Raw genomic sequence first — 71,490 nt, forward strand, 5'->3', positions numbered from 1 at the left:
CTTAGGAACGTTTATATGTAAAACATTTTTTATTCAATTATTTTATGATCAGTTTTCATATGTACTTAAAATAGTAGGTACCCTTTTATTTAAATTATTATTTGTTGTTTTATTTCTCAGAATAGTTCCTGATTACACTAAAGAGGGTTTTTAGTCTCTCTTACTACAAGAACCCTTGGTTTGGTCTTGAACATAATTTCCAGTTGAGTTGAATTTCAAAGCCAGTTAACGTCTAGCTCAAAGGTTATGGAATAAGCTATTTTCACTTTAAATAGACTTAAATGGTGCAGATCTCGGTTCCTTATTGTTTACGTTCACTGCTCCTACGTCTTTGACTCATCCTACTACAGTTTATACTTTTAGAAAAATCTTTGTTGTTTTGTCTTTGTCTATAGTTTCTCTTAGGGAGTTACGAAACAATGTGAAGGGCAAGGCCTTAATTTTATTTGCTAAACAATTTCAAACAGATTTTTGCTTTTTTCAAGAGTCTCACTCAATTTCGGCTGATGCCAACTTCTGGAGGTCACAGTGGGGCAACAATATTTTGCTTTCCCATGGATCTGAACGCTCCGCCGATGTCACTACAGTGAAAAATACCTTTGGTGGTAATATTCTACACTTGGAATGTGACCCCTTTGATCACATTATTTGTCTTGTGATCAGTTACAATGACATTACACTCATTACTGTAAACTTCTACGGGTACAACACCAAACATGAGAATGATGAGTTGCTTGAATCTATAGAGAAACATATACTTCATTGGTTATCTAAATTTCCCAATTCGTTATTATTGATAGGAGGGGACTTTAACATTACAATAGATAATTCAACTGATAGGTGGCCCCCAGGTAGGCCAACCAATCAGAATTTGGGTTTAATACTTTTTATGGAAAAGTTTGATCTTACTGATATATGGAGAGAGAGGTTTCCGGCCGAAAGATCATTCACTTGGAGTAACAAAACAGGTTCCAGACAATCCAGAATCGATTTTTGGCTTAAATCCAAATGTATTGATAGTGAGTGTGTTACTACAAATATTTGTACTACTCCCCTCACAGACCATAGGGCTATTTACATTGATATCAAAATATTTACCCCTGATACTAACCTTGGTAGAGCATCCTACTGGAAGCTAAATAGCTCATTATTAAATAATGATATAGTTAAATTTGAGGTTAAAGATCTGCTCTCACACTTTTGGGAAAGGGCTTGTGAAGAAAAATCTTATTGCAAGAACTGGGAGCTCTTTAAATTTGAGGTGTCCAAATACCTTAGAAAATATGGTAGTAATCTTGCTAAGACCAGAAGAGCTGAGGAGGAAAAGGTGATCATTAAGATAACTTCCCTTTAAAATCAGAAGGAGCCTTTATTAGATCTAGGAAAAAATGGATTGAGGAGGGAGAACACAATTCATCCTATTTCTTTAGACTTGAGAAATGTCACTCTAAAAATAACACTATCCATAAGTTAAACATTGATGGTGTTATTACAGATGACCAAAAATGTATCGCTAAATACTGTAGCAATTTTTACAGAAAATTGTATAGCTCTACGTACTGTCAGGAATCCACAGATATGTTTTTTAACTCACTGAATAATGTTCACTCTATCAGTGATATAGAATCTAAACAGTGTGATGAACCCATCAAAGTTGAAGAGATTATAGAGTCTATCAAACATCTAAAGAACAATAAATCACCAGGTGTTGATGGAATTACATCAGAATTTTACAAATGATTTTCTGAAGAAGTAGCTCCCTTCCTATTTGAAGTATTTTTTAGAGAGTATTAAAAACAATGTTCTCCTTCCTACAATGAGTCAGGGGTTAATAACACTGATACCTAAGCCTAAAAAAGAAGTGCTGCTCATCGACAACTGGCGTCCAATTTGTCTTCTTAATAATGACTATAAGATATTAGCCATACTACTTGCAAAAATAATTAAAGAAGTCCTGGATGCAATAATTGATGAAACACAGTCTGGCTTCATGAGGAACAGACATATTTCTAACAATGTCAGACTAGTATTAGACACACTTGACTACTCAGACCTAATAACTGAGGATAGCTTCATATTATTTTTAGATTTTTATAAAGCATTTGACACAGTAGAGCATCAGTTTCTCTTCCACTCCCTTGAGAGACTTGGCTTTGGGGATTTTTTCTGTAAGGCTATTAAGACTCTCTATGCAAATGGTAACAGCTCTATCAAATTGAAATATGGCACCTCACCTAGATTTGAGTTAAAGAGAAGAATTAGGCAAGGTTGTACTATCTCTCCGTACCTGTTTTTATTAATCACCCAACTTCTTGCAAATTCTTTAAATAGTCCTGTACAAGGTATTTACATAGCTGGTAAAGAAATTATTATAAGCCAGCTGGCTGACGATACTACACTTTTTTTGAAAGACGCTAACCAAATTCCCATATCGATCAATGTGATACAATCCTTTTGTCACACCCTGACCATAGTTTGCTTTGTATGTTTCTATGTTTTGTTTGGTCAGGGTGTGATCTGAGTGGGCTTTCTATGTTACATGTCTAGTTTGTCTATTTCTATGTTTGGCCTGATATGGTTCTCAATCAGAGGCAGGTGTTAGTCATTGTCTCTGATTGGGAACCTAGCCTGTTTGGTGTTGGGTTTTGTGGGTGATTGTTCCTGTCTCTGTGTTTGCACCAGATAGGGCTGTTATGGGTTTTCACGTTTCTTGTTTTATTAGTTTGTTCATGTGTAGTTTCTTTATTAAAGAACCATGAATAGTAACCACGCTGCATTTTGGTCCTCCTCTCCTTTAACTCAAGAAAACCGTTACACCTTTTCCAAAGCGTCTGGTCTATATCTTAACATTAATAAATGTGAACTCATAGCTGTCAAAGATTGTGTGACACCTTCATATTATGGTATTCCAGTAAAATAAGAACTTACATATTTAGGCATAACCATTACAAAGGATCAGAAGTCTAGAGGCTTACTAAATTTTAACCCTCTTATTAAAAAAAAACAGAAGAAACTAAATCAATGGCTACAGAGGGACTTATCTTTAAAAGGTAGAGTCCTAATAACCAAGGCTAAAGGTATCTCTAGACTAACATATGGTGCTCTATCTTTATATCTTGACAGTAAAATAAGCCAGGAGATAGACCAGATGCTTTTCAACTTTCTTTGGAGAAACCGTACCCATTACATTAGGAAAACTGTTGTAATGAACACTTATGAGAATGGTTGACTGAATTTTCTGGACTTTACTACTTTAAATAATACTTTTAAGATCAATTGGATAAAACAATTCCTAAGAAGACCCACTTTATCTGGAATTTTATTCCTCATGTCTTCTCTACTTTTGGTGGCCTTAACTTCATGTTGTTTTGCAATATTGACAAAGTTCCAGTGAAACTATCTGCTTTTCATCGTCAGTTTTTCTTGTCATGGTCCTTAATTTATAAACACAATTTTTCTCCACACAGGTATTATATATGGAATAATCGGGATATATTGTATAAAAACACCTCTTTGTTTGTAGAATATTGGTTCTGAAATAATATCCTATTGGTGAGCCAACTGGTAAATGCAGAGGGTCTTTTACTCAGTTATAAAGAATTCTTATCACTTTACAAGGTCCCTGTAACACCTGTAACACCAATTGTTTTAGATGCCATTCCCTCAGGTGTTGCTATGTTATTCAGGAACGTGTCAAGACCTGACCCTCAGAGCCTACCTTCTATTGACCCTGTTGACTCATCAGTAGGAAAGATTTGTTTCTCTTTTGGTCCATTCAACAACAGAGCGATACGATTCTTGTGTCAGCCTTATTGGAATGGATTTATTGATAATATCTGTTGGAAAAAAGTTTGGATGTTGCCACACACATACCTACTTGTTAACAAAATGAAGGAAGTTTCCTTTAAAATTATTCATAAATATTATCCTGCCAACCACTATATGAAGAAGTTTAAGGAAAACATCAACTCAAATTTCTCCTTTTGTAATGACCACCCAGAAACAGTGTTGCATCTTTTTTGGCATTGTATGCATGTAAGAAAACTGGCAAGACATCCGTAGGTTTATAATTGAACATATTTATGAAGATGTTACACTATTGTGGAGAGATGTACTGTTTGGATTCTTTACATACAATAGAAATAAGCTGAAACATTTTTATGTAATTAATTTCATTATTCTTTTGGCCAAATTTCATATACACAAATGTAAATTTACAAACAGAAAACCACATTTTCGTACCCTACAAAAATAAATTGAACTGTATTTTAAGACGGTTAAATGCACTACTAACAAAAAAGCTGTTTGAATTGTAAGTATATGCATGTCCCTTATTAAGGTCCTTGTGTAATTGTAATGTGATATTGTACCCCCTAGCTCGATTGTCCATTGTTTGTAGTCTATGTCTGCTTGTGTTCCCTCATGTGCTTTATGTATTGATTTGTTGTTAATAAAAAAAACATTTAAAAAAGACTCAAATTGACTGGCCATCTCGGCAAAAAATATGATTTGACATTTGTTCAGGTACAGACTCCCACTCTTTTCTGTACTTCTGTCTGTACGATTTTGATTGAGACATGTTGATTGATGTTGTAAGTTCTGTTCAAGATCAAACATTCGTGACCAACTATATTCATTGGGTTTGGCTCCTCGAATCAGTGCTACTGCTGCTGCAGTCAGAGAACAATGATTTGCAATTTGCTGAAATTGCTGCTGGCCTGCTGCTGCCTGTGCACGAGCTGAGCGCCTGCTGCTGACGTCACTCACAATGCACTTTTGCAGCCAGGCACGTGTGTTGTGACTTGAGTGTTTGACAGATAAATTTAGAGGTGAAATGCATGCATTTTAGCGTTTGAGTCACTTTTCAAAAGTTGCTAAAAGTTCCAAATACATTTTTTTTAAATAGATACATTTGTTGTTAGGTGTTGTTTGGATAAAAAAAAAAGTTGCCAGGGTAGTCTGAAAAGTTGCTAAATCTAGCGACAGAATTGCTAAATTGGCATCAGTGGGCACGTCTCGTCAAAGAGTACAGTATGAAGATATACAGTATGAAGATAGGCTAAAACCAAATACTTTTCCAATGGGAACAAATTAGTCATAGTGGGCAGAACAAGCAAGGAGGTGGGCAGAGCCAAGCAAGAGCTATCGAAATCCCACTGGTGCGTTCTAGCATCATTTGCATATTTCATAGGGGAGCGTTTGCAAAGGGTAAAGTCTTCAAAACGTAGTCCACTCTGGAAACAACAAACTGTATTGGAATCAAATGTTTAATGATGAGAACATTTCCAGAATGTCGGCCCAAATCTATTGCGTTCCATCTTCTCCCACTTTAGGCCAGTGGGCTTCCTCTACCATATTTCAAATGATATTTGTCACGTGCCGAATACAACAGGTGACACTGGCCATATTCAGCTGGTGTCGAGTGTTCGTAAATGAATCAGTTATTCTGCGCTCTCGAATTAACAATGACCATCGCGAACGCACAAAGACTATAACTCTTAGCTAAGAATGACATATAGTTAATATACTGGCAAGTTCGATGTATTGGTACTAGCTAACATCACTCGGGAGCCCCAAGTTTTACTTTTTATTTAACTAGGCAAGTCAGTTGAGAACAAATTCTTACTCACAATGACGGCCTACCAAAAGACCAATGCCTCCTGCGGGGATGGGGGCTGGGATTTAAAATGTTTTAAATTAAACTATAGGACAATACAAACGTCACGACAAGAGGGACCTAAAACGACAACATAACACGGTGGCAACACAAAACAGGGTACAAACATTGTTGGGCACAGACAACAGCACAATGGGCAAGAAGGTAGAGACAACAATAGTACTGCTTTAATGATATGCTGCGGTTCGTAAGGATAGCGTAGCTAACACGTCAGCCAACGTAATATATTTGAAAAGTCAATACTTTATTACAATGCTCCACCTTTCTTAACATTTGTCATAATTGTCAGCAATGAAATTGTATCCGATATCGTCGGACTTCGGCTGCATATTTTCCACAATTTTCTTGAAATCTGAAACCGTTGTGAAGTCACGCCCTTCTCTGAAGAGTTAGCATTATGGCCCTAAAAGCACGTACATAGTGTGCACTGCTTGAATATTTCGTATGTTGGCGTATTTAGTACGATATCCATGATATAACCAATAAGCATACTACATACTCAAATTTTTTTTTTTTTTTTTTTTTTTTTGGAAAAATAATTTTTATTTTCATTTCACATTCAAATACAAATTCAGTGCATAACGTTGTACATAACATGGATACTTACAAACAGTATCAACAAGTACCGTAACAATATTAGAATATCAAAACTCCTTAAAAAAAGTGCTGTTCTGCAGAACCTGAGCAGTATTATTGGCCTATATTCGAGATTAACATGCCTCTAACAATCTCCAAAAACAATACAAACAATTCTATAAGTAAAAATATATACATATGCCAAAATGCACTCTGGATAAAACTGTGTTTATCAAATATCTACAAAGGCTTAGATTACATTTCAATTGTACCTATGTAATACAATTATATATTGGTTATAAACACATTTACAATGACGGGTAAATCCCTTTCCATCTCTGTCTTACTGATGCAATGCCCCCCTTATCTATTTCAAATTGTATTCTTTTCCAAACTTCCTGTTTTATAAATTGAACCAATCCCGTCGGTGACCACTTGAGGGTGTCATTAACTGCACCACATCTGGCCTCCCAAAGTTTGGTCTTGATAAGGGACACCAGAGTCACTAATGCTAATAATTGCACCCTTTCCACATTTTTTATTTCAAGTTTGGCAACCCCTTCATAATCAATGTTTTTTAAAATCTCAAAAAATTGTTTACTTTTTCCCCAAACTGATTGAGCAAAAGAACATTCCCATAAAACATGTGGAATTGTTTCGATTGCGAAACAATTGTCCCTGGGACAGAATTTATTTAGGGTCAAATTATGATCGTATAAAGTTGAACGGACCGGAAGACGTCTGTGTAAAACAAGCCAATTAAAATCTTTCAGTCTGTTGTCTAACCCTTTTAATTGTGTCCGTATCCAGGTGGAAGGCGATATTGGTAATCTGTCTCTAGGACGACAATTTTCTATTAATTTGGCGTATAGCAATCTGTGGTTGATTACATTTTCCTTTACTTTGCAGACAGGGGTTTTCTTTGCCCATTCCACTATTTTCTTAAAATGTAACGGGATAATTTCAGCTTTTGGCTTACTATTATCCCACTTCACCATGAACCTTAACGGTACAGACAGCCAGAATTTTATTAAAATGTGACATTTGTGTACAGAAGACGACAAAAGACAACAAATGTTTGAGTAGAACAACGCATCTAGCTTGAGAGGAATATGAGGGAAATCCCTTCCACCAGCCTCTATAGGCTGGTACATCCGATCTCTACGGATGTACTCATATCCCCCCCAAAAGAAATTAAACAGTACCCGTATAAAAGTTTTTCTTAGCGACACCGGCATGGGAAACACATATGCAAGGTGAAGTAATGAAGGCAGAATGTCCGCCTTCAGCACTAACACCTTCCCACTAAAAGATAGTCGCCTGACTTTCCACAGTCCCAATCTTTTATTAATCGATAATAGTTTTTCTTTCCAATTGAACATGTCATCTTTAATTTCATTTCCGAAAGATATGCCGAGGACAACCATTGGTCCTGTGCACACAGTCAAACCACATAACTGGTCCGTTCTCCTTTTCCACTGTCCCAAATATTTTATTTCTGTTTTATTCTTGTTTATCTTCGACCCAGACGCAACAGAGAATTCATCAATGACTTTGATAGACTCTTTCAAGCTCAGGTCGTCTTGTAAATATAAAACTGTGTCGTCCGCATATTGGGATATTTTTAGCATATCCCCTCCAGGTAAAATGATGCCTTTGATGTTGTAATTTTTCCTAATTGCGCATGCGAAAGGTTCAATATATAAAACATACAATAGAGCAGATAGAGGGTCACCCTGTCTGACACCTCGTAATTGCTTGATAACATTTCCAATATTCCCATTAATATTTACCCTGCTACCCACATTACTATACAGAATTTTTACCCATTTCATAAAATTATTTCCAAACCCAAATTTCCCCATAATTCTAAACAAAAACTCATGGTTTACCATGTCAAAGGCTTTTTCCTGGTCCAAATTCACAGTAATAGCTTGCAGGTGCCTTTCCTCTAAATAGGCTTGAACGTCTCTGTGCAATTGCAAGTTCCAGGTTAATCTTCTCCCCACCACACCACAAGTTTGGTCTAAACCAACAACATATGCCATGGCAGAAGATAGGCGATTAGTTACGGCTTTGCTTAATAATTTATAGTCAACACACAACATTGTTAAAGGTCTCCAATTTGCTAATGTCTTGGGGTCTCCCTTTTTATACAGTAGTGAGATTACCCCCTCACACATCGAACCTCCCATATGCTCTAAACCAAATATAGCTCTAAACACTTCCAACAGATGACATCCAATTATATCCCAAAAAACTAAGTAGAACTCTTTAGAGAGCCCATCCACTCCTGGTACTTTGTTATCTTTCATGCTCTTCAGTGCCATATAAATTTCATCTAATTTCAATTCCCCTTCTAATTGGTCTCTAATATCCAAAGGTATTTGCACATCCACGCATTTTAAAAATGTAGTCCCTTTCTCATAATCAATTGTTTGTTTTTGAAATAGCTGAGAAAAGTGGTGTGTAGCGACACCAAGCATGCCATCTCTATCCTCAACCATCTCCCCATCTTGGTCCAATAAAGCCGAAATAGTCCTCCTCTTTCCCCGTGATTTAATTTGCTTGAAAAAATATGCCGAGCACTTCTCATCATTTTCCCATTTATCTTGCTGACTTTTAAAAATGAAGTCTCGAGCTTTCTTTTCAAATAATGTGTGTTGCTTTTTCAGCAGGATACCCAATTTGTCTTTATCTAATCCACCACCATTTACATTTCCTTGGATGTGTAGATCTTTTAGTTCATTCTGCAATTTATAAAATTCTGTGTGGTTATTACGTACTTTGTCTTTGCAAAAATTCTGAATAAAACTCTTGATTCTTAATTTTGTGCTCTCCCACCACTCTATGACAGTGGAATAAAAATATTTCATAGCTACACAGCCCTGGAAAAAAGACCTGAATCTTGTCCCAAAAGTTTTGTCATGTAAAATGCCGTTATTAATTTTCCAATACCCTTTTCCAAATTCAATTGTTTTTAATTCTACTGTCACAGACAGGCAACTGTGGTCCGAATAAAAAACCGGTGTAACGCACGCGGAGGACACACGGAGTTCACGCGGAACAAACAGATAATCTATTCGGCTCCTCGAGCCTCTGCTGTTTCCCCAAGTGAAACCGGGATCATCCGCATGCGCCATTCTATAAGAATCAACCAAATTATATTTACCTATAAGACTTTTTACAAGATGCCCGCCTAGATTACCTCGGTCATATGACACATTAAAATCTCCCCCCATAAACACCTGTCTGTTTGTCATAAAAATAGCGTCCAGGTCGTTAAGCATTTCCCTCCTTTCTTTGGGTGTCGATGGTGCATATACATTAATAAATCTAAAACATTTACCCTTCCAATCGATATCTACTATTAAAACCCTCCCGTGTACTGCCGAAAAACTTCCTACTATTTTTAAATCCCTATTCCCACATAGAACACCAACCCCTGTAGAATGCACCCCTCCGACACTCCACCTCGACTCTCCCTGAACCCATTCCCGCGTAAACCTCTCCACGTCATTTTGATCTTTTAAATGTACTTCTTGTAAAAAACACACAGAGAAGCGAATATACATACTCAAATACGTCACAAATAGTATGGTTAGTGCAGTTAGTATAAGTATTCGAACACAGCTCGCGTTTAGCCTATCTTCATACTGTACTGTTCTTGTTGTGGTTTCGTTTTATCATTGTTAAAATCTTCATATACAGTCAATTATTAAAATGCATAATATAGAAATATGAGCTAAGACAAAATGTATTTATCAAATGCGAAGGAAAAAAAGGCAAGCATACTGACATAGTTTAACCCTTCTCTGGTTCCGTACTCTTTACGACAATTGGGTCAATCATACGGCTTTCGTTCTGTTTATGATGCAGCATGAACGCTCCACTTGAATAAGACATGTGCTTTTGAATCGTTCTTTATTCCCCATTGATGTGAATAGATTTTGATTTACTGTATATCAATTTAGATTCTGAATGTCGATTACTCCTTTCACAATGCACGAGAGACTTCTTCCAGCCTCTCCAAACTGGTACTCTTCGCGATGCAGTGACACGAATGACAAGGGTATATTGGCGTTTGGAGCTAAAAACACCATATATTTGGTTGACGTTACAGCATCATCCTCTACAGTTGTTGGTAAGTACCCTATTATTCTTATGTTAGCCATTGTGTGTTCTAGAAGTCAGTCAGTGGACATGTATCAAATAAACATGGCTAATTATAATTTGTCTTGCTTTCAGGTGAACTGGTTGGCCACAGAGAGAGAGTGTCTGGCTTCTCATTCTGCCAGCATGCCGGCCAAAGCCATAATTGTGCCAGTACTTCTGATGATGGGACTGTTAAATTCTGGGACACAAATGAGAAGGTCCTGGTAAAGGAGCATAAAACTCACCAGGTAAGTTTCACTCTGAGACCTTTTTGAATAGTGTTGATTCCACCTTGTCTCTCTCTCCCAGGTATAAGATACAATACTTTGAAAAACTTTTTCTATGAGAAAATGTATCTAAGTCTATTATGTGTACAGAACACCATCACAGCCCTCCACTGGTCCCCTGGGGAAAAGAACCTTGTGGTGTCAGGGGATGAGAAGGGCATTGTGGTCTGCTACCAGTACAACACTGGTGAATCTCAAAGCTTCTTCCCCGAACCAAGGAATATCTTCTGCCTGTCCTGCTCCCCTCACAACTGGCACTATGTTGCTGTGGGGTATGATATTTAACATCTAGTGGTGCATGCATGCACAATAATTGCTTATGCTGAGAAGTGTACATTTTAGGGCTGTCCACGACTAAAAAAAATCTTGGTCGACCGAAAGTCGTCTGCTCAAAACGTGTATTTTTCCATGTAAATATACACCCTATGTGTTTTAATAAAATAAACAATATATGCAATGAGCTGTCTGATGCTTTAAGCTCACTGTTTGATGAAATAAGACACAAATTACTTAAAGGGGAGCTAGAGATCAAGATAAACAGAAGAAGAAGAAAATGTAACGAGTCCCGACCATCCTCCCACTCCTACTGGCTTTCCCAAATTCTGTCGTTACTCTCCTGAAGTTGCTGGCAATAGGCTACACGAGGAGTCTGCAAACTTTCTCATGTGGAATGCCAATTTATCTTACAATTTCTATCGATCTGTGGGCCAGTTATGGTTTTCTTATGCATATTTTCGTGGAACAGTTTCATTGAATTTATAATAACGTCTTCGGTATTTCAACATCATTGTCATGTGGTTAATCAAAATTCGATGAATATTATACAAACCCAAAAAGTAACTCCTATTGCCATTGCCAACTATGTAAAAAATAGCCTATAAAGCTAACAAATAAAAACATTCCAGCCTGCAGGTAGAAAATATCTTGAGTTTAAATATAAATATCCTATAAGTCACATTGGCATGGCATGTCTGCAACGAACTTCAAAGATTGTATCAACTATTAACTTGGCTCCGGCCTGAAGCTCCTTGCAATCAGAAATATGTTCAGATCCCCAAATGGGCACATTTATATTCCTACATTTGTGCACCGGCCAGGTAGCCTATAGGCCTACTTCAAAGCGTAATCAGGTGCCCGTCCTTACTCAACATTGACAGGAGCGTTCCAAACAAAAGACTGACTAAATTTACAAAACTCATGAATGGAATGAAATTAACCAAAATGTGTTTCTTGTGTAGCATAGGTTGTGCGCTCTGCAAACAATGTGTTCACTTTGACAATGAGAACAGTAAAATACTGGAGTCATAATATATTTAATGCATTAACAGACATTACAGTAACCAAACAAACATTGTAGATTAGGAATTAACGGTAAATATACTACTGGCAATATATGTAATGGGGAATTGATGTACACTAACAATCAAACGCAAACAGTTCACACAATGAAGTTATGAAACAATGAATGTGCACAATGGCTGGAAAGTGCATTCTGGAGAGAGATGTGCCTTGTGCAGCCACATTCCCCTTCTTGGACTGTCCCATCCCACAGCCTCCGCAATGGATTAGATCACTGAGATGGGCGTCAATAAGATGGGTGTCTTGTGTGCCATTAAAAACTAATATATATTAATATTTTCTACTGCTCGACAACAACAACAAAAATCTAGGTTGAAGTAATAAATAAATTAAATAACCAAAAAAATCTAGGTTGACCAACAGCCTATCGACCCGTTAAATAATTGGGGTCAGCCCTAGTACATTTCACAGCATCCATTGATATGCATCACGAACGGCAAATACCAGTGACAAATTACTTCCCAGGAAAACATTACATATGGTTATGTATCTTAATCTCTCTTAGGTACAAAGATGGCATGATTGTGCTGATTGACATCAGTAAGAAAGGTGAGGTGGTGCATCGTCTCCGTGGCCATGACGACGAGATCCACGCCCTGGCCTGGGCTCCACTACCCAATGAGGAGGTGCTTTACAGCAGAGTAGACGACAACACAGGTGGTGTGTTATGAAAGATGCTGTGCCGAGCCATCCTAAATGTATTCAGTCAGTGACAAGTCGCATGATGAGAGAACTATCTATTTTTTAGTCATCAATGTTTTTAAGATACGTTTTACCCCTTTGTCCACCAATGCAAAGCCTAAGGCCAGAAACCTTGGTGTCTTTTTTTTTTACCCTGACCTAAACCTCGAGCTGCATGTGAAGAAGGTTGTCCAGTCCTGCTCATCTAAGAAATATAGTTAAAGTCAAGTATTTTATTTCAGTCACTGATCTGGAGAAAGTTATACATGCTTTTATTTCCTCACACCTATATTACTGTAACTCAGTCAGAAATCACTCCGTCTATAGTAAGTTCAAAATGCAGCTTGGCTTTTAAGAAGCACTATTTCTTAGCCATTACCATATCGCACCTATTTTAGCTTCTCTTAGCTGGCTACCTACCTGTCACTTCGAAAATAATAGAAAATTGTACTACACGTTTAAGGCTTGGTTTAGCCTCATCCTATATCGGATCTTTTATCTCCCTACGAATCAGGAAGCAGCCGGAGATCCTCTGGCAAGGCACTGTTGACAAGGCACTCATACATTAAAAGACACTGAAATCCTGATCATCTCTGGCAGACTATTCCAAAGTCTAGGTTGAAAACAGAGAGAGCTTTTGCCCTTTAGGGCCCCTAGACTTTGGAATGGTCTGCCAGAGGAGATCAGGATTTCAGTTTCTTTTAATGTATTAGTTTAATTAGCTTTTCTTTTTCATTGTCCTTTCTCTTGTCTTTTTGTTTCTTTGTTATTACTGTTTTATTATTATTTTATGTGAATCACTTTAATTTGTTACGTATAATTAAAATTATATTTTCAGAAACGACCAATGGGATGACCGAGGGCAAAGAAAAGGGGTGTTATCTTGCATCTGGGAGCAAGGACCAGACCATAAGAATCTGGAGCACGCTGAAGGGCAAAGGTGAGACGATATCCTAACTGAGTTAACAACCTGCATCCTCCATAGCTTTATCTGCGTATCATACTACTATTTAGAGTTTGTGCAGTATGCTCTTTAAGAGGGTCCCATCTCTTGGAGTTAAAGATGATTATGTCTCTCTCTGTCAGGTGTGATGACCATGAAGCTACCGTTCCTGAAGAGACGAGGGACAGGGGTGGATCCTGCGGTCAAGGAGAGACTCTGGCTCACTGTGCACTGGCCCAAGGGGAAGCCAACGCAAGTCGTGTCAAGCTGCTTTGGGTATGAACTATAAAAACATAATTGAGGATGGTACAGTTAATTGTGATAAATATGTTTTAGTCGTTAACTCGTACAGTTTTGCCCAGACTGTACTAACATCCCCCTGTATGTGAAGGGGTGAGCTGATCTTGTGGGACCTCACCAAGGGAGGCAAGCAGAAGTGGAGCCTGTTAGGAGCATCCTCAGAGGGCCAGAACCACAGCAGGATTGTGTTCAACATGAGCTCAGTGTGTGTTCAGGACAACCGAGAGCTCCTGCTCAGCACCTCAATGGACAGAGAGGTGAGATGAGGGTTAAACCCTCTCAATGTAGCTTTAGCAAGCAATTTACTGACTTTCTATTGACAACAGTGACACTTTGAGTATGGTGTGAAATTGTGCCCTATAAGTGGTCAATCAAACATGTGGTTTATGAGCAGTACTTAGCGTGCATATGTGCCGAGAAGGATTACAGAATTTCTCACAAATTTGCTTCTTATCATTATTCCAGATAAAATGCTGGGATCTGTCGTCATTGGACTGCTGCTGGACCCTTCCCACCCTGGGGGGGTTTGTGTACACCCTGGCCTTCTCTCCTGTGGGTACGGGCTGCTTGGCCCTGGGGGTGGGAGACGGCATGATCCGCGTGTGGAGCACCCTCTCAATCCAGAACAAGTACGACACCAAGACCTTCTGGCAGGGCATCAAGTCCAAAGTCACAGCGGTAAGAGACTCTTAGGGCATATTGATATCAGTTATTGACTAATGGTTTATGGTAAAACTGAATATGGCTAGCGTGTGTGTGTTTGACAATTCTTTGTTCATTACAGCTGTCCTGGCATCCAACAAAAGAAGGATCCTTAGCTTTTGGAACCGATGACGGCAAAGTTGGCATTTACGATGCTTTCTCTAACAAGTAAAACTCTTCATCTACAACTTTCTCTTAACTCTAGTATCTGAGATACTGTATGTTGGCGGTTTAATCAAATCCATACTGTTAGTGATTATCAACACTTCTCACCAAGATAATGACATTTCATGTCTGTTATGACGTTAATGAAAGGTCTTTATTGTGTTGTTTCCAGGCCGCCTCAGGTATCCAGCACTTATCACAAAAAGACTGTGTACACATTAGCCTGGGGACCCCCAGTCCCTCCTCTGTCATTTGGTAAGCTCTTAATAAGTGTAAGTGTGTGTGTACTGTATGCTGAGCACCCTCTGACCCAGCAACTTCTCTGAGTGGACGTTGTGCCAAAGCCATGAGTCAGCAGAAAGAATGCATCTCTTGACACTTTTTTAAATTTACTCCATAATTCAATGAGTTGCGAAAACAATTATCTCTCTCCCTGAGCCATTCATTGGGAAATGAAGATGGTGGAAAGTACATTTTACCAGCTGCCGGCAGATGACATTTTGATTACCGTATCAGTCATTCAGTCTTTTGAAGCAGTAAACATAATTGCTCCTGTGAGAAAGATCTGCTGATGGTTTCTAAACCAACAAAGACCTGTTAATTTGTTTAGACACTTTCTGCTGGAAAGGCTCCAGAATGTCATGTGGACATTGAGATTGAGATGTGACGTCTTGAGGGTTATCAATAACTGATTAGTGTTGTCAGACTCTGCAACCATCAGATAATATACCATAATATACGCTGGATGAGTATGATTGTGTGTGAATAAGCAAGACAAGGGGGTGCTGGAACAGTGTATAACAGTCAGCGTGTCATCCAGGTGGAACAGGAGACCGTCTGTCCTACAGCCTGTATAGTTGTGCTGGAGAGGGCATCATCCTACAGCATGACCCCTGGAAACTGGCGGGAGAGGCCACAGACATTGACAGGGTCATCAAGGACACCAACAGCATCAAGGTGAGATGGAAAGGCTATCTACATTTATGCATTTCCTTTTCAGCAGAATCCTCTACTTAATTCCTTAAGTATTTTACCCAATCACTGCATGTGGCGATGTGCAATTGAATATAATGTTGGTAATTTGAATAGGTTTTGAAGGTCATGTTCTATTTTCTGCAGCACAAGCTGTCACCCCACACAGATCTCAGCTGGAAACCAGATGGTAAAGTTGTGGCCATCGGCAATGAGGACGGGTGAGTCCTCTCATTCCCTTAAACTGTGTATATAGGCCTGGAGAATAGCCTGGAACCAACTGTGGTCTAGAATGATTGAGTGCCTATCTAAAATAAGACTACAGCTGTAATGATGCATTTACTGTAATGTGGTAGATTTTATTTATGTATCCATTTACAGTAGGTCACAAAGTGCTTGAAATGATATGGGGCTAACTATATTTCCTGGCTTTGTCTCTTTCAGGTCTGTAGAGGTATACCAGGCTCCGACTCTCAAGCTGCTGTGTACCATCCAGCAGCACCATAAGATCATCAACGTGCTGCGCTGGCACCATGACCACAGTTCCCTGCCCGAGCTGCAGTACCTCCTGGCCTCTGGGTCCAGCAACGCCTTGGTCTATGTTCACGACCTCCGCACTGTCATAGGTGAGGAGCGTTCCCCAGGGGTGTATTCTAAGAGCTGAATCTTATTTTAAGATCTGAGTGTTTAACTTAAATATTCTATTGATATGTTGTCTGATCTGTGTGAAAGACAAGTGTGCATATCTCAAGGTATGATGCAGTGAGGGTAATATGGGATGTAGAGACAGCAGTAGGCCAGCGGAGGTCTCCATTGTGAACGGTAGCTATGATAACTAATGGCCTTGGAAGATGTTTTTGCTATGCAGGAGTTAGCCATTTCTGGTTCATTTCACAGTATTTTGAAGTGGTCACTGTTTTTCTTTGTCCTTGTTCAGAGACTCCTCCAGAGATTCCCGTTGTGATGACCGAGGCGTATCGGAGCCTGGCGGGTCACACAGCCAAGATCACTGGCCTGGCCTGGAGCCCCCACCACGACGGGAGACTGGTCACCGTCTGTTACGACGGTACAGCACAGGTCCGTCCCAATGTGTTATTTACCTAACGACAGCTACACGGACCCAGCCTTTACACCTTTTACTAGTGCCTACTGTTTTCTTCCATGTGGTTCTATATAGTGATGGGGGGAAAATTGATATAGTTGCATGTCGCAATATTATTTTGATTGATTTTATTATATTGATACATGGACTCCAAGTATCGTTTCTTTTTTGTTGTTGCTAGGTAGCGTTTGCTAGGTAGCGTTTGCTAGTGCTAGTTGGCTGTACCTGTGCCATTTATAGCAAATTAAATCTATATGGTCCCCAGGTGTGGGACGTGCAGAAGGAGGAGGGGCTGTGCAACTACAGGGGTCACAGGGGCCGGCTGCTGTGTGTCCAGTGGTCTCCTGTGGACCCGGACATGGTCTGGACGGGAGCAGATGACTTCACTGTGCAGGAGTGGGCTGTGTCCAAGCAGGAATTCACCAAGCCCCCCAAAAGTAACAAAACATTTTTTTTTATTTCTAGTTTTATTCACAACGTTGCTTTTTAGAATGTTGCTGGTTGTGTAAATGGCCAACATTTGATAATTTTCATATATTTGATTGTAAAGATCCATAACACTTAGAGTGCAATGAATTGTATAATGTTCTAATGATAATACAAAGGTAAAAATGTATTTCTCTTCTTAGCGAAAAAGACACTTGACCAAGTTAAGGCCAAGTTAAAGGCCAAGAAGAAGAAGAAGGCAACTGGGAAAGGAGGAACAAAGGCGGAGGAGAGCTTGTCTCTAATTGGAGAGGGGAATAAAGGAGGGGCGTCCCCGGCACCAGGAGAAAGACCATCTGACAACGAGGAGGAGGAGGAGGGGAGCGAGACCACTATCTCCTCAGTGACAGGTAGCACTGCAGTCATGTCCAATCTACTATTACATTCAGTCTGTCTCAATCCAGTCATCTCCTTCAATTGCATCTGCCATATGCAATCTGTAAATAATGACAATATCATACAGCTCACACATACTACTATTTTTATTTTAGTCTCTTCATCCAGTAATCAGATGGACAGACCTGTGATGGAGAAAGTGCAACATGGAGGGAAATCCTTACTCACTGTAAAGAAAGAAATAAAAAAAGTGGAGAAAACGGGTACTGTATGGAATCCTATCAAAATACACAAAGAAAATTGTTCATAGGGCACAGAGTTTTTCCTAACCACGTGAACTAACCAAGAAAAACATAGGGCCCTTTTATTAAATGACAAGTGTAAGTATCCGTCTCCATCCACTCCAACCCCTCTTGTGGTCTGTCTTTCCTCCAGAGGTGACTCTGAAGAAGAGGAAACCTCGCTCCATGCTGCCCCTCAGTACCTCCATGGACCACCGCCCCAGAGAAGACCTCCAGCAGGACTGTCTCAACCTGGCAACAGTCAGGCACTCTGAGGGTGAGACTCAATCCATCCTTATCTGGATTATGCTACAAGATTAGACATGTAGCCCAGTAGCTACACCTTTTGAGGACCTATATCAGGGATCATCAGCTATATTCAACTGTGGGACGATTTATTTGGGGGTCGGGGGGCCAGAACATAATTACAAATAGGTGGTAGACTGCAAATTGACTGCAAGAAGCCCAAACAGTTATTTTTGACTAAATTATTTTTGACTAAAAGGTAATCATTTCAAACCTCACTTACATTTGTATACAATCACGTGTCTCTCTATTATGCGTAGGAATATATATATATATATATAGGAACAGATTTCTTAAATTAAAATCACTTGGCGCTGATTTCCTGATGTTTTTAGTCTGTTTTTTTGCTCAGAATTTAGGGGGCCAAATAAACCCCAGTTGGGGTACCCTGACCAAAACAATGAACAAGTACTCAACTATTGTTTCCTGACTACATTTTCATGTGTAGGCGCCGGGATAAAAAAAAGCACCAGGATTTGTCTTTATTTAAGTCTGCATCATAAGATTCATGAGACATGGTCCAGAAAGATAAGTGGTCATTTGTTTTCTGTCCACCATAGAGCAGCATTTGACTCTGACCCTGTCTTTGTCCATCCCTGTCTGTCCTCAGCCTCTCCAGCCCACTGTGTCCCAGGCCTGGGAGATCACATCCAACTGGGTCTGTTCGCAGACAGAGATGCCCTCTATAGGATGTTCCAAGAGGAGGGTGAGTACACTATCTTATGTTGTATTAATTGATTGTTATTACACGTTCATAACGATTACATACTTTTTAACACTTTAATAGCACTTATTATAACACTTTCATAATACATATACATGTGTTATAATGCTTTCTCTATGTGTCTGTGTATACATGTATGTGTGTATATACAGTACCAGTCAAAAGTTTGGACACCTACTCATTCCAGGGTTTTTCTGTATTTTTACTATTTTCTACATTGTACAATAAGAATGAAGACATCAAAACTATGAAATAACATGAAGTAACCCACTTTTTTAAAATTCTTTTTTAACTAATCAACATTTATTTTAGGATCTTCGAATTAGACACCCTTTGCATTGATGACAGCTTTGCACACTCTTGGCATTCTCTCAACCAGCTTCACCTTGAATGCTTTTCCAACAGTCTTGAAGGAGTTCCCACATGCTGAGCACTTGTTGGCTGCTTTTCCTTCGCTCTGCGTTCCAACTCATCCCAAACCATCTCAATTGGGTTGAGGTGGGTGACTGGCGCCCAGGTCATCTGATGCAGCACTCCATAACTCTCCTTCTTGGTCAAATAGCCCTTACACAGCCTGGGGGAGTGTTGGATCTTTGTCCTGTTGAAAAACAAGTGATAGCACTAATCGCAAACCAGATGCGATGGCATATCGCTGCAGAATGCTGTGGTAGCCATGCTGGGTGTGTGCCTTGAATTGGAAATAAATAAATCCCAAAAGCAAAGCACACCATCACACCTCCACTTCCATGCTTCACGTTTGGAACCACACATGCGGCTATCATTCGTTCACCTACTCTGCGTCTCACAAAGACTCATCAGACCAAAGGACAGATTTCCACCGGTCTAATTTCCATTTCTCGTGTTTCTTGGCCCAAGCAAGTCTCTTCTTCTTATTGGTGTCCTGTAGTAGTGGTTTCTTTGCAGTGATCGATCATGAAGGCCTGATTCACGCAGTTTCCTCTGAACAGTTGATGTGAAGGTTACTTGAACTCTGAATAATTTATTTGGGCTGCAATTTCTTAGACTGGTAATGTCTGCAGCAGTGGTAACTCTGGGTCTTCCTTTCCTGTGGCAGTCCTCATGAGAGCCAGTTTTATCATAGCGCTTGATGGTTTTTGCGACTGCACTTGAAACTTACAAAACTCTTGAAGTGTTCCGCAGTGACTGACCTTCATGTCTTGAAGTAATGATGGACTGTCATTTCTCTTTGCTTATTTGAGCTGTTATTGCCATACTGTGGACTTGGTCTTTTACTAAATAGGGCTATGTTCTGTATATCATCCCTACCTTGTCACAACACAACTGATTGGCTCAAACGCATTAAGAAGGACATACATTTCACAAATTAACTTTTAACAAGGCACACCTGTTAATTGAAATGCATTCCAGGTGGCTACCTCATGAATTTGGTTAAGAGAATGCCAAGTGTCCAAAGCTGTCAAGGCAAAGGGTGGCTTCTTTGAAGAATCTCAAATGAAAAATATATTTAGATTTAACACTTTTTGGGGGGAGGTTACTACCTGATTCCATATGTGTTATTTCATAGTTTCGATGTGTTCACTATTATTCTACAATGTAGAAAATAGTAAAAAATAAAGAAAAACCCTTGAATGAGTAGGTGTCCAAACGTATGACTGGTACTGTGTGTGTATGTATGTATGTATGTGTGTATGTGTGTGTGTGTGTATATTTCACACACACTACATGACCATAAAGTATGTGGATGAAATGGCCAATTCCCCTCATTTGAAAGGGTGTCTATAAACCTTACTGTATATACAGTGCATTTGGAAAATATTCAGACCCCTTTCCTTCAACATTTTGTTACGTTACGCCTGTCTGTATAACGTCCCACAGTTGACGGTACATGTCAGAGTAAAAACCAAGCCATTAGGTCGAAAGAATTGTCGGTAGAGCTCCAAGATAGGATTGTGTCGAGGCACAGACCTGGGTTAGGGTACCAAATAATATCTGCAGCGTTGAAGGTCCCCAAGGACACAGTGTCCTCCATCATTCTTAAATGGAAGAAGTTTGGAAACACCATGACTCTTCCTAGAGCTGCTTGTCTGGCCAAACTGAGCAATCAGGGGAGAAGGGCCTTGGTCAGGAGGTGACCAAGAACCCGATCGTCACTCTGATAGAGCTCCAGAGTTCCTCTGTGGAGAAGGGGGAACATTCCAGGAGGACACCCATCTCTGCAGCACTTCACCAATCAGTCCTTTATGGTAGAGTGGCCAGACGGAAGGCACTCCTCAGTAAAAGGCACATGACAGCCTGCTTGGAGTTTGCCAAAAGGCACCTGAAGAAACTCAGACCATGAGAAACAAGATAATCTGGTCTGTTGAAACCAACATTGAACTCTTTGACCTGAATGCCAAGCGTCATATCTGGAGGAAACCTGACACCATCCCTACGATGAAGCATGGTGATGGAAGCATCATGCTATGTAGATGTGTTTCAGCCTCAGGGACAAGGATACTAGTCAGGACCGAGGCAAAGATGAACAGAGTAAAGTACAGAGAGATCCTTGATGAAAACCTGCTCCAGAGCACTCAGGACGTCAGACTGGGGTGAAGATTCATCTTCCAACAGGACAACGACCCTAAGCACACTGAGGCTAGGAAACATTGTCACCACCGATAAATCCACTATAGTTGAAAATTTCAATAAGCATTTTTCTACGGCTGGCCATGCTTTACACCTGGCTACCCCTACCCCAGTCAACTGCCCTGCAACCCCCCACAGCAACTCACCCAAGCCTCCCCATTTCTCCTTCACCCAAGTCCAGATAGCTGATGTTCTGAAAGAGCTGCAAAATCTGGACCCCTACAAATCAGCCAGGCTAGACAATCTGGACCCTCTCTTTCTAAAATGATCTGGCAAAATTGTTGCAACCCCTATTTACTAGCCTGTTCAACCTCTCTTTCGTATTGTCTGAGATTCCCAAAGATTGGAAAGCTGCCACAGTCATCCCCCTCTTCAAAGGGGGTAACACTCTAGACCCAAACTGCTACAGACCAATATCTATCCTACCCTGCCTTTCTAAGGTTTACGAAAGTTAACAAACAGATCACCGACCATTTCGAATCCCACCGTACCTTCTCTATGCAATCTGTTTTCAGAGCTGGTCATGGGTGCACCTCACCAAGGCTTTCGACTCTGTCAATCACCACATTCTTAGCGGCAGACTCAACAGCCTTGGTTTCTCAAATTACTACCTCGCCTGGTTCACTAACTACATCTCAGATAGAGTTTAGTGTGTCAAATCGGAGGGCCTGTTGTCCGGACCTCTGACAGCCTCTATGGGGGAGGGTTCAATTCTCGTGTCGACTCTCTTCTCTGTATACATCAATGATGTCGCTCTTGCTGCTGGTGATTCTCTGATCCACCTCTACGCAGACGACAACATTCTGTATACTTCTGGCCCTTCTTTGTACACCGTGTTAACTAACCTTCCGACGAGCTTCAATGCTGTACAACTCTCCTTCCGTGGCCTCCAACTGCTCTTAAACGCAAGTAAAACTAAGTGCATGCTCTTCGACCGTTCGCTGCCTGCACCTGCCCGCCCGTCCGTCCAGCATCACTACTCTGGACGGTTCTGACAACTACAAATACCTAGGTGTCTGCTTAGATTGTAAACTCTCATTCCAGACTCACATTAAGCATCCCCAATCCAAAGTTAAATCTAGAATCGGCTTCCTATTTCGCAACAAAGCATCCTTCACTCATGCTGCCAAACGGACCACCCTACCGATACTCGACTTCGGCGACGTAATTTACAAAATAGCCTCCAACAGTCTACTCAACAAATTGGATGCAGTCTTTCACAGTGCCATCCGTTTAGTCACCAAAGTCACATATACTACCCACCACTGCAACCTGTACACTTGTTGGCTGGCCCTCGCTTCAAACTCGTCGCCAAACCTATTTGCTCCATGTCATCTACAAGTCTTTGCTAGGTAAAGCTCCGCCCTATCTCAGCTCACTGGTCACCATAGCAGCACCCACTCTTAGCACGCGCTCCAGCAGGTATATCTCACTGGTCACCCCCAAAGCCAATTCCTCATTTGGCTGCCTTTCCTTCCAGTTCTTTGCTGCCAATGACTGGAACGAACTGCAAAAATCACTGAAGCTGGAGACTCATATCTCCCTCACTAGCTTTAAGCACCAGCTGTCAGAGCAGCTCACAGGTCACTGCACCTATACATAGCCCATCTGTAAATATCCCATCCAACTACCTCACCTCAATACTGTTATTTATATATCTTGCTCCTTTGCACCCCAGTATCTCTACTTGCACATCTATCCCTCCGGTGTTTAATTGGTATATTGTAATTACTTCGCCACCATGGCCTATTTATTGCCTTAACTCCCTTATCTTACCTCATTTGCACACACTGTAGATATACTTTTTCTACTGTATAATTGACTGTATGTTTGTTTATTCCATGTGTAACTCTGTGTTGTTGTATGTGTCAAACTGCTTTGCTATATTTTGGCCAGGTCGCAGTTGTAAATGAGAACTTGTTCTCAACTAGCCTACCTGGTTAAATAACATAAATAAATAAACACAGCCAAGACAATGCATGAGTTGCTTCGGGACAAGTCTCTAAATGTCCTTCAGTGGCCCAGCCAGAGCCAAGACTTGAACCCAATTGAGCATCTCTGGAGAGACCTGGAAATAGCTGTGCAGTGACGCTACCCAGGATCTGCAGAGAAAAATGGGATCCCCAAATACAGGTGTACAAAGCTTGTAGCGTCATACCCAAGAACACTGAAGGCTGTGATCGCTGCCAAAGGTGCTTCAACAAAGTACTGAGTAATGGGTCTGAATATTTATGTAAATAAGTTATTTCTGTATTTTTTGTTGTAATAAATGTTGTTAAATTTCTAAACCTGTTTCCGCTTTGTCATTATGGGGTGTGTTGTGTGTAGATGTACATTTCTTTAATCCATTTTAGAATACAGCTGTAACGTAACAAAATGTTGATAAAGTGAAAGGGACTGAATACTTTCCCACTGCACTGTTTATGTGTGTGTGTGTGTGCGGATAAAAGGTGACTGACAAATCACTTCCATTCTTCTTATGTTGTGGTGTCCCTTTGAATCCTGTAGAGGAGGGCCATGTGGAGGCAGGTCACTATGAGTCTGCGGTGTACCTGAGACTATGGAAAGGTGACATCGCTGGAGCTCTGCAGGTGGCCACTGAGAAAGGAGAGTTGAGTGATCACCTGCTCTCAGTTGCACCTATGGGTAAAGGGCACTAATTTTAATTGTAAAATGGTTTTATTTCCTTAATATTTATTCCATTTTAGAATGCATATTTCGAATATTAAGTTGTTCTGATTCAACAACCAACTAGTCAATTTAGTTAGTTTTTGATTAGTATAATTTTTTGGTTCTCTTGCTCTTTGACATGGTGAAGTACTGTATGAATGGATGCATGCAGGTGTGTAATAACACTTGTGAAACCCTCTCAGCTGGATACCAGGTGTGGCTGACGACCGTGGAGGTCTATGTGAAGCAGCTGTGTCTTCAGGAGCAGTTCCTCAAGGCTGCCTCCCATCTTCTCTCCATCAACAAGGTCTACGAGGCCATCGACCTCCTCAAGTCCCACCAGCTCTACAGGTCATTCAGCAGACACACACACGTTTGTCTGTTTATTTTACACATAAATTATGAAATAAAGAATAAAAAAGTTAGTGTTGTAGGAGGATCCATTAGAGTAACTTCTAAGTGGTAGGATTTTAGATTGTGCTACCTGTGACTGACCTATCAATGGGAGTGATCATTGTAATCTCTTAAGCTGTGAGTGAAATGTTTGTGCTTTCTCAGGGAGGCCATAGCCCTGGCCAAGGCTAGGCTGCAGCCAGATGACCCTGTGCTCAAGAAACTCTACACCACCTGGGCAGCCGTGCTGGAGAAAGACGGCCACTTGTCTACTGCTGCTAAATGGTAATTAAGACTAACCTTTACCTATTTTCATTAATAAAACTGCGTCTTGGTGTAAAAGTGCACTGTGCAAAGCAGGTAGAGTAAAATCTGGATCCTCGAAATAGCCGACTTGATGCTAAAGGAACTCGCTGTGTATTTATCACTCAGTTATCTCGCCGTGGACTCCAGCTTCGACGCAGCCAAAGTCATCGCCAAGAAAAACGACCCTGTCTCACTGAAGACGGCCGCCAGTCTGGCGAGGATCGCCGGCGAAAGCGACCTGTCCTATTCACTCTCCCTGAGATGTGCCAAAGACCTGGCGTCCTCTCAGGATTGGCTGGGAGCACAGCAACTCCTCAGCACACATGAGAGCCTATTGGTAAGTTGCCCTGAATTGGCCGATGCTTATAGATGAAGATGCTTATAGATGAAGATGCTATATATAGTCCCATTGATTAGCTATAGATTATGGTCAGATAAGAGTTGCGTGTTGATTTTCATGCTTTATCTATACTGTCCCCCTCTGCTATAGGCCCACCGGTTACATTACTGCACTATTGAGCTGCTCACTGTGAGTCTAACAGGGACCGACATAGTGACTTGGACCTGTTCCTCCATCCATCCCTGGTCTGCTCCTTGTAAGAATCAAGATGGCTTCCTGGCTACCCTGAGGGCTGTGTGGGAGAGAGGGTTTGCTGTCTCCCCCAGCAACCCAGAGATACTCAAAGCTCTTCACCAACAACTGAAGGCTATAGAGAATCCTCAAACAACACCTAACGTTCCTATGAAACAGGTAGGCCATCAGTGGACAGAGGCTGGGCTGGGGTGAAATTATTCTGCTGATGGGATGGAGAGATATTGACAGATCTTAATCTGAAAATGTAAGTTTGTAGACATTTAGGAGACGATCTACTCTGTAGACAGTGGTGCCTCTGCCTGTGTTTTCATCTGAACCCACTGTAAATGCTCTTGTCCCCCTCCAGCTTCTGATCCAGATGTCCCTTGACCTGACCCTGGGTGCAGTGAGCTGGTTGCTAGGTGACTGGGGGGCGGCCCTAGAGAAGCTGTTGCAGGGCGTGGCCAGAGGGAATGAGGCGGGTCACTTCTTGCTGATGTCAGAGACCTGTAGGCTGCTGTTTCCTCAAGGTGACTCAACATCTTAGTTTACCCATCTTTATTATCCATGGCAAGGATTACACACTGACACATAAGAATATAAATGTATACAATGGATTATTTTTTGCACATATACTGTATTTGTACAGTACCTTCAATTTAGAAATGCTACCATAGAGCAATGCCCAATACATATAATGTTAACAGGTATTATTTTTTTTTCATACAACAGCCATTCTCTTCAGTCTTATACAAAATCCATAAACCAATCTTATACAGTTGGTGGCACAGAATGGTTAGTAAGTTAAACGTTGTTTTACTGTAATATAATGCATTTATAACATGTTTAATATGGATTTTAATGGTGGAAGAGGCATGGCAGCTTCAGAGATCTCCTTAGATGCACTCCAGCCTGTGCCGTGTGCATGGACATCCCAGTCAATGGACATCCTAGTATAGGAGCGGCCCCAGGGAAGTGTCCACCTCCTCCAATACCGTAGTGTTCAGAGTTGCAGCCAGTTGGTTTAATCCCAGAGCAGATGGCCATGGCTGCTCGTTCATTATTGATCGCTCTGAATGTGATGACGCCAGGCTTAAACGGATTTCTTGGCTTGGGTCCATAAAAGTCTCTGGTGTGTCTGTGGTTGTAAAAAGAATGACTGGTCCTCTGTTGCAAGACCCTACATTGTATATCACCGGGTAACACTTGAAGAGTTGGTTTCCCTTTTGAAGGGTGAGGAAGTGTCTCTGTGTGGTAGAGCAGGATGGAGGCCAGGTTCCAGTGTTCCATAGGAGTTGTTAGGGACCTGCTTCACTGACATGTCCTCAGCCATGGTGTCATAATACCCAGGGCTCTTGGAAGTTGTTGGCGCTTGCGCCCTCTGGTGTTCCAAAAGTGGCCCAGTTCCCCTCTCCGTCTGGGCGGTTTGTTTTTATTTTATTTAACTAAGAAACATTCTTATTTACAATTCCGTTAACATTCTTATTTACAATGACGGCCAAACCCTAGGGTTGCTGCCCTGCTGGCTGGACCAGCGGTTGCCTACCTCGCACTTCCCGTAAATGTTGTTCTCGTGCATGCTCGCCACAAGTGTCCAGCTGCCAGTGGTGGTCATATCACTGAAGGTCTGGTATATGATCCCACTTGCTGTGTTCAGGTAATACAGCCCATCTTCATGTTGGTCACATCGGTCCCTTATTTCTTTGCAGCTTCTGGCAATGGCTTCTGTTTCAAAGCCAGTTCTGGCCACTGCATGCCTGTCCTCCTGTACTGCTTGTGCAAGTTGAGGCAGTGAAGTGAAATGAGTTGTAAGTCTGTCTACGTGTTATATATTGAAAACATCAGTAGAGGGGGATCATCAACAGGAGAACACAGATAAATGTCTGAGTCTCTGACTATAGGAGGTTCTGTTTGTGTTCAAGTCTTGGCAATACTTTTATTTATATCCATGTCTTATCCATATGCTCTTATTTCCCATGTCTGAGAGAGAACTGAAAAGAAAGCTATAAGGATTTACTGTAATGGCATTTACTGGAAAGTACTAGCCCATCTCAGCAAAATTGTGTTGATAACAAGAATGGTAAAACATCTAAACAATGATAAGCCTAGTTGATTATCAATAACATTCACAAGAGGCCTCACGTTTGATAAAATGTACTGTTATACTTTTAATCTGTGTGAATTAGTTTAACTGCAGTTGCACCTTTTTTTTTTAAATGTGCACAACCTGGTGACAACCTGTGCCTACAGTACTCAATATCACTGGAAGTGTGGACACTAACACTGTATGGTCCTCGTCTTTCAAATGTACGAAATAAATGCATCCTTTAAACCAATGTGAAATTCTCATATTAATTCTACTCTTTCTCTGCCAGGTATCGACTCCATCTCAGAACACAAAAAGATGGTGGACCCCTTGGATGAGAAGGCCTTGGCTGCAGCTCGGAGCCTGGAGGCGTTTGTGTGTTACCAGGACCTCTACCACATGTGGTGGAGCCTCAGCACTAACACAGCAGGAGCTCAGAGAGACATGACTAATGGACTGCACTCAGCCAGCGAGAACCACATCAATGGATTAGACGGCCACATTACTGACACTCCAAATGGAGATGGGATGGGATGGTGTGTGAGCGCTCAGAATGGAGACGTGAAGATGGGAGTGTGTGTGAACGCTTGCCAGGTGCTGCTGTCTGAGCCCCACGCAACCTGCCAGGCCACACAGAGGGCTATAGCAAAGATCCAGCAGAGACTGGCCTCCATGGTGCACCAGCACAGCCAAACCCAGGAGACTAAAGCCAGCCATGGGGAGGGACGGGCTGAAAAGCCCACCTCGGCCCAGGGCTCCACTCCAACAGACAGCCAAGAGTCCACTGATGCAGGACAAGGGTACAGCATATTTTTTCTCATTGTCTTTGGACATTAGTTAGCTGTTTAGACTATAAAGATAACTGCAATAATTTGTTAGTTGATGTAAGTTATGATTGTTTTTCAGAGCTGACACTGAATCTCTACCCTGCTTGATTGCCATGGTTTCTGAGCACCACAAAGAGTTGGCTGACATCCCAGAACATGTCAAAGTAAGACACCCTCATACTTTTTTTACTGAACTTTTTCCTGATGCCATTCTTTAAAATATTTGATTTTATTTCAGAAATATCCATACCCAGATGTTCTGGAGTGCTGCTTAGTTCTGCTCTATTTGAGTAAGAGTTCCGATCTTGTTCCTGATCACCTAAAGAATGAAGCAGTGGCCTTGATCCGCAAGTATGGAACTTCCTCTCTCCGCAAAGCCTCCCAGCGATTCCTATCTTAATGGTTATTTCTCTTCAGTCTGAACAAAGTCAATGCACATCAATAAACATTTTCACTAAGCTAAGTCTGATTTACTATACATGGGTATATGAATACCAGCCTTCAAATACATTTGTATTGATTCAGAAGTAGGATTTTAGTTCAATGTCTTTGCACTGCTGGGGGCCTAGGCCCACTCAATTGTGTACATTACCGTGGTTAGAGTATCCCTCGATCATAGGACCTGATGTCTAGTAAGGCTCTAAATAAAAATTCCAGGTCGCACAGCAAAATATTTAGGAGCATGTGAGAATTGGTTGCATGTCTGGCTCTGTCACAGCTATAGCAAAAGCTTGGTCTGGGAAGAAATGGCAGCATATGGATAAAAAGGCTCTGCAGTGCAACCATTTCACGACAATGTAGCCCAATTAAACAGCAACAGAATTGGTTCAATAAGGCATGCCCAAAATAGGAAATACTATTGAAAATAGATTTTTTTTAATATACAACTGTTTCAAACAATGCATGTTGTAAAAACAATAGCAACCACAAACCATCTTTTTAAACAGAGCAGTGAACAAATTAAAAGCAAATGTTGCACAGAACTGCAGTGTGCCCCTAACACATTTATACTCAGACCAGCCTGGCACCCATCTAAAACTTCAGTGAAATGTTACTTTAAAATGGTAAGATCCCTACAAGCATGTATCCAACAAAGAACTGGTTTTCTGATTGATACCAAGGCTTGAGCTACAATTGGGTTTAAATAACGTTTGTTTTGAAAAGCAGTGCAGAGAATTGTTGAGCACTTTCAAATGCTAAACTTCTTATTTGAAGTACAATACAAGAGCTGGTCCCATGCTTTTAAAAGAGTTGTTACTGCAATGCTGATAAACAAAGGTTTCTGAATACTGGTCCTGGGTGATAAAGGCTCAATAGTGGTACAATAGGGAATTTGAATGTGACAATCTGCAGTAAAATCAACTATGACAGAACAAAATGGGTTCAAGAGGAGAGTCTGGTAACCAATGTCCTTTTTGCAGCTGGTGAAGCTGGACACAGAAATTAATCTCATGTATTCTGGGAGTGGGGGGAGAAAATAAACATTACTGGATAGGTTAAAACAAGTGCGGCTTCCACTTGATGGCCTCGCGGTCGATCAGTGCTTGTTGTTGGTTTCCTCTTGGGAAGAGCTTGAGATGCCGTTCTGATTTTGAGTGGACCCAGAGCCCAATCCATACAATCGCCCACAATACTTTGCGTCATCAATGTTGTCTTCAAAGAAAAGCTGCAAAAGAAGACAACTTGTTTCATGTAACTCCCAAGATGCCAGTCCTCATCAAGACTAGTTCTCAAACTTCCCAATCTTTTCCTTCCTGACCACTAAGTACAACGTTAAAATCTGTCCTTTCACCTATTAGTTGTCATGGAAGACAGACAATAGGTACCTCTTTCATCCTAAAGAAGGCCATCCCTGTGAGCAGCGAATCCGAACCGGCCTGGTGTTGTCTCCCGATCCTCTTTAGTTCCAGCTGGTCAGCCACCTCCTGGAGTCCTCCCTGAACAAACACACAGTTGACATATGCTCTGCCTCAGAGGACATTTCATGTCAGTCACATTTTGGTGAAATAAAATATATATTTTTTTTAAAGTTGGACACCTCACTATAGGCCAGCATTGACTAACAGGTGGTTTGATGAGCCATGTTTGTGTGATGGAGTAACCTTGCCTGAGACTTAACTTGCATTAGGTAATCAAGCTAATGCTTCAGCTCAGCAGGCTAACAAAGTTGAGACATTTGGCAGCCAACGCACTGTTGGTTCATTGGTAAAATTTCATCGTTCATTGGTTTTGCAAATACCATAACATAATAAGCAAGTTACCAGGAATGTCTCTTTACCTTCAAGTTTTTGCAGCTCTTCATCAGATATTTGACATCATAGATTGCAGGGAAGAAGAGATTGAGGATCTGGAAGAACTCATGTTCCTCCTCAGGTAGCCGAGTGTCTGTTAATAGCTTCACCAGGTAGCCAAAATCATACCCGCTGCAAATGAGAAATACGGCAAGGAGATTCATTACAACTTGATTTTGCAAATGACTACTAGGGCACTGTTGGGAGTGTTCATGACTAGGGCCCAGAGTTTATCCTGTTTACCAGAAAAAAATGCAGGGCCCACTGACATCGCAACACATCCCTCCCTACCTGTGAAAGGAGAGCCACTTGACATTTTCACACAGCACTAAACCGGATGTCATCAGGAGCTCAGCAAAGTAGAGTGTGTCAATCCCCTCTTCCTCGTGCTTTTTGAATTGGAGGCCGGAGTTCTGAAGTAAGTCTATCGAGTCCTGGGAGTACATATCCTCTCTGTTTACAAAAGAACAGAATGGAACAACAAACAGACTATTATTCAAGAGCCTTCTAATGAGGCATCAGATCCTACCCCAAAAACATAAGCATAGCATAGTTTTAATCTCATTACTGGCTATACTGTTTTATAACAAGGATTAAGACCCACGTTAAATTAAATTTGAAATTGAACTGCCATGTCGTCGTTCCAGGGGGATAGTCTCCATCCTCGTTCATAAATGACAGTCCCAGTTGAATGATTTTCAGAAGGTCCACGTTGCACCTCAAGAGCTGGTACTGGTAGTCTACCGTACTGCGAAACTCGCCAATGGGTCGAACCACCACTCCCGGGAATTCTGTGTCCTGTTGGAACAAGGACATCATTAATGACAAAAAAAAGTTTACGCAATACATACCAAAACCTTCATAGATCTACTAAGAATCAATGAAAAAGTTAGCATGATATATTACCATGGCAATGAAGTTGTAGCTTTGAATTATCTGTCGGATTTTCCTCATTTCCTCATCCACATTGCTTGCCCAGACCTCACAGATAATCTGACTGGTATCTGCCAGTGCAGCTGGCATTTTTGCAGGTTGAGGAAAGGACTGAAAACCCTGACAATTCTGCAGCACTTTCAGGGAACAGTCTGTTGAAAAAAATTCAAGAAGAGGTTGAACGTTATCTATGCCATTCAGCTAAACATCAATTAACTGCAAAATGATAGTTAAAGTTGTGTGCAGTAGCTAGAGTTAACACAAACTATATATACACACACAGACACAAAAGTATGTAGACACCCCTTCAAAATGTGTGGATTCAGCTATTTCAACCACACCCATTGCTGACAAGTGTATAAAAATCAAGCACACCGCCATGCAATCTCCATAGACAAACATTGGCAGTAGAATGGCCATACTGAAGAACTGTGACTTTCAACAGGTCACTGTCATATAGGATGCTACCTTTCCAACAAGTCAGTTTGTCAAATGTCTGCCCTGCTAGAGCTGCCCGGACAACTAAATGCTGTTATTGTGAAGGTGAAATGTCTAGGAGCAACAACGGCTCAGTCGCAAAGTGGAAGGCAACACAAGCTCACAGAACAGGACCGCAGAGTGCTGAAGCATGTAAAAATCTGTCCTTGGTTGCAACTTCAGCACAAGAACTGTTCCTAGGGAACTTAATGAAATGGGTTTCCATGGCCAAGCAACCACACACAAGCCTAAAATCACCTTGCGCCAAGCATCGACTGGAGTTGTGTAAAGCTCACCGCTATTGGACTCTAGAGCAGTGGAAATGCTTTCTCGAGTGATGAATCACACTTCACAAATCTGGGTTTGTCAGATGCCAGGAGAACATTATGCATAGTGCCAACTGTAAAGTTTGCTGGAGGAGGAAAAATGTCTGGTGCTGTTTCATGGTTCAGATTAGGCCCCTTTAGTTCCAGTGAAGGAAATCTTAATGCAACAATGACATACTAGACGATTCTGTGTTTCCAACTGTGGCAACAGTTTGGGAAAGGCTCTTTTCTGTTTCAGCATGAAACACGTGCACAAGGCGAGGTCCATACAGAAATGGTTTATCGAGATCGGTGTGGAAGAATTTGACTGGCCTGCAGAGCCCTGACCACAATCCCATCAGTCACCTTTGGGATGAATTGGAACTTCGACTGCGAGCCTAGCCCCACATCAATGCCCTACCTCACTAATGGTCTTGCGGCTGAATAGAAGCAAGTCTACGCTGCAATGTTCCAACATCTAGTGGAAAGCTGTTATAGCAGCAACGGGGGGGACCAATTCCATATGAATGCCCATGATTTTGGAATGAGATGTTCGACGAGCAGGTATCCACATACTTTTGGTCATGTGGTGTACATGTCTGGGCGCCTAAATCAAAACCTGACTGGCCTGTGTGATGCCAGCGAGATAAAGAGCAAACGAACTTGGCTGGATAAAACAACCCCGGTGTTGGTTTTCTGCAAATGAATTAGTTTATTGTATAAACACTGAACTAGCTAAGGTTACCTAGCAACAATTAAATGACGGACAACAAGCTATGCAGTAGCTAACTAGCATCCAAATGGCATGTAGCATTAGCTGCCGTTAACTAGCCCAGATACTGTGGAAACAATATTGCATGCCAATGCTAGCTAGCTAGCCACACTGGAAGTTAACTAAAATAAAATGTTCGCTACCTCGAATCAGTCTTCTATTACACATAGTTAGCTACAACAGCACGTAGCCAAGCTACATTGGGATAGCTAGCTAGCTCAGTTTGCCAGCATTGGTGACGTCAAGATGGCTAGCTAGCTGGAAACCACCAGGCTAGCCAACTCACGTTGGACATTGTTTTGACTTAAACATATTATTGTATTAGCTAGCTACTATGAAACGTGTAAAGCACAAATAACAATATCTACCTGATCCGTCGTATGATCTTGTTCCGTTGGGGCTACTGCTAGCCCTTGCTAACGTTGCTGCATAACGTTGGCTTCCTTACTCTATCGGAAGTCATAGAAATACATCTAGGCAGGCGCAGTAAAAAAAAAAAAAAATTAAAACTCACCTTCACGTCTCCCTTGATGCTCTGACCAGTAGCTAGAGTATGGACTGTGGAGCATACACCACCCTATTGTTATCCACCCGTTTCCCCCCCAGAGAAATGCAAACTTAAATGGCTACACATCTATAGCGTGTAACTTCAATGATGTCGCTCTTACTGCTGCTGGTGATTCTCTGATCCACCTCTACGCAGACGACACCATTCTGTATACTTCTGGCCTTTCTTTGGACACTGTGTTAACAACCCTCCAGGCAAGCTTCAATGCCATACAACTCTCCTTCCGTGGCCTCCAAATGCTCTTAAATACAAGTAAAACTAAATGCATGCTCTTCAACCGATCGCTGCCTGCACCTGCCCGCCTGTCCAGCATCACTACTCTGGACGGCTCTGACTTTGAATACGTGGACAACTACAAATACCTAGGTGTCTGGTTAGACTGCAAACTCTCCTTCCATACCCACATCAAACATCTCCAATCCAAAGTTAAATCTAGAATTGGCTTCCTATTTCGCAACAAAGCATCCTTCACTCATGCTGCCAAACATACCCTTGTAAAACTGACCATCCTACCAATCCTCGACTTCGGCGTTGTCATTTACAAAATAGCTTCCAATACCCTACTCAACAAATTGGATACTTTGCACATTCTTCCACTGCAAATCTACCATTCCAGTGTTTTACTTGCTATATTGTATTTACTTTGCCACCATGGCCTTTTTTTGCCTTTACCTCCCTTATCTCACCTCATTTGCTCACATCGTATATAGACTTGTTTATACTGTATTATTGACTGTATGTTTGTTTTACTCCATGTGTAACTCTGTGTCGTTGTATGTGTCGAACTGCTTTGCTTTATCTTGGCCAGGTCGCAATTGCCTACCTGCTTAAATAAAGGTGAAATAAATAAATAAAATAAAAACTTTATAGTTGTCAATGTGGTTGTTCATGTCATGACCCTATATATCAAGGTTTCAGCACAATAATGTCCTAATTATCCAGGAGTTAATTGGTTTGTAAAAGTTTTTACAAATGAAATGCTTTATAAATTGTGTCACATTTCCTCAAATCTTCAACTGGATGGACGTTGGTATGCCACAATAATCAATGTGAAGCTTTAATAGGATGTTGTTTAAGACATTATCTTTATTTGAAAAGCGTAAAATACCTCATGTAAAATAGCTCAAAAAGTCAAAGGAAAACCTGATACAGTTCCAAGACACAGATGACCACAATCACTTTTCCTACTAAGATACAATTACAATAGTTGTCATCATTCAATTACTAATATTCTGGTTATACAATTACACCTGAAGATAAACAGGGAGGCATGTGTGCCAAAGCAATATCACATTCATTTGCAATACAGACACCTGAAGTACTTATCCTGAAGGGGGTTATCCTGAAGTCCTGGTGTTATGAATAATGCATTGAATCATGGTAATTGTGAGACATGGAAAAGTCTATATTCAGAATTTCTCAATTAATGTCAGTACATAAGCACAGTATTTGTATGAGAAACGCAGACATCAATGTCATTCAAACATGTCAGCTCTAGACTCCTCAAATACTGTACATTGGTATATCTACTGTACTGGTATATCTACTAACAGCACTACAATACTCCACGACGAGTAAACACCGTTTGTCAAAGGTACATTTCTTCTGAGGCGTGGCACTTTAGATAGGCATCGAAATAAATATAAAATAAAGCTGAGGAAGTATTTTTAAAACCGCAATGACATGTCAATGCTTTTTGTCAGGGTTCCTTGTTCGCACAGCTGGCAGAGAGATGTGGTCACTGTTGGTTAGAGTCAGCACTACTTTGAATGTGGGACACCTCTAATACAGGCATGAGGAGCTGGAAGGAATCCTGGATGTACGATGCACTGTTTGAAGCCTAAAGAAGACGAGATACATACAGTACATAGATACAGTTGAAGTCAGAAGTTTACATACACTTAGGTTGGAGTCATTAAAACTTGTTTTTCAACCACTTCACACATTTCTTGTTAACAAACTATAGTTTTGGTTAGGACATCTACTTTGTGCATGACACAAGTCATTTTTCCAACAATTGTTTACAGACAGATTATTTCACTTATAATTCACTGTATCAAAATTCCAGTGGGTCAGAAGTTTACATACACTAAGTTCACTGTGCCTTTAAACAGCTTGGAAAATTCCTGAAAATTATGTCATGGCTTTAGAAGCGTCTGATAGGACAATTGACATAATTTGAGTCAATTGGAGGTGTACCTGTAGATATATTTCAAGGCCTACCTTCAAACTCAGTGTCTCTTTGCTAGACATCATGGGAAAATCAAATGAAATCAGCCAAGACCTCAGAAAACAAATTGTAGACCTCCACAAGTCTGTTTCATCCTTGGGAGCAATTTCCAAATGCCTGAAGGTACAACATTCATCTGTACAAACAATAGTACGCAAGTATAAACACCATGGGACCACGCAGCCGTCATACCGTTCAGGAAGAAGACGCGTTCTATCTCCTAGAGATGAATGTACTCTGGTGCGAAAAGTGCAAATCAATCCCAGAACAACAGCAAAGGACCTTGTGAAGATGCTGGAGGAAACAGGTACAAAAGTATCTATATCCACAGTGAAACGAGTCCTATATCAACATAACCTGAAAGGCCGCTCAGCAAGGAAGAAGCCACTGCTCCAAAACCGCCATAAAAAAGCCAGACTACGGTTTGCAACTGCACATGGGGACAAAGATCGTACTTTTTGGAGAAATGTCCTCTGGTCTGATGAAACAAAAATAGAATTGTTTGGCCATAATGTTATGTTTGGAGGAAACAGGGGGAGGCTTGCAAGCCGACGAACACCATCCCAACAGTGAAGAACGGGGGTGGCAGCATCATGTTGTGGGGGTGATTTGCTGCAGGAGGGACTGGTGCACTTCACAAAATACATGGCATCGTGAGGCAGGAAAGTTATGTGGATATATTGAAGCAACATCTCAAGACATCAGTTAAAGTTTGCTCGCAAATGGGTCTTCTAAATGGACAATGACCCCAATCATACTTACAAAGTTGTGGCAAAATGGCTTAAGGACAACAGAGTCAAGGTATTGGAGTGGGCATCACAAAGCTCTGACCTCAGACCTATAGGAAATGTGTGTGAGAGCAAGGAGGCCTACAAACCTGACTCAGTTACACCAGCTCTGTCAGGAGGAATGGACCAAAGTTCACCCAACTTATTGTGGGAAGCTTGTGGAAGGCTACCCAAAACGTTTGACCCAAGTTAAACAATTTTAAAGGCAATGCTGCCAAATGCTAATTGAGTGTATGTAAACGTCTGACCCACTGGGAATGTGATGAAAGAAATAAAAGCTGAAATAAATATCATTCTCTCTCCTATTATTCTGACATTTCACATTCTTAAAATAAAGTGCTGATTCTAACTGACCGAAGACATGGAATTCTTACTAGGATTAAATGTCAGGAATTGTGAAAAAACTGAGTTTAAATGTATTTGGTTAAGGTGTATGTAAACTTCCGACTTCAACTGTACATAAACGATGCAACACATTTGTAAATGTCACACACACAAACACACATTGTTATGATTCAGCTTTCAGACGGAATGAAGAGGATGTGTGATATGCAGCAATGTACGATAATTAATTCGATACAAACCTCCAAAAATACTCCCGTTATGAGTGGATTGAGGACATCTCCATTTTCATTTGACTGCAAAACAAAATGTTTTGGTCTTATTAGTCAGTGAACTAGGAATCTTATACACTTATTAAAGGGATACTTAGGGATTTTGGCAATATAGCCCTTTATTTACTTCCCCAGAGTCAGCTGAACTCACTCACGGATACCATTTTTATGTCTCTGCATCCAGTATGAAGGAAGTTAGAGGTAGTTTTGCGAGCCAATGCTAACTAGTGTTAGCACAATGACTGAACGTCTATGGTATCTACTAGCATGCTTGAAAAAGAAAAGGAGAACTCGGATGCAATAATTGTATAATTAACTTTTTGACAGACAAGCTGTCTTCATCAGTGTATAATGACAAACACTGCAGTTCACTAATTTATATACTTGGAAAGAACACACACAGGTGTCTGTAATCATGGCCAAGTGTAAAATGGCCATAAAAAAAAAAAATTGCACTCCCCTTCCCAAATTTACAAATATTTTCACATGACCCTCCCCCCTCATAGAATTATCTCAAAATAATGTTTATGGCCACAAAGAACAATAACTGTAGAGAACCTGTGTTTATAAACATGGATATCGACTTAGACACTTCAGCATGCAGTCAATGCCACCATGGGCTACGGGCCAGAAGGATGAGGGTTCATCAAACAACACAGACGAGCTTACTCTCCCTGCCTGTTTTATTACACTACAATCTGAGTCTGGTGCAGACAATGATCAGCTAGGGGGAAATCAGATTTTTTTTTATGCCATTTATACAGCGCCTTCAGAAAGTATTCAGACCCCTTGACTTTTTACACATTTTGTTACGTTACAGCCTTATTCTAAAATGTATTAAATATAATTTTTCCCTCAGCAATCTACACACAATACCCCAGAAATGTTTGTAAATGTATTAAACATTAAAAACAGAAACACCTTATTTACATAAGTATTCAGACCCTTTGCTATGAGACTCAAAATTGATCTCAGCTTCATCCTGTTTCCATTGATCATCCTTGAGATGTTTCTACAACTTGATTGGAGTCCACCTGTGGTAAATTCAATTGATCGGACATAATTTGAAAAGGCACAGACCTGTCAATATTAGGTCCCACAGTTGAGCGTGCATGTCAGAGCAAAAACCAAGAAATGAGGTCGAAGGAATTGGCCGTAGAACTCCGAGACAGGATTGTGTCGAGGCACAGATCTGGGGAAGGGTACAACAAAATGTCTGCAGCATTGAAAGTCCCCAAGAACACAGTGGCCTCGATCAATCTTAAATAAAAGAAGCTTGGAACAACCAAGTGTCTTTGTAGAGCTGGCCAACCGGCCAAACTGAGAAATCAAGGGAGAAGGGCCTTGGTCAGGGTGGTGACCAAGAACCCAATGGTCACTCTGACAGAGCTCTAAAGTTACTCTGTGGAGATGGGAGGACCTTTCAGAAGGACAACCATATCTGCAGCACTCCACCGTCAGGCCTTTATGGTAGAGTGGCCAGACAGAAGCCACTCCTCAGTAAGAGGCACATGACGCCAGCTTGGAGTTTGCCAAAAGGCACCTAAAGACTCTTTGGCCTGAATGCCAAGCGTCATGTCTGGAGGAAACCTGGCACCATCCCTACGGTGAAGCATGGTGGTGACAGCATCATGCTGTGGGGATTGTTTTTCTGCAGCAGGGACAGGGAGATTAGTCAGGATCGAGGCAAAGATGAATGGAGTAAAGTACAGAGAGATCCTTGATGAAAACCTGCTCTAGAGAGCTCAAGACCTCAGACTGGGGCAAAGGTTCACCTTCGAACAGAACAACGACCCTAAGAACCCAGCCAAGACAACGCAGGAGTGGCTTCGGGACAAGTCTCTGAATGTCCTTGAGTGGCCCAGCCAGAGACCAGACTTGAACCTAATCAAATATCTCTGGAGAGACCTGAAAATAGTTGTGCCGCGACGTTCCCCATCCAACCTGACAGAGCTTGAGAGGATCTGCAGAGAAGAATGGGAGAAACTCTCCAAATACAGGTGTGACAAGCTTGTAGCGTCATACCCAAGAATTGCTGCCAAAGGTGCTTCAACAAATTACTGAGCAAAGAGTCTGAATACTTCTGTAAATTTGATGAGTTTTTTTTATTAACAATAAATTAGCAAACATTTTGAAAAACCTGTTTTTCCTTTATCATTATGGAGTATTGTCTGTAGATTGATGAGGGGAAAAAACTACGTAACAAAATGTGAAAAAAGTCAACGGGTCTGAAAACTTTCCAAATGCACTGTATACAATATTTGAAACTTATTTTCCACAAACAGGTTTCTGTACCAATGCACTACACAACCAATAAACAAAGCATACAGACTTTGGGCACTTCAAAATTATGGTTTGCGTTTTCCACACCAAAATAAAAAGACTGTCAATCTCAACAAAGAGAAAATACATCCCTCACTACCCAGCAGGCTTACCCAGTATTTAAGACATCTCAGAATGTCATTAAACCTTTTGGTGTTTTGTAACATATGTCTCTTTCCGTTCATCAACTGGCCGCTGCACAGTTTGGATTGATTCATTGATTGACTTATTTGTCAGTTAAAATAGTACATATATACAAAAATATTGTTTGGACAATAAAGTCTGGGACTTATTTCCATTGTGGTCCTTATTTCTTTTTACATAAATACATACAATACCAGTCAAAAGTTTGGACACACCTACTCATTCCAGGGTTTTTCTTTATTTTGACTATTTTCTACATTGTAGAATAATAGTAAAGACATCAAAACTATGAAATAACACATATGGAATCATGTAGTAACCAAATAAAGGTGTTAAACAAATCAAAATATATGTTATATTTGAGATTCTTCAAAGTAGACACATTTTGCCTTGATGACAGCTTTGCACATTCTTGGCATTCTCTCAACCAGCTTCATGAGGTAGTCACCTGGAATGCATTTCATTTAATAGGTGTGCCTTGTTAAAAGTGTGGAATTTCTTTCCTTCTTAATGCGTTTGAGCCAATCAGTTGTGTTGTGACAAGGTAGGGTGGTATACAGGAGATATCCCTATTTGGTAAAATAAGCAAAGGGAAATGAGAGTCCATCATGACTTCAAGACATGAAGGTCAGTCAGTTTGGAAAATCTCAAGAACTTTGAAAGTTTCTTCAAGTGCAGTCGCAAAAACCATCAAGTGTTATGATGAATCTGGCTTTCATGGGGACCTCCACAGGAAAGGAAGACCCAGAGTTACCTCTGCTGCAGAGGATAAGTTCATTAGAGTTACCAGCCTGTCACGCCCTGGCCATAGAGAGGCTTTTTATTCTCTATTTTGGTTAGGCCAGCGTGTGACTAGGGTGGGTGTTCTATGTTCCTTTTTCTATGTTTTGTATTTCTTTGTTTTTGGTCGGGTATGGTTATCAATCAGGGACAGCTGTCTATCGTTGTCTCTGATTGAGAACCAAACGTAGGCAGTCTGTTTTCTGTTTTGTGTTGCTGCACCTTACAGGACTGTTTCGTTTGTCGGTTTTGTTCAGTATTCATCTTTATTAAAATTATTATGAATATGTACCGCGCTGCACTTTGGTCCTCTTCTCCTTCTCCTGACGACAAACGTTACAGAACTACCCACCACCAAAGGACCAAGCAGCGTGGTGAAAGGGACTCCTGGACAGGTGAGCAGCACTATCTGGAGTATGAGACAACCTGGGAGGAGATAGAGAGGTGGTCGGTCGACCCAGGGAGAGTGCCGGAGCCCGCCTGGGATTCTGTAGAACAGTGCGAGGACGGATACCGGAGAATGGAGTTGGCGACACAAACAAGGCAGCGCAACAGGCACGAGAGGCAGCCCTCCCAAAAAATATTTGGGGGGCACACGGGGAGATTGGTGGAGTCAGGCGATAGACCTGAGCCAACTCCCCATGCTTACCGGAAGAAGCGCAGGACTGGTCAGGCACTGTGTTATGCGGTTAAGCGCACAGGTGTCGCCAGTACGTGCTCATAGCACGGTGCTTCAGGCCACCCCCCCACAAGTGCCAAGCGAGAGTGGGCAACCAGCCAGGGCGTATTGTCCCGGCTCAGCGCGTTTGGTCTCCGGTACGCCGTTTCGGCCCAGGTAATCCTGCGCCGGCGCTGTGTGCTGTGTCTCCGGGGAGCTGGGAGGGTGCAGTGCGCCCTATGCCTGCGCTCCACCCGTGCCGGGCGAATGTGGGCATTGAGCCTAAGGGAGAGGTGCGAGTGGTATGCACCAGATCTCCAGTGCTCACCCACAGTCCGGTTCAACCTGTGCCTGCACTCTGGAGGGTCCGGGCTAAAGTGGTCATCCAGCCTGGAGGAGTGGTGCCAAGGCTGCGCACCAGAGCTCCATTGCTCCCCACAGCCCTGTCCATCCGGTGCCTCCTCCACGCACCAGGCTTTCTCTCCATCTCCTCCCTCCAGGTTCTCCCGCCTGTCCGGCGCTTCCAGAGTCTCCCTCCAGTCAGGAGCTGCCAGAGCCGCCTGTCAGTCAGGAGCTGCCAGAGTCGCCCTTCATTCCGGAGCTGCCAGAGTCGCCCTTCACTCCGGAGCTGCCAGAGTCGCCCTTCACTCCGGAGCTGCCAGAGTCTTTGTTCAGTATTCATCTTTATTAAAATTATTATGAATACGTACCACGCTGCACTTTGTCCTCTTCTCCCGACAACAAACGTTACACAGCCTCAGATTTCAGTCCAAATAAATGCTTCAAAGAGTTAAAGTAACAGACACATCTCAACATCAACTGTTCAGGGTAGACCATGTGAATCAGAACTTCATGGTCGAATTTCTGCAAAGAAACCACTACTAAAGGACACCAATAATAAGAAGAGATTTGCTAGGGCCAAGAAACACGAGCAATTGACATTAGACCGGTGGAAATAAGTCCTTTGGTCTGATGAGTTCAAATTTGACATTTTTGGTTCCAACCAGCTCCAGGCTGTGTAAGGGATATTTGACCAAGAAGGAGAGTGATGGAGTGCTGCATCAGATGACCTGGCCTCCACAATCACCCAACCTCAACCCAATTGAGATGGTTTGGGATGAGTTGGACCGCAGAATGAATGAAAATAAGACTAAGTGCTCAGCATATGTGAGAACTCCTTCAAGACTGTTGGAAAGGTATTCCAGGTGAAGCTGGTTGAGAGAATGCCAATAGTGTGCAAAGCTGTCATCAAGGCAAAGGGTGGGTACTTTGAGATTCTTCAAACTTTTTGTTGACGACATGATTCCATATGTGTTAGAAAATAGTAAAAAAAAAATAAAGAAAAACCCTTGAATGAGTAGGTGTCTCCAAACATTTGACTGGTACAAACATTTGACTGGTACTGTCAAATATATATATATATATATATATATATATATATATATAAAGGAAGTGAAGTTATGGCCTAAACCCAGAGAGATAGAAAAATGCTGGTGACATGCTACAACACCAACATGCATTTCTTTATGTGAGATGGCTACTGCATCTACTATACAGGTATAGACATACAGAGGTAGGGTTATTCATACATTTTCGATCCAAATATTTTATATAAGCATTATATTGTTAGATTATATGAATACTCTGGTAGGCCTGAAACAGCTGAGGCGGCATTGGTACGCACTACGCTCTTAAACTCTTGATGGTTGCTAGTCAGTGCCCTGTTACCGTCATCCTGACAGTTCTAAACTTTGCAAGGCATGTCACTTGGCCCATCTCTTCGCATAGCCCACCAGTAAGAAATACAGTGGGAATAAATATCACTGAATGACGAAAATATTGGAATAAAGAAGGCTAATGCAATTCAAAGTCATCTTATCATTGTGATACATATGAAACAATAGCCTCCTGTGTGTGGCACACTGGTCTCATAGACTAGACGTAACATAGTAAATGTAAATCTGTGATATCCAGATTAGTATGATATGCACAGCCAGAAGAGGACTGGCCACCCCTCGGAGCCTGATTCCTTTCTAGGTTTCTTCCTAGGTTCCTGCCTTTCTAGGGAGTTGTTCCTAGCCACCATGCTTTTACATCTGCATTGCTTGCTGTTTGGGGTTTTAGGCTGGGTTTCTGTATTGCACTTTGTGACATCGATTGATGTAAACAGGGCTTTATAAATACATTTGATTGATGTTACATTTGGTATGGTTACATTAGAAAGAAGGTTACCTAAGGCAAAAACAAAAGTACGGTGGTGGTCAGGGTGGATGGGTGTGAGTATAATGTGAATGTCTTGCAACCCAAAGGTTGCAAGTTCAAATCTCATCATGGACAATTTTATCTAATTAGCAACTTTTCAACTACATACTGCTTTAAGCTACTTTGCAACTAATTAGCAGGTTAGCTAACCCTCCCCTTAACCCTAACTCCTAAACTTAATCCTAACCTTAACCCTAACCCTCAGCTTAGCTAACGTTAGTCAGCTAGCTAATGTTAGCCACCAAGCCACCTAGCTAGAATTTGTAACATATTGTACATTTAGCAAATTTGTAACATACAATACACATTGTAATTCGTAATATATCATACAAAATGGGTGATGACATCCACAAATGAATACATACCATATCATACTAAATGGAGTGTGAATAATATGTAATTATCTGAGACCCCGTTGTGTGTGGTCAACTAGATGATCATTTCAGCATGATTTTGATTGGGACATCGCACTGCTTTGAGACAGTGTAAGATTTTTGTTTTCACTGAATCACCGTTTGGATATTGGTTAAGCTACAATTAGTCTGGGAAAATGTTAGCTAAATTGCTGTGAGTGCTGCTCATGGTCATCTTGTATAGTTGGCTCAATTATTAGAAAATGTTGCCATGTTATGTAGTTTAACAAGTGGATTATTTTGCTAGCAGTCGCTTAGTAGCCTAGGCCTACTCCCGACTAAAAACCTGTGACTTCACTGACTTCTCATCCCTAATTGCTCCTGAAAATTGCTCTGAATAACAGTATACTAAAATGTAAACGTAAAAATGTTGTCTGATAATTAATCAATGTGATTTTATTTCCCTGAATTTCCATCTGTACAGGCTATTTGGAGGAGGTATAGCTCATCTATCTATTAGTTTGCTCATCTTGGGGCAGCAGGTAGCCTAGTGGTTAGAGCGTTGGACTAGTAACCGAAAGGTTGCAAGATTGAATCCCCGAGCTGACAAGGTAAAAATCTGTTGTTCTGCCCCTGAACAAGGCAGTTAACTCACTGTTCCTAGGCCGTCATTGAAAATAAGAATTTGACTTGCCTAGTTAAATAAAGGTAAAATAAAAAATGAATCTATCACTGATCAGAGACAAGTTGTGTGGGAAAGATATTATTTGTATTTCATTCTGTTATATTCTTACTATAGTAAGTGAGTATACCAAACATTAGGAACACCTTCCTAATATTGAGTTGTCCCCCCCCTCCCCCTTTTGCCCTAAGAACAGCCTCAATTCGTTGGGGCATGGGCTCTACAAGGTGTCAAAAGCGTTCCACAGGGAGAATGGCCCATGTTGACTCCAATGCTTCCCACAAGTTGGCTTGATGTCCTTTGGTTGGTGGACCATTCTTGATACATACAGGAAACTGTTGAGGGTGAAAACCCCAGCAGCGTTGTAGTTCTTGACACAAACCATTGCGCCTGGCACCTACTACTGTTCAAAGGCACTTAAATATTTTGTCTTTCCCATTCACCCTCTGAATGGCACACATACACAATCCACGTCTCAATTGTCTCAAGGCCCCCCCATCAACACGGACTGAAGTGGATTTAACAAGTGACATCAATAAGGACTCATAGCCTTCACCTGATCAGTCTATATAATGGAAAGAACAGGTGTTCTAAATGTTTTTTATACTCAGTGTATATGTGTGTTGACAGTAATCGGGTAGGTTTGTCTTGTCTGTTTAATCAACAAAATAACAAATTATTGATTTCATTTGGATGGCGCAGCCATTGCTGCACAGACCCGTACTATAGGCCTAATTAAACTCAAAATACGCCTACCCACATCTGCACACCACAACTACCACTCGGCATAAAAGGCATATGCATAAGAGGGTCATATAAACATCGCCCTATCTGTTTTGTTTACAGGCAAAATACCTTAAATCCTATGCGAAAGCAGTTTTTGTGAAACTCAAAAGACAGTTTATACATTTTCATAGTGAGGCAGTACAATTAAGTTAACATCTGAAGCTGAGTTCTGTGAATGTGGCTTCCAAGAGTGTAAGCTTAGTGACAGGAGAAATATACTTTGTGATATAGTTTCTATAGAATCACTACCTTACCCCTATTGTAGTTAAACAGGAGGTGAACTTCTTGGAAAGTAGCGATATCTCTTTACACAACACAAATGTTATTCTGTAAGAGGAGAACAAAATGTTGAGTTAGAGCACAATCGCACACTGGAATATGACAACAATGAGGGTATCAATACACACACGTTATGTCTGAAGGTTAGGGATGTGTGAACCAAAGCTATATCTATGACTAGTAATATAACACTCTGTCTAGATGGCTGATGGTGTGTAGGAACTTACTGCGAGAGGATTTTGGCCTGCTCCAAAGTGGTGACCTTCTGGTTGTTACAGAGCAGGATCATCTCGGCCACTTTGTGGAACTGCTCTATGGATCTGGCTGTTAGCTCAGCCAGGCTTTTGATGGCTGATGAGTGGACATTCTGAGAGGAATCAACAACACTCACATCAGTAGTTACAACAGAAAGAAGCTCCATTCCAATAGTCACAATGTCAGATAATAATTTTGCATACCTCAACAGTATAGGTTTTTGCCACTTCCTCTTCATTCCTTTCTTCTTCCTTTATGGGTTTGGTCATTTGGGCAATCTGGTCACATGCATTCTTACTCACCTGATGAGTGTTTGCAGAGAGAAAATAGGTTAGAGATTAGTGATCTACCATGCCGAAAAAGCAAAGTTGAGTAGTGCTCAGTCCTTTCAAAACGCAGTCCTGCCAAAACTCTCCAGAAGATGGCAACAAACACTGCTATATTATTGTACCGCTAGCATGAGGCCATAAGATCACTGGCTTGAAATTCAACCAAAACAGAAATGTATTGTGCCAACCTTGCCAAGTTTGTCAGCTGTTGTGGGTATGTGTAGTCCATCAAGGGCCTCTGTTAATTCCCTCAGAAACTCAGCGGCATCTTCATCTGAAAATAAATATGATTAAACAAAATGTATTGCTTTTGCTCATTGTATTTATCACAAAAACATACTGCCATCTTTCCCTAAAACAAGATAACAATGCTGATGTTTTTCAGTTGAATTATCACCCACAGAAAAAAAAAATAATAGAACAAAAGTATTTTGTTTCTGTTGTGAGTACAGTGGTGACCCATCATTCTGGGCAGGTAGGGCAGAGACCCACCTGTTTTGAGCCCTACCTGTTTAGCAAAAATATATACAGTACCAGTCAAAAGTTTGGGCACATCTACTCATTCAAGGGTTTTTCTTTATTTTTACTATTTTCTAAACTGTGAAGCATTTATTTGGGCTGCAATCTAATGAACTTGTCCTCTGCAGCAGAAGTACAGTGGGGCAAAAAAATTTAGTCAGCCACCAATTGTGCAAGTTCTCCCACTTAAAAAGATGAGACAGGCCTGTAATTTTCATCATAGGTACACTTCAACTATGACAGACAAAATGAGATAAAAAAATCCAGAAAATCACATTGTAGGATTTTTAATCCTACAAAAAAAAAAAAAAAGGTTGAATACATTGGCTATACTCTCAAAACAACTGGGAACTTGAAAATGTCAGACTTCCGAGTGTTCAACTTTGAAAAAAACAAGCTCCGACTGATAAAACTACATGTAGAATGGTCATCCTACTTGGAATTCCAAGTCGGGCACTCGGCACCATAAATCCAGAGAATGCCAGACTTTGATGACACAGTTTGCCCAGAAGGACAGCTCGCTTGCTCATTAATGTCTTTATCGAAATTACGGCTTGCCTCTTATCAACTCATCGTTTCCTTATGCCATAGTTTGTACATCTCGACTGTTATATTGCTTATATAGGTATATTTCATTAGTATCTTATTCATAATTTTCGGCAATGTTGAAATTATGCAATTATGCTGTGGTCTGTAATCATGTTTGCCAGTGACAGTTTCTTCCCATTCAAATATATATTTATTTTCAACAAAAAGTACAGTAATAGACCCATGTAATTCCAGTTGATATTGCGAGGGTTGTTTTGTTTGCGCAATGCGCTGTCTGTGCGTCGGTATTGTGGTAAGTGGATCCTCGTGATTGTATTTTCCTTCCTTTTTAGACCACATAGGCCTAATAAAATACATAAAATGTTAGGCTAACCGTGTTGCTCTCTCTCTCTGTGTGGTGACTTAAAGAAGAGTAGAGTTAAGGCCTGAACATCTTGCTGAATTTATCTAAACTAACATGTGAATTTCTGTCTGTGTCCATTTTGAAAGTGCAGAATGAAGGCCTACCTCGTTTGCTTGCACTTGCTGATACTTAGAGCTAAGTGTTAATGATAGAAGAACAAACATTATGAATTTACTGAACATACATTTTATAATGTTTGTGTATGGTTCAAAAGTAAAAACTAATTTGTTATTATTGAAGGAGAATGCGGTTCTTATTGAGTTACACAAATCCACAAAGAGTCAGTGGAAACCATATTTATTTAAGCAAGTCAGCCATATCAGCTATGGTTTTTAAAAAGGCAGTAAATGAGGTTGATGGAACTGTTTTCCTGCCAGACTAGGTTCCACTGAAAGCCAGGTGTAGCGGTGGTACGGATTCACTCTATGGTGCTGAAAGGAAAGCTCTGCTGTTGTGACAGCTTTATGTAGGCCCTAACAGTTTGTGGGCACTGTTTGTCACTGTTATAGTGCTGTTTAATGTATTGTTTAATGTTGTGTAGTGGCTTTGTTGGCACACATCTAAAAAAATTGGCTGCCCCAGCACGATTTACATGCTAAAATTGTCACTGTTTGAGTACTAAAAGACTGTAAATGTAACATTGTGATAGTAGACTTTATTTGACTGTTCTGTGACGGTAGGCTACCTTTCTTTTCTTCCACCTCCTCGTCGTCAAACTCTACCAGAGAGAAGGGTTCCTTGATGAGCTTCAGGTCCTCTTTAAGTTGGGCCAGCTCCTCTCCAGACAGAGTGGTTAGAACAGACTTCACCTACACCACACAACATACAACTGATTCAGTCATAGATAAGATCTACTAAAACGGGTAGGCAACTAGATTCAGTGTACAATTGGTACACTGAAAATTGACTACAACTAGGCCCCAAAAGAGATTGTATTTAAAAATAACAATTTTATACCTTGAGACACAAAGAGACATGCTCACATATGTATATTTTTACTTTATTTGTGGGAATACTTGGGAACAGATTTCCTATATTAAACTCATTTTTAGCTGAATACTTGGTGATTTTACAGTTTTTTTTTTATCAACCCCCCCAAAGAAAATCACTTGCTAGCCTGTTGCTAGCCCCTGTACTAAAAGAAGCCAGGAGGATTTTAAAGTGCCATGGACCTGTTTTTATATTTCAAGAGGTTGCAATGGCTGTAGGTTCTCCATTTACAAGTGAGCAAAAATACAGCTAACATGATGTTTTATTAATTTCAACGGAAGGCTGTGTGCTGTGTGCAATCAATAATGTTTTGAGAGGCTGTTTACTTGTTTCTTTGTACGAGGTACAAAATGTGGAACTTGCTCAGTATTACCTTTGACTCACTCTCCCTGGAGAGAATCTCCAGAGCTTCCAAGTGGGCTAGGCCCTGGAATTCATCGAACAGCATTCCGTAATGGGCCTTCTTTTCCGTGTCGGAGGAAACCTCTCTGGCTGTTTGATGCTGCTCACGCTCCTTGGCCTCCCGTAAGACCTTCAGCCAAAGCAAAAACCTTATTCAATCTTGGTCAGAAAGCTTTCAAATGCAAATAAGCACAACACAGTGAGGTGGCTTCTCTAACATCCATTCACCTGAGAAAGAGTGTTAGTCTTGATCATCAGACCCTTTGTTTTCTTGAAACCTGGATCTCCCTCTGCTATGACATCCATGGTCTTCTTGCCTATGAACTCCAAGGCATCCAACCCCCCTGTTAGGACTGTTTTCCCCTGGAATATAGATATTTAAGTCAGTAACCAAGTCACTTTTGCCCATAAACAACATATTATGAGGGTAATCGTCAAAAAAGCAGAGAAGCATTGTTTCTTACAGTGCTTTGAACAACACTGCTGAGGGATGAGAACATTCCCATGGCTGATGCTCCATCTCCTTCCCCTTTATCAGTTTCATTACTGGGTTCACCTAGAAGTAATATACATGTCAGACATCAACCTAATGTGCATAGTTGCAACAGTGAAGTACTCTACATCTCCACAACAAACGCATCCTAAATATACTAAGGCTTATCACGGCTGATGCTAAATCCAGAGTGATGACTCGTGTTGATAATGTTGATGACCAGCGTGTGCTATCATTACCTTCTTGTTTGTCTTCCTCTCTAATTGGTGCAGACAGCTCTGTGGAGCTGGGGATTCCCAGTGAAGTCTCTGCCTTCTCAATAGCCTGGGTGATCCCTTGGCCTCAGAATGAAAAGAAAGGAATACATTTATTTTTAGATCTTTGAAAGTGTACCTATGCTGACTGAAAGAGCAGACATATCGTTTAACATGACACCATAATGATAATACAAACTGACTATTACTCAGAGACAAACCAAAAACTCTGACATTAAAATATGTACATCCATTTTTTGGATCTCCTCACCTACAGTGGCCACAGTGGCCGAGGCCGTTGACATGATGGACTTTCCCCAGCTCCCCCAGTAGCCCCATCCTCCCCGGGCTACTGTCAACTCACTGGATGCCTGGAGGAGAGTGAGAGATGGAGAAAGAAAATGTTGGTACCGGACTCTACCGTTTGTAGCCTGTACGGCTATAATAAAACCTAAACCATATCCAGACCTTAAAAGGGACAATCAGCAGTTGCTACATCAGTTTTTTTTTTAGATATACACTACCATTCAAAAGTTTGGGGTCACTTTGTTTCTGGCCATTTTGAGCCTGTAATTGAACACACAAATGATCAATTAGCCTTTTAAAATGATAAACTTGGATTAGCTAACACAACATGCCATTGGAACGCAGGAGTGATGGTTGCTGATAATGGGCCTCTGTGCACCTATGTAGATATTCCATTAAAAAAAATCAGCCGTTTCCAGCTACAATAGTCATTTACAACATTAACAATGTCTACGCTGTATTTCTGATATTCTGATATTATTTTAATGGTCAAAAAAATTGCATTTCTTTCAAAAACAAGGACATTTCTAAGTGACCCCAAACTTTTGAACGGTAGTGTAAATGAATTATATGTACCCACTAATTCTTGAAGAAGCTGAGCTTAGTTGCATTGTCATCCCATCAGAACCAAAAATATTACCTTGTTTTACTCAAATGTTTATAAGCAAAGTAAATATTAACAAACACTATATAGTGTGGTTAAAACTATAATGTTGATATCATGGATGGTCGGTCCCTGCATCCATAGCTCTATCTATGAATTTGAGAGAAAAAAATTATCCAGACCCATCCCTCAGCTTTTTACCAAAACAGTGGCGGGAGCACGCTTTGTTATTGTTTCAACTGCTGATTGGTCTTTTAAGTTAAGCTTATTGAATCTTTCACCCAGCTGTATCACATCATGTCTTACCTTGGCAGGCTCTTCTTCTACTTTGGGTTTCTCCTCCTGAGTCTCCTGGACTTCAACTGGAGGTTTTGGCTCTGGTCTTTTCCTGGTCTTCCTTTCCTTTCTGGTCGGGGTGACATCTGTGGAGTTATCTGTGGTGCTGTCTCCAGTTGGTATCTGTGGAGAGCTGTCTGGTGTCTGTTGAGCACTGTCTGTTAGTGTCACAGGCATGGGTTGCTGCAGTGGGGCCTCTGTCTCTGCGAACTCAGAACTCCCAGCAGGGTCACTGGGGGCTTTGCTGTCCGACATATTAACACATACCTGTTGTTATTTGATGAAAATAAAATAAGAACTTCATGTGCAATGTACAATGGCAACTAAAAACAGGTTTAAAAAGGACATTCTATCCAATCATTAAGCTGGAGGTAGAGGTCTCGTGCCATACTGACAAGGCATTTTCTTGCAGATTTAGTCTACCTAGCTAGCTAGATTAGCTAAATGACAGATTAGGTACTGATACTCAGAAACTAAGATAACAGTTGTCTGAGCCAAACATAAGATGGCAAGGTAGGCAGTGTTACATAAAACACATTCAAGGTGAAGTAATTCTACACTCCCTGGAAGAAAATTACTTGTATTATTTATTTTTTTACATTTTCTGACAAGCGAGCACTTAGATGTGGTAATTTTCACATTCTCATAAATTCATAGAATGTTTGGTAATTACTATAGTAAGGCATTTGTGAAAATTCTATAGCAATATAGAGTGGGAAAGCAGCCGTGCGTTTGGACAATTAATAGACACTGCAGTAAATAAAACCTAATAAAATAAAAAAACATCTGTCCTGTCCAGGACCAGAGTCCACGCAGACCGGTGCGGCATAGCCAATCAGTTTTTTTTATTTTATTTTTTATTTCACCTTTATTTAACCAGGTAGGCCAGTTGAGAACAAGTTCTCATTTACAACTGCGACCTGACCATCTGGTGACCACCCTGGTGAAGACGACGAGTACGCAGATGAGCTTCGCTGAGACAGTTTCTGACCGTTTTTGACAGGTTGTGCAAACCCACAGTTTCATCAGCTGTCCGGGTGGCTGGGCTCAGACAATTCCACAGGGGAAGAACCCGGATATGGAGGTCCTGAGCTGGCGTCTGTAGTTGTGAGGCGGGTTTGACACGCTGACAAATTCTCTAAAACGATGTAGGAGGCGGCATATGGTAGACAAATGAACATGACATTTTCTGGCAACAGCCTGACATTCCTGCAGGCAGCATACCAATTGCTTGTTCCTCAAAACTTGAGACATCTGTGCCATTGTGTTGTGTGACAAAACTGCAAATGTAAGAGTTGCCTTTTATTGGTCCCAGCACAAGGTGCATCTGTGTAATGATATATATTTAAGTTTAATCAGCTTCTTGATATGTCACTCCTGTCAGGTTGATTGGTTATCTTGGCAAAGGACATATGCTCACTAACAGGGATGTAAACAAATATGTGCACAACATTTGAGAGAAATACGCTTTTTTGTTGTTGAGAGAAATAAGCTTTGAACATTTCTGGGATCTTTTATTTCAGGTCATGAAACATGGGATCAACACTTTACATGTTGCATTTATATTTTTGTTCATTCTACATATTTAAACAATTTGTTCAGGTGTATTTTGTGACTTTTGGCGAACGTGTTCTAATGCTCTAAAGTCATGCTGTTGCTACTGCCTGTAAACACACAGTCCAGTTCAAAGTGAATGATGGCACGCCCGTGTGGCAAATTGCTTTTTTGCATATAGGCCAACTGTAGCCACGCTCAAGGTCCTAAACAATATCATAACCGGACCTCTGGCAGTCTCTATGGGGGTGCCACAGGGTTCAATTCTCAGGCCGACTCTCTTCTCTGTATACATCAATGATGTCGCTCTTGCTGCTGGTGATTCTCTGATCCACCTCTACACAGACAACACCATTCTGTATACTTCTGGCCCTTCTTTGGACACTGTGTTAACAAACTTCCAGACGAGCTTCAATGCCTCCTTCCGTGGCCTCCAACTGCTCTTAAATGCAGTAAAACTAATGCATGCTCTTTAACCGATCGCCGCCCGCCACGCCCGCCCGTCTAGAATCACTACTCTGGACGGTTCTGACTTAGAATATGTGGACAACTACCTAGGTGTCTGGCTAGGCTGTAAACTCTCCTTCCAGACTCACATTAAATATCTGTAGTCCAAAATTAAGTCTAGAATCGGCATCCTTCACTCATGCTGCCAAACATATCCTCATAAAACTGACTATCCTACTGATACTTGACTTTGGCGATGTAATTTACAAAATAGCCTCCAACACTCTACTCAGCAAATTGGATATAGTCTATCACAGTGCCATCCGTTTTGTCACCAAAGCCCCATATGCTACCACCACTGCGACCTGTACGCTCTCGTTGGCTGGCCCTCGCTTCAATTCCTAATTTGGCCACCTGGAGGTCACCAGATACCGACTGGTTTTCTGATCCACGCCTTTACCTTTTTTTTAAGGTAGCCATGACCAACAGATTCCTATTCGTATTCCCAGTCATGTGAAATCAATAGATTATGGCCTAATGTATTTATTTCAGTTGACTCATTTCCTGATATGAACTATAATTCAGTAAAATCTTAGGAATGATTGCATGTTGCATTTATATTTTTGTTCAATGTAAATACCACGGGAGTCCTCTTACATTTGGGAACATCACAGTCCAAACAACCATTAAAAGGAAGGCTCTTTCCCTCAGTTGCCCATGCACATCAACAACAACAAGATCAACAACTAACGCTAGCAGAGCGAGATTAGCTAAAAATCTAATCAGGGATAAACCCTCTCAAATTTGTTCAGCTAGTTGGCCGTCAACATTGCACTGATAACCGATGGGGAATAATAACCCGCTTGTCCCGTTGTCAAGGAAGTGAGTTTGTGTTTATACAGGACCTCCCGCCCCCAACTACAGTCAATCAATCATGTCAATGCGGAGCCCTCAATATTGTTAAAACATTTTGGATGCGCACAGCGATGCGGTATGGAGTGCAATTTGGCCTCTGCGAGACAACGCAAATACGTCACACCCTCCACCAAGAGCCCTTACAAAAAAAGATGGCAGTTTTGAATCTGCAATAAAAGTAGTTGTTGACTGTGTTATTTTGGACGCAGTAATTGCAGAATAACTGCAAAGTACTACAGTTGAACTGCAGCTATACTTCACTGTAACTGCAGTTACACTGCAAAAGTACTGCAGTGAAAAAAAATGTTATTTTGGATGCAGTATTGGCAGTTATACTGAATTCTGACTGCAACCTTTTTTCGTAAGGGAGCCATATTTTCGGATTAAGCATAAATTGGCTTTGACTCGATTGCATATCTCACTGCTTTCTTCCTGCTTCCATGCACTGTGCTCTCCTGACGCCAAATAATCAGCATTTCTTAATATTAATTCAACGGATTGTGGTCAGTGGAATATGGTGTTAGGAAATTGCATACCTACTGTTAATAACAGTATTTATGAAAATGTATTACAAGTGCATAACTAGATTGTCATTTTCCATTACGAAATATTGTTGGAAAAATACTTTTTTATCATTATTTTGGTGCAATGTTTTCATAAACCATGTACCATGTTGATTGGCATAAAAAAAAAATTGACGTTTGTCACATTACTGCTAAATAATGTGTTTGTCATGATGTGCGCACTCTGCAGTTTAAAAATAATCCAAAGGGTGGCAGCCTAGACCACAAATTAATGTTTTGAATGAAACAGTGTTCTGTTTATGTGCAATATAGCAGGATTGGGATTTTAGGCTGCCATTTTTAGGATTATGTTGGAATTGAGTAAACTCACATTAGCAGGAGGCTTATATTATAAATGTAGAGTGGGGGGACACAGACAACTTTTGCAAATAATACGTACAAACTCATGCACCAAACACGCTTGAAAATACTAATTTTATAGTATTGGGGTAATAAATCAGATTCCAAGGTAAATTATTTCTACCTATTTAATTACACAAAAACAAATATACCCCCTCCAACCCCTCCCTTCCCCTGAGGAACCTGAGAAAGTTTGTGAGTTTTACGCTTCACAATTTTGCACAAATGTACATACCAACATACACCCTATATTACACAGTAATAGGATGTTAGTCCATCCATGCAGATTAGAAATTAAACAAAATTATACTGTAGGTAAAAAAAATCCCAAGTCTTTGTGTGTGTTACGTTACAACAGTGAAAGAAAGCTACTTTCCAGTTGAGGGTAGCATCAATCTACATCACCTATTTGTCAGCTGTGCAAACCTGTTTATGATTTCACTCTTTTCCAAGCGTGTTAACTATATCTTTGTCAAATGTCAAGACAGCCTGGTGATGCATTCTATCTTGGGTCATTGTGCTCCTAAACCAGGTATGTAGACATCTTAATGCACTGAAAGATCTCTCATAGCTGCTAACTGGGTTGGTCAGCGCAGCCTGTATGATTGATTTCAGTGATTGGAACATACCAGGGTCTAACAGTTTATACAGTTTATACTCACAAGACATGCCAGAAGTGGCATCTTTTTGGGGGGTACTTCCTATGGCTTGAAAGGACTATGATACATGTTTGTCTTGTGTGGGCCTTCCCTTTCCTGTGTTCTCCTCTCTCGCTCCTCCCTTTTCCATGCTGTCTGAAATGGTGCTTTTCCTGAATCCACTATATTATTACAATGAATAGTATCAGTACAGTTGCACAATGGAGTATTCTGAACACAAAAACAGAGAGCGAAAGAGAGAAGCAATATGAAGAACTGGAGAACTGTTATATAATATTTACCTGAATTGAGCTAAAGGTAAAATATGGGATAATTTATGTTCCTTAATGATAATAGCAGTTCACGCAATCTTAAATCTGATGAACATTTAACTGTCTTAGTTTATCACTAACCACGATATCTGTGTTTTCTCTCTCTCTCTGTTCTACTGTACGCTCCTCTGTCTCTTTATGTAGATGCAGAATAATATCAGTGCATTTGCAATTGTGGGCAAAAGACGCGGGGCTGAGCCAAAATCATTCGGGGCTTGCCAGGTCTGGTGACGTCAATGGTTCAAGTTCAACATAGAAGTTCTATCTAGCAAAGCAATTCACGTTTCTTGCCAGCCAACCAAATGACCCCTGCATCTTTAGCTGTAGCCACCAAAAAAAGATACATGGGGAAAAAGTCGGTCACTCACCCACTCCTCCAATGACAAGACATCCTCCCAGCAGTTAGCTAGCTAATGTTAGGCTCCTTGTTTTCAGCTTGCTAAATAAATAAATATCTACATAAATAGATACGCTAGCCTAGGGGTGTCAAACTCAATCACCGAAATGGCCATATTGAAAAAAAACAACGTTTATAAAAATAAAACGTGCATCTGCGACCCCAAACTGGCCATTGTTTTATTAAAAACAAATGGTGTATATAGAATTTTAACATGTTTAAAAAACGAGATAAAAAACATTCTCCGGCCTTTGCAGATGTGAATAATATGCTGCGACCCTAATGAAAAACGAAATTTACTCCAAACAAGAACGTAGCTATAGGTTGTTGTAACATTTAAACTTAAAACATGTTTTTTTTTTGTTGCAATGCATGGATCACCAGTGTGGTTGAATGTAACACTGCTGTATGGTGCACTCAAAATGTATTGTAGTTGAGTAGCCAGCCTAGGGTACTGTTGAAATTTGCTGTAAAAGGCATACATGTTTCTCCTTTGCATGGTGTTTTGTTGCAGGTCTACTTTTTTGGTTATCCATTGTCAAGGTTTAGAAACCAAAGCCATACTGAAACCATTGTTGCCAACTAATTTTCAGGTTAAGTTGCTAGAGGCAGGTTGATTTGTTGCTAAATGACGTTGTGATGTAATTGCGTGATAACGTAAAACTGCGTCATTACGTAGAATACATAATAGCGTTACTTAAATTGACTGACCATCTCGGCAAAAAATATGATTTGACATTTGTTCCGGTACAGACTCGCACTATTTTCCGTACTTCTGACTGTACAATTTTGATTGATGTTGTAAGTTCTGTTCAAGCTCAAACATTCGTGACCAACTATATTCATTGGGTTTGGCTCGTCGAACCCGTGCTACTGCTGATGTAGTCAGCCAAAATTGATTTGCAATTTGCTGAAATTGCTGCTGGCCTGCTGCTGCCTGTGCACCAGCTGAGCGCCTGCTGGTGACGTCACTCACAACGCACTTTTGCAGCCAGGCACGTGTGTTGTGACAGTGTGTGACAGAGAAAATCGTTTTGTGTCATTTAGAGGGGAAATGCGTGCATTTTAGCGTTTGAGTCACTTTTCAAAAGTTGCTAAAAGTTGAAAATAAATGTTTAAAAGTAGCTAAATTTGTTGCTATGTGCTGTTTGAAAAAAAAGTTGCCAGGGTAGTCTGAAAAGTTGCAAAATCTAGCAACAAAATTGCTAAATTGGCACCACTGACTGAAACATTTTAGTAGCCTAGCTAGGACTGTGGCATCTCTGTCTGTACACGTTCCCTCCAATGCGCGAAATGTATTGGTGAATTATATTTATCATGCATTGAACTGCATCTGTCTATTCTACCAAAAATGCCTTATTGTAAGTCATGGAATTTTGAGTCAAATATAACCTATTATTAAAACCTCGTACAAAGTTAGTTTCGAAGCATAGACTGGGAAATGCATATTTTTGACTGATATTATGATTGTCGGTCTGTTAGTTTCATATCTGTTTCATATCAGGGGCGGCAGGTAGCCGCGGCAGGTTAGCGCATTGGCCCAGTAGCCGAAAGGTTGCAAGATCGAATCCCCGACGTGACACGGTAAAAATCTGCCCCTGAGCAGTTCCTAGTAAATAAGAATTTGTTCTTAACTGACTTGCCTAGTTAAATTAGAGTTGTAAAGACGCTGTCAGTTCCACGCTAGCTTGTTTTTAATCTAATATTGCTATCATTTCTTCTAGAAATGTGACAGATAAAAGTCTACGTAATTGTAATCTAATATTGCTATCATTTCTTCTAGAAAGGTGATAAAAGTCTACGAAATAAGTTACATTGTTTAAATAAAGGTTACAAACCTAGGAATTGTATCCGAAAAGTCATAATATTGTTGATTTTATTCTTTATCTTGCAAGGGCTTGTGCTACTAGCCACGTCACACGATGATTTGTTTGGGTTGAGAGTTTCCTCTACTGCTAGGCGCGTGGATTTCCTGTACAAAATAGTACACATCGCCACCTGCTGAGCGGGAGTGAAAAAACATTCGCCAGTTGGTTTAATTAGTTTATTAGGGCCAAAATCAAATTACCAAAGATAGCGCCTAGATAACTAGAGATAACAACTTGCAATATAATGAACAATGTAAATGTCAATCAGCATACTGTACTTTGAACGTCTATGTTGATCTATCTATGCAGATTCTGACCACCATACATACAGTGCCTTCAGAAAGTATTTACAGGCCTTAAGTGCTAGAGTGACCACATGTCCGGGACAGTCCTGCATTTTGGCCCTTAGTTCCGGGTCCCGTAACTAAACTATAATGTCCTGCATTTTATCAACAAATTCAAGCACCACTAATTTAGGAAAACAAGGTTGATTTGTCCCGTATTTCAGTCAGACATTCTAAATGGTCTATTATAGTCATGTTGCACTTATGAAAATATATCTACTGGTGACGTTAAACCCTTCTCAAATATTTTTTTAGATCTTATATTCTGCGCAGCGCAAGAGGAGACATAGGCCAATATCATAGGCAAGAAATTTTTATCAAAATCCTTTCGAGCTAAATTCCAGCTAAACTTGGAGAGGACAGTTAGGTGTAACTACTTACAAAATGTGTGCTTCTGATGAAGGGCTACAAAAGTAGCCGAAGTAAATGGCATTATTGGACTAAATGCATATTCCCATGAAAATGATTGAGAACAAATGATTGGCATACGATGCTGCCAACATGTTGTAGGCTACATTATCCCGCAAATGTCCCACAAAATCATTCTGTTGGGTATTTTAAATGTGGTCACCCTACTCTTGACTTTTTTCACATTTTCTTACATGGATTAAAATGGATTAAAAATATAGTTTTTGTCAGTGGCCTACACACAATAACCCATAATGTCGAAGTGGAAATATGTTTTCAAAATTTGTACAAATGATTTAAATATGAAAAGCTAAAATGTCTTGAGTCAATAAGTATTCAACCCCTTTGTCATGGCAAGCCTAAATAAGTTCAGGAGTGAACATTTGCTTAACATGTCACATAATAAGTTGCATGGACTCTGTGTGCAATAATAGTGTTTAACATGATTTTTGAATGACTACTTCACCTCTCTACCCCACACATACAATTATCTGTAAGGTCCCTCAGTATAGCAGTGAATTTCAAACACAGATTCAACCCCAAAGACCAGGGAGGTTTTCCAATGCCTCTCAAAGAAGGGCACCTATTGTTAAAAAAAAAATAAAAAAATATCCCTTTGAGCATGTTGAAGTTACTGAATACACTTTGGATGGTGTATCAATGCACCCAGTCACTACAAAGATACAAAGGTACAGGCATCCTTCCTACCAGAAAGGAAGGAAACCGCTCAGGAATTTCACCAATTGAGACTTTAAAATAGTTACAGAATTTAATTCCTGTGATAGTAGAGAAATGTGGATGGATCAACAATATTGTAGTTACTCCACAATACTAACATAAATGACAGACTGAAAAAAAGGACCCCTATACAGAATACAAATATTCAAACATGTTTGCAACAAGGCACTAAAGTAATACTGCAAAAAATGTGGCATATGTGAAAATAAATTGTTATATGTGGGGCAAATCCAGTACCACTCTCCATATTTTCAAGCATATGGTGACTTCATCATTGTTATGAGTATGCTTGTAATAATTAAGGACTGGGGAGTTTTTCAGGATAAAAAGGAAATGGAATGGAGCTAAGCACAGGCAAAATCCTAGAGGAAAACCTGTTTCAGTGTGCTGTCCACCAGACACTAGGATATTAATTCACCTTTCTACAGGACATTAACCTAAAACACAAGGCCAAATCTACACTGGAGTTGCTTACCAAGAAGACAATTAATTTTCCTGAGTGGTTACAGTTTTGACTTAAATCTGCTTGATAATCTATGGCAATACTTGAAAATGGTTGTATCTATGATCAACAACCAATTTGATCTTGAATAACTTTTGAAAGAATAATGGGAAACTATCGTACAATCCAGGTGTGCAAAGCTCTTAGAGACTTAGCCAGAAAGACTCACAGCTGGAATTGCTGCCAAAGTTGATTTGAACATTTATTGTGTGAATCCTTATGTAAATGCATATTTATGTATTTCATTTTCAATAAATGTGCAAACATCTCTAAAACATGTTTTCACTTTGTCATTATGGGTTATTGTGTGTAGCTGGGTAAGATTATTTTATTTTTTTAATCCATTTTGAATTCAGGCTGTAGCTCAACAAAATGTGGAATAAATCAAGGGGTATGAATACATTTTTTAAAAAATCTACATATACAAACATATACATATTGAACAACAACTTGCAGACGCACATAAACAATGACTACATCTCATCTGTCCAGACCCACATGCTCACACCCCCATCCCTAGTAAGTGCATTATTGTTTGCCACTTGGCCTTAATTGTATTAATTTGTTTTTCTCTTTCGCCCATGCGATTTTTCCATTGTGTTAGTGATTGCGGATTGATTGAGTTCCATGTTTTTAGTACACGTTTTTTCAAGTTGAGTGATGAGAAGAGAATCGTCCTGCCCATTGGGTATCTCACTACACCCCCATATGCCATGTCTCGAAATATGCAGAGAGACAGATTAAAAGTACATTTACATTGTATTATTCTGACAGACAACTTTCTAGCTCCGCCCACAACTTCCGGACTTTCTAGCATTCCCAGAAAGCATGGATTATTCGGTCATTATTATTTTCACACTTAAGATATAACTCTGCCGTTGTGTTGTAGAATGTGTGGCTTTTGTCTCTTGTATAATAAATTATATACATTAGTTTATACTGGATTAAGCATACATTTACGTTAACTGTAATTTCATTAGTTATGCTTCAACTTCTCCTCCATATTGTGCCAACATCAGTTCTTTTGAAGTCTTGGTTCCAATAGTTTATATATTTTTTATATCATATCTATCAAGGCACAAGGCAAGACCCAGATGTAGACACAGGAGGCAGATGGTTGGAGTCTTACAATATTTAATAATCCAAAGGGGTAGGCAAGAGAATGGTTGTGGACAGGCAAAAATGTCAAAAGCAGATCAGAGTCCAGGAGGTACAGAGTGGCAGACAGGCTCATTGTCAAGCAGGCAGAATGGTCAGGCAGGCGGGTACAAAGTCCAGAAACAGGCAAGGGTCAAAACAGGGAGGACTAGAAAAAGGAGAATCACAAAAGGAGTACGGGAAAAACACGCTGGTTGACTTGACTAAACATACAAGACAAACTGGCACAGAGTGACAGGAAACACAGGGATAAATACACTGGGGGAAATAAGCGACACCTGGAGGGGGTGGAGACAATCACAGGAACAGGTGAAACAGATTAGGGCGTGACAATATAATTTTCTCACTCAAGTAAGATTCCCTCAAGGTTGCTCTGATGTCCAAAACATTTCAAAACTAAATTTTGTGATATGTAACTTTTAAGTTGCATGTACAGTATTTAAAATTATCTACATTGGTCAGTCCAAAATTACTTTTTCATTCTATCATGGAAATAAATGTATTACCTGTTACCAAGTCATTTGACTGCCCTCGACCAGCACAAAAACATCCTGTGGCGGACTGCAATAGCATCGAATAGTCCCCGCGATATGCAACTGTTCAGGGAAGTCAGGAACCAATACACGCAGTCAGTCAGGAAAGCAAAGGCCAGCTTCTTCAGGCAGAAATTTGCATCTTGTAGCTCCAACTCCAAAAAGTTCTGGGACACTGTGAAGTCCATGGAGAACAAGAGCACCTCCTCCCAGCTGCCCACTGCACTGAGGCTAGGTAACACGGTCACCACCGATAAATCCATGATTATCGAAAACTTCAACAAGCATTTCTCAACGGCTAGCCATGCCTTCCGCCTGGCTACTCCAACCTCGGCCAACAGCTCCGCCCCCCCCGCAGCTACTCGCCCAAGCCTCTCCAGGTTCTCCTTTACCCAAATCCAGATAGCAGATGTTCTGAAAGAGCTGCAAAACCTGGACCCGTACAAATCAGCTGGGCTTGACAATCTGGACCCTCTATTTCTGAAACTATCCGCCGCCATTGTCGCAACCCCTATTACCAACCTGTTCAACCTCTCTTTCATATCGTCTGAGATCCCCAAGGATTGGAAAGCTGCCGCAGTCATCCCCCTCTTCAAAGGGGGAGACACCCTGGACCCAAACTGTTACAGACCTATATCCATCGTGCCCTGCCTATCTAAGGTCTTCGAAAGCCAAGTCAACAAACAGGTCACTGACCATCTCGAATCCCACCGTACCTTCTCCGCTGTGCAATCTGGTTTCTGAGACGGTCACGGGTGCACCTCAGACACCCTCAAGGTACTAAACGATATCATAACCGCCATCGATAAAAGACAGTACTGTGCAGCCGTCTTCATCGACCTTGCCAAGGCTTTCGACTCTTTCAATCACCATATTCTTATCGTCAGACTCAGTAGCCTCGGTTTTTCTGATGACTGCCTTTTCTGGTTCACCAACTACTTTGCAGACAGAGTTCAGTGTGTCAAATCGGAGGGCATGCTGTCCGGTCCTCTGGCAGTCTCTATGGGGGTGCCACAGGGTTCAATTCTCGGGCCGACTCTTTTCTCTGTATATATCAATGATGTTGCTCTTGCTGCGGGCGATTGATTCCCTGATCCACCTCTACGCAGACGACACCATTCTATATACTTCCGGCCCGTCCTTGGACACTGTGCTATCTAACCTCCAAACGAGCTTCAATGCCATACAACACTCCTTCCGTGGCCTCCAACTGCTCTTAAACGCTAGTAAAACCAAATGCATGCTTTTCAACCGTTCGCTGCCTGCACCCGCACGCCTGACTAACATCACCACCCTGGATGGTTCCGACCTTGAATATGTGGACATCTATAAGTACCTAGGTGTCTGGCTAGACTGTAAACTCTCCTTCCAGACTCATATCAAACATCTCCAATCGAAAATCAAATCTAGAGTCGGCTTTCTATTCCGCAACAAAGTCTCCTTCACTCACGCCGCCAAACTTACCCTAGTAAAACTGACTATCCTACCGATCCTCGACTTCGGCGATGTCATTTACAAAATTGCTTCCAACACTCTACTCAGCAAACTGGATGCAGTTTATCACAGTGCCATCCGTTTTGTCACTGAAGCACCTTATACCACCCACCACTGCGACCTGTATGCTCTAGTCGGCTGGCCCTCGCTACATATTCGTCGCCAGACCCACTGGCTCCAGGTCATCTACAAGTCCATGCTAGGTAAAGCTCTGTCTTATCTCAGTTCACTGGTCACGATGGCAACACCCACCCGTAACACGCGCTCCAGCAGGTGTATCTCACTGATCATCCCTAAAGCCAACACCTCATTTGGCCGCCTTTCGTTCCAGTTCTCTGCTGCCTGTGACTGGAACGAATTGCAAAAATCGCTGAAGTTGGAGACTTTTATCTCCCTCACCAACTTCAAACATCTGCTATCTGAGCAGCTAACCGATCGCTGCAGCTGTACATAGTCTATCGGTAAATAGCCCACCCATTTTTACCTACCTCATCCCCATACTGTTTTTATTTATTTTATTTTCTGCTCTTTTGCACACCAATATCTCTACCTGTACATGACCATCTGATCATTTATCACTCCAGTGTTAATCTGCAAAATTGTAATTATTCGCCTACCTCCTCATGCCTTCTGCACTCAATGTATATAGACTCTCCTTTTTTTACTGTATTATTGACTTGTTAATTGTTTACTCCATGTGTAACTCTGTGTTGTCTGTTCACACTGCTATGCTTTATCTTGGCCAGGTCGCAGTTGCAAATGAGAACTTGTTCTCAACTAGCCTACCTGGTTAAATAAAGGTGAAATTCTGAAAAGCTGTCCAAGGATTGTTCCATGAGGTTGTGTTTTTAGGCACTGATATTGGTTCTTGTAGAATACGTTTAATTTTCTTCCATATTGTTGTAGTGTTTTTAACTATAAAGTTGTTAATGTTCTTAGCTTTATCCTTTGAAAATGCACATATACTTTCTGAAAGCACTGTATATTTATGGTGACCATGCCAGCTGAATGCAGCAATAGTGTGCCGCTGCAGCCCGTAATCCGGGGCGTTGTTAACAGAACTGCAGGGGGAAAAGTGCCCAACAGGTGGGGCGAAGGACACTGTCTACCGGTGTATTGTAGCTATAGCCGGCTACCGTTGTCAACCCCGCCTCGTCTTCTGTGGGGTTTATCGGCGGTTGGTATCCAACGTTATGGTTCATTACCACCAACTACAGTTGGTGGTAATGCCCCTGCCTCTCTCAGGGGCATTACCCCTGCCTCTCGCCTATGTACCGGAATCATAGCTTAAAAATGTACTAATAGAAGTATAAAGAGGGGTTACTGGAGATGCAGGAATGCCCACATGCAGGAACGCCCTGAATTGCAGGCTGCAGTTGCACCCTTCTCGAATGCAGAAGCCACCAGTTACTGTTTGTTCATGAAGGTAGCTAAACATGTTTTTGTTTTAAAATGTATGGTTAGCCAGCACTCAGACATAATTTACAAACTATGCCTTTCTGTTTAGTGAGCCCGCCATATCAGAGGCAGTAGGGATGACCACTTGTTCTCTTGATAAGTGAGTGAATTGTGCCATTTGTCTGTACTGTTAAGCATTCAAAATGTAATGAGTACTTTTGGGTGTCAGGAAAAATGTATGGAGTAAAAAGTACATTATTTTCTTTAGGAATGTTGTGAAAGTAAAAGTTGTCAAAATATAAATAGTAAAGTAAATTACAAATACCCCAAAGTAACAACTTAAGTAGTATTTTAAAGTATTTTTACTAAAGAACATTACACCACTTTTGAAAATGCTACTGTTGCTGCTTCCTGTTGTCATGCAGGCTTTTTGATTTAGATTTTTTTTCACAACACCAGTTGTACATGTCCAAATTCATAATCAATATGCTGAAAGAAGTTTTGATATTTTGAAGACCAATACATAAAAGTTCATCCCTACACATACATGTCACACTTGTGTTCAGAGGGTGGCTACTTTGAAGAATCACAAATAGTAAATATATTTAGATTTGTTTCAACCCCTTTCTTGGTTACTACATGATTCCATTGACTGGTACTGTACATACAGAATAATATGAAAAGCTCTGAGACCAGGTTGCAGCAGGGGGGCTATGGAAAGCCACTGGGCGGTTAGGTATGACTCCTTTGGGTTTATGTAAAAAGCCAGAAAAAACACTCCTCATCTCTCATCTCTGTGGTAGGCTAAGTGGATAATGTGAAAGGCCTCCGTTGACCATTTTGATTTAAAAGGGCAGGGTCAAGTTGACCGTTAAGCTGCTTCACTCTTAGCTACAGCTGTAAAAAGCATTAGGGTTATTAGACTGGTACAGAGGAGACAGCCCAGGTTGGCCTAGAATCCTACCATTGCCGCAGATTTTTGGGCCAAAAACTTTCATTTGATAGCAACTGGTTCATAGGAAGAGAGTGGCTGAAATACTTGGTTACTGCAGATGCTGCCATTTGTTTCCCATGTTGAAAGTTCTGTGTTGGGTCAAATGCTAACGTAGACAAAGACTTCACCCAAGCTGGCTATTCAATCTGGAAGAATGCTATTGTTAGGACCAAAAGATTTGCTAGGCAAGCATCAAGCAAAGGATGTTTAAAATGCAATGCACTGTGGAAAGAAAAACTAGTTTGAAGTGCTATTGGTAACATAGGTGTCACTCTCACTTGTTTGATGATGGGCAGCTGTCAAGAAATCCCATGTATTTGTCTGTGATTGTGGACATTATTGAGTTCATGGTTTCAAACCAGACAACCACTAAGGGGGACTGTCAGATGTGTGCGTACTGGTAGCGAAGTCAGGTGCAGGAGAGCAGAGATTTGTGAACAGGCAAACACTTTATTTTGGCAAAAGTGCAAAACGCGCAAAACAGTCACAAGAATTATGTTTAACAATAAACATCTTTGTGAAAAAATAACACGGAAAAAACAAGCCAGTCTGGCGCGTCAACAATACACATGTAACACAAACAATCTTACACAAAGACATGATGGGGAACAGAGGAATAAATACATGTAGATTGATTGGGGAATGAAAACCAGGTGTGCAGGGAAAAATACAAAACAAATGGATACATGAAAAATGGAGCGACGATGGCTAGAAAGCCAGTAACATCGACCTCCGAACGCCGCCCGAACAAGGAGAGGAGCCGACTTCGGCGGAAGTTGTGACAGGGACGTTAGACTCAAAAGGGGAGTGAGGCAGTGGACTTTTTCAGTCTATGATGGAATATACTGTGCCTTCAGAAAGTATTCAGAATCCTTGACTTTTTCCACATTTTGTTTGCGTTACAGCCTTATTATAAAATTGATTAAATGTCCCCCCCCCCCCCCCCCCCCCATCAATCAACACACTATACCCCATAATGACAAAACAAAAACAGATTTTTATACATTTTTGCAAAGGTGCTACAAATAAAAAACTGAAATATTACATTTACATAAATATTCATTCACTTCACTCAGTACTTTGTTGAAGCACCCTTAGCAGCATTGAGTCTTCTAGGGTATAATGCTACAAGCTTGGCACACCTGTATTTGGGGACTTTCTGCCAGTCTTCTCTGCAGATCCTCTGAAGCTTTGTCAGGTTGGTTGGGGAGCGTTGCTGCACAGCTATTTTCAGGTCTATTCAGAGATGTTTGTCCGGGATCTAGCTGGGCCACTCAAGGACATTCAGAGACTTGTCCCGAAGCCACTCCTGCGTTGTCTTGGCTTTAGGCTTATAGTCGTTGTCCTGTTGGAAGGTGAACCTTCTCCCCAGTCTGAGGTCCTGTGCGCTCTGGAGCAGGTTTTCATTAAAGATTTCTCTGTACTTTGCTCCATTCATCTTTGCCTCAATCCTGACTAGTCTCCCAGTCCCTGCCGCTGAAAAACATCACCATAGCATGATGCTGCCACCACCATGCTTCACCGTAGGGATGGTGCCCGGTTTCCTCCAGACGCAACGCTTGGCATTCAGACCAAAGCATTCAGTCTTGGTTTCATCAGACCATATAATCTGTCATGCCAAGGAGAATGAGAGGGCTCAGAGTAGGGATTCAGTAAGCAACCTGAAAGCTTCCACTAGGCAACGGAGCATCAAAGCCTTTTCCAATTGTTCTCTACAGCAGCTTGATACACAGGGAGAGGACAGAATAAATACATCAACAAAAAGTAATTTGTTTATGCACTGAACCTTAAGTATTTGTGACTGCACAGAGTGGGAGAGGTAAGAAACAACAGAGCAAGATCAAAAGACAACAGCCAGGGAAAATGCAGATCTGTGTGTGTGCGTGTGCACTTGCGTATGCATGCATGGATACATTTGTGTGTGTAAACATATGAGCGCCCATGTGTGTTTGTGTATGTGTGAAGATGTATGTGTGCATACATGCACGTATGAGTGTTTATTATGTGAAGTAGAGAAAAACACTGTTGCACTTGATCAGTGACTTGAAATGCACTCCACAGCACCGCGACTGAAGCATCTGTCGAAGTGGGCAGCACTCCACAACAAGGCAGCACTGTGAGCCTTCACAGGCCTCACATAGAGAAGATTGAGATGAGTGGAACATAAAGACGGGGTTTGAAGATTAAAGAGGAGAGCCCTTTTAGTAGACAGAGTGCAAAAAGAAAGCGTGCTTCCTCAAAATTATTTTTGCACATCATTTTAGTGCCTCATTTCTCACAGTCCATGTCTAAGTCCACTTGAGTGTTGCAGTGTGCTGTGTCCCTAGAGTATTACACACTTCTATATAAAGCCAACTCTTAATGTGATTACTTATTGCACGTATCTTAGTGTCAAGTGTGCATGGTGGGATGCACATTCTCTGTTGATGTAAAGACAATAGAAAAGCAATGAAACCTTTATTTTTGTGAAAAATCTCCACAAACCCACAACATATAGAAACACACCAGTCCATTTGTAGCAGATTAGTTAGTGGGTTGGCTGATGTCCATTTATAAAAGGCATTATCTTGACTCAGAGCACCAATTACCCCAAAATAAGGGTGAGTGGAAAATCAATCATGGAAATCAAATGTTATCGTTTAGTCCTGGAATTGGATGCAGTTGTAGACCAACACGAGAGTTCAGCAGTACATTCACAGAGAACACCTCTGCAGAATTGGTTCCGGAAGGGAACACCCCCTTGTGTAAACAAAAGACAGGGGGGGGGGGTATAACACCACCCCCTTTGCCAAAGCACAGTCCCCACACCACTAGAGGGATATCTTCAACCACCAACTTACCATCCTGAGACAAGGCCGAGTAAAGCCCACAAAGATCTCCGCCATGGCACAACCCAAGGGGGGGGGGGGGGGGGGCACCAAGCCCCCTTGGGTTGAGTGGATAGAGAGCTTCAAGTTCTTCTTTGGACCTATCATGGTCCAAACACACCAACACAGTCGTGAAGATGGCACGACAACACTTCTTCCCCATCACGAGGCTAAAAATGCTTGGCTTGGGCCCTCAGATCCTCAAAACATTCTATTGTACAGCTGCACCATTGAGAGCATATTGACTGGCTGCATCACCACTTGGTATGGCAACTACTCAGGATAGGCCCAGTACTTCACTGGGGCCGAACTACCTCCCCATCCAGGATCTCTATACCAGGCAGTACAGGAGCGTTAAATCTTGGTACCCACACACTCACGCATACTACACTGACACTCCAACACACACACTACATATGCTCACACACACACAAAATACACACATGCATACTGACACTACACACACACACATTCACACAGACACTTTCACACAAGCTGCTGCTACTCTGTTAATTATATATTGTGATTACCTCGTCACTTTTACCCCTACCCACATGTACATACTGTATTACATAAATTACCTTTTAACTCTGCATTGTTGAGAATGGGCTGGTAAGTAAGCATTTCACTGTAAACCTGTTGTCTTCAGCGCATGTGACCAATACAATTTGAACACATTTGTCTGATTATGTGCTTTCAGTGCCACTACTACCATCATGCTATAGTAGACTGTTTACATCTTTAAAGACAGACATTTAAACAAATATGTCTGGCGGGAGGCTCCGGCAGCGGCGCCGGACAGGCGGGAGGCTCCGGCAGCGGCGCCGGACAGGCGGGAGGCTCCGGCAGCGGCGCCGGACAGGCGGGAGGCTCCGGCAGCGGCGCCGGACAGGCGGGAGGCTCCGGCAGCGGCGCTGGACAGACAGGACCACCTGCAGGGAGGAGACAGAGACAGACTGGTGCGTGGGGCTGCCACAGGAACCACCAGGCTGGGGAGACCTTCAGGAGGCTTGGTGTCAGGAGGCACCTGAAGGGCCGGGCTGTGGGGGAGCACTGGAGCTCTGGTGCGCAACCTTGGCACCACTTCCCCAGGCTGGACAACCACTCTAGCCCGGACCCTCCAGAGTGCAGGCACAGGTTGAACCGGGCTGTGGGTAAGCACGGGAGATCTAGTGCTTACTACACGCACCTCTCCCTTAGGCTCCATTCCCACATTCGTCCGGCACGAGCGGAGCGCAGGCAGAGGACGCACTGCACCCTCCCAGCGCCCCGGAGACACAGCACGCAGAGCCGGCGCAAGATACCCTGGACCAAAACTGCATACCGGCGACCAGACCCGCTGAGCAGGCACCATACGCCCTGGCTCGATGCCCGCGCTCGCATGACACTCTCGGGGGGCTGTCCTATAGACACGTACTGGCGACACCGTGCGCTTAACCGCATAACACGGTGCCTGACCAGTAACGCGCTGCTTATAATAAGCACGAGGAGTGAGCGCAGGTCTGCTACCTGGCTTAGCTCCACCCCTCGTGTGCCCCCCCCCAAAAAACATTTTTGGGGCTGTCTCTCGTACCTGTCGCACTGCCGTGCTGCCTCCTCATATCGCCGCCGCTCAGCTTTCGCTGCCTCCCGCTCTGCTTTCGGGCGGCGATATTCCCCAGCCTGTGCCCAGGGTCCCTCTCCGTTCAGTATCTCCTCCCATGTCCAGGAGTCCTGTGATACCGGCCGCTGTTGTTGCTGCTGTCGTCGCTGTCTTTTACCACGCCGCTTGGTCCTTGGTTGGTGGGTGATTCTGTCACGGTCGTCCTCCTCTTCATCTGAAGAGGAAAGGCGAAACGGATCAGAGGACCAATATGCGTCGTGGTAAGTGTCCATGGTAAATCTTTAATAAAGAAAGTACTGACACTGCATACAAAACAATAAACAAATGACGACCGTGAAGCTACAAATTAGACCTGTGCTGACACAAGCCACTAACATAGACAATCACCCACAAACAAACAGTGCAACCCAGGCTACCTAAGTATGATTCTCAATCAGAGACAACTAATGACACCTGCCTCTGATTGAGAACCATACTAGGCCGAAACATAGAAATCCCCAAATCATAAAAAATCAAACATAGACTGCCCACCCAACTCACGCCCTGACCATACTAACTAAATACAAAAACAAAGGAAATAAAGGTCAGAACGTGACAAAATATGAGATTGCAAAGTTGAGCTGTGTAGTAAAACCCTGTCATTAACATTGTTTTCTGATCTGCCTGTCTCTCTGAAGGTCATCACCCCTACCACCAGCACCCATTCCACATAAATACCATCATGACTTTAATCATTGTCTATGAATGAGTAATGCCAGGTGATGTCAGGTGATTTCAAACTGTCCTTAGTGGTACAGGAAGTAGAAGTGATGAAGAGAGAAGGGGGCAGGAAGGGTTGGCACTTTCTAGGCCAGGGGTGTCAAACTCATTCCATTGAAGGCCTAGTGTCTGCAGATTTTAGTATTTTTCCTTTCAATTAAGACCTAGACAACCAGGTGAGGGGAGTTCTTTACTAATTAGTGACCTTAAGTGCAGAACTTTCAGGTGAGACATATAATGCCCGCATCAAACAATATAATCTATGTAAAGGATCATCTCACAGTTCGGATGATGGATTATTTGTTTGTGGCATTAGCTATGCTAAAAATCCTTATTGACTGGGGGATTAGGAACAGCATTATTGGGTAATTTGTTCAGAACAAACAATACTTGTCTTTGCTTTCTGTGAATGGTTTAGG

At 41.4% G+C, this 71,490-nt stretch overlaps 3 protein-coding genes and 1 pseudogene across 6 annotated transcripts; 1 reads left to right on the forward strand and 3 right to left on the reverse strand.

Annotated features, from left to right (window-relative positions):
- Positions 1 to 9,826: 9,826 nt before the first annotated feature.
- Positions 9,827 to 28,973, forward strand: LOC139418231 (gem (nuclear organelle) associated protein 5). 2 transcript variants are annotated; one of them, XM_071167521.1, is made up of 28 exons: positions 9,827 to 10,397; positions 10,502 to 10,656; positions 10,786 to 10,967; positions 12,560 to 12,714; positions 13,574 to 13,675; positions 13,822 to 13,954; positions 14,070 to 14,235; positions 14,444 to 14,656; positions 14,763 to 14,848; positions 15,018 to 15,100; positions 15,666 to 15,802; positions 15,965 to 16,038; positions 16,262 to 16,443; positions 16,755 to 16,894; positions 17,185 to 17,356; positions 17,549 to 17,755; positions 17,897 to 18,004; positions 18,177 to 18,299; positions 18,939 to 19,034; positions 24,168 to 24,305; positions 24,533 to 24,680; positions 24,888 to 25,007; positions 25,155 to 25,365; positions 25,519 to 25,779; positions 25,970 to 26,132; positions 27,978 to 28,488; positions 28,595 to 28,679; positions 28,754 to 28,973. In XM_071167521.1, exons 1-28 carry the CDS (start codon positions 10,235 to 10,237, stop codon positions 28,913 to 28,915), a joined length of 4,476 nt encoding a protein of 1,491 aa, XP_071023622.1. In that variant the 5' UTR covers positions 9,827 to 10,234; the 3' UTR covers positions 28,916 to 28,973. The 2 variants fall into 2 exon arrangements, with proteins under 2 accessions (XP_071023622.1, XP_071023623.1); XM_071167522.1 differs by having other exon boundaries at positions 12,560 to 12,711.
- Positions 26,461 to 27,552, reverse strand: LOC139419764 (intelectin-like; annotated as a pseudogene).
- Positions 28,974 to 29,369: 396 nt separating the features above from the next.
- LOC139418234 (CCR4-NOT transcription complex subunit 8-like) lies at positions 29,370 to 34,268 on the reverse strand. 2 transcript variants are annotated; one of them, XM_071167526.1, is made up of 7 exons: positions 33,662 to 34,268; positions 31,713 to 31,891; positions 31,411 to 31,604; positions 31,098 to 31,259; positions 30,794 to 30,938; positions 30,342 to 30,452; positions 29,370 to 30,181 (listed from the first exon to the last, which is right to left on the reverse strand). In XM_071167526.1, exons 2-7 carry the CDS (start codon positions 31,827 to 31,829, stop codon positions 30,053 to 30,055), a joined length of 858 nt encoding a protein of 285 aa, XP_071023627.1. In that variant the 5' UTR covers positions 31,830 to 31,891; positions 33,662 to 34,268; the 3' UTR covers positions 29,370 to 30,052. The 2 variants fall into 2 exon arrangements, with proteins under 2 accessions (XP_071023627.1, XP_071023626.1); XM_071167525.1 differs by having other exon boundaries at positions 33,808 to 33,910.
- A 659-nt stretch (positions 34,269 to 34,927) lies between these two features.
- LOC139418233 (protein FAM114A2-like) lies at positions 34,928 to 58,360 on the reverse strand. 2 transcript variants are annotated; one of them, XM_071167524.1, is made up of 14 exons: positions 58,244 to 58,360; positions 51,170 to 51,443; positions 50,225 to 50,324; positions 49,939 to 50,040; positions 49,671 to 49,762; positions 49,435 to 49,569; positions 49,178 to 49,336; positions 48,500 to 48,623; positions 46,532 to 46,617; positions 46,218 to 46,316; positions 45,987 to 46,126; positions 45,735 to 45,807; positions 37,464 to 37,517; positions 34,928 to 35,701 (listed from the first exon to the last, which is right to left on the reverse strand). In XM_071167524.1, exons 2-14 carry the CDS (start codon positions 51,374 to 51,376, stop codon positions 35,600 to 35,602), a joined length of 1,473 nt encoding a protein of 490 aa, XP_071023625.1. In that variant the 5' UTR covers positions 51,377 to 51,443; positions 58,244 to 58,360; the 3' UTR covers positions 34,928 to 35,599. The 2 variants fall into 2 exon arrangements, with proteins under 2 accessions (XP_071023625.1, XP_071023624.1); XM_071167523.1 differs by having other exon boundaries at positions 51,170 to 51,466; positions 58,244 to 58,359.
- Between the last annotated feature and the right edge of the window lie 13,130 nt (positions 58,361 to 71,490).

The sequence above is a fragment of the Oncorhynchus clarkii genome, chromosome 10 (assembly GCF_045791955.1).
Source record: "Oncorhynchus clarkii lewisi isolate Uvic-CL-2024 chromosome 10, UVic_Ocla_1.0, whole genome shotgun sequence".
Classification (NCBI taxonomy): domain Eukaryota; kingdom Metazoa; phylum Chordata; class Actinopteri; order Salmoniformes; family Salmonidae; genus Oncorhynchus; species Oncorhynchus clarkii.

What these genes read in the sequence shown, in the direction of transcription:
- LOC139418234 (XM_071167525.1), bottom strand. Translation starts at nt 33,862, where the DNA reads ATGCTCCACAGTCCATACTCTAGCTACTGGTCAGAGCATCAAGGGAGA. An exon ending in GCATCAAGGGAGACGTGAAG is followed by an intron (nt 31,892 to 33,807) that starts GTGAGTTTTAAT and finishes TTTTTTCAACAG; the next exon opens with ACTGTTCCCTGAAAGTGCTG. An exon ending in CCTTCTTTAGGATGAAAGAG is followed by an intron (nt 30,182 to 30,341) that starts GTACCTATTGTC and finishes CTTCTTTTGCAG; the next exon opens with CTTTTCTTTGAAGACAACAT.
- LOC139418231 (XM_071167521.1), top strand. Translation starts at nt 10,235, where the DNA reads ATGTCGATTACTCCTTTCACAATGCACGAGAGACTTCTTCCAGCCTCT. An exon ending in AGTAGACGACAACACAGGTG is followed by an intron (nt 12,715 to 13,573) that starts GTGTGTTATGAA and finishes TTATATTTTCAG; the next exon opens with AAACGACCAATGGGATGACC. An exon ending in AAGTCCCACCAGCTCTACAG is followed by an intron (nt 24,681 to 24,887) that starts GTCATTCAGCAG and finishes GTGCTTTCTCAG; the next exon opens with GGAGGCCATAGCCCTGGCCA.
- LOC139418233 (XM_071167523.1), bottom strand. Translation starts at nt 51,454, where the DNA reads ATGTCGGACAGCAAAGCCCCCAGTGACCCTGCTGGGAGTTCTGAGTTC. An exon ending in CAGGCCAAAATCCTCTCGCA is followed by an intron (nt 45,808 to 45,986) that starts GTAAGTTCCTAC and finishes CTCCTCTTACAG; the next exon opens with AATAACATTTGTGTTGTGTA. An exon ending in TAACGGGAGTATTTTTGGAG is followed by an intron (nt 35,702 to 37,463) that starts GTTTGTATCGAA and finishes CGTCTTCTTTAG; the next exon opens with GCTTCAAACAGTGCATCGTA.